The 72,089-nt window shown below is 39.4% G+C and overlaps 2 protein-coding genes and 1 long non-coding RNA gene across 3 annotated transcripts; all 3 read left to right on the top strand.

Annotated features, from left to right (window-relative positions):
• The first annotated feature begins 24,995 nt into the window (after positions 1-24,995).
• LOC124265387 lies at positions 24,996-32,138 on the top strand. Its single transcript, XM_046700158.1, has 4 exons — positions 24,996-25,056; positions 26,809-26,887; positions 30,192-30,316; positions 31,786-32,138. The coding sequence occupies exons 1-4, from the start codon at positions 24,996-24,998 to the stop codon at positions 32,097-32,099; spliced, it is 579 nt and encodes a 192-aa protein (XP_046556114.1). The 3' UTR covers positions 32,100-32,138.
• Positions 32,139-33,730: 1,592 nt separating this feature from the next.
• Positions 33,731-34,726, top strand: LOC124265385. The gene is made up of 3 exons (XR_006895445.1): positions 33,731-33,828; positions 33,944-33,970; positions 34,614-34,726. It is a non-coding gene; the product is annotated as an uncharacterized LOC124265385 (long non-coding RNA).
• A 24-nt stretch (positions 34,727-34,750) lies between these two features.
• Positions 34,751-46,340, top strand: LOC124265386 (prostaglandin reductase-3-like). The gene is made up of 12 exons (XM_046700157.1): positions 34,751-34,797; positions 35,327-35,414; positions 36,390-36,485; positions 39,344-39,442; positions 40,595-40,634; positions 40,856-40,884; positions 41,215-41,289; positions 42,023-42,094; positions 42,811-42,872; positions 44,527-44,626; positions 45,011-45,196; positions 45,443-46,340. Exons 1-12 carry the CDS (start codon positions 34,751-34,753, stop codon positions 45,512-45,514), a joined length of 966 nt encoding a protein of 321 aa, XP_046556113.1. The 3' UTR covers positions 45,515-46,340.
• Positions 46,341-72,089: the final 25,749 nt, after the last annotated feature.

The raw sequence follows: 72,089 nt of genomic DNA, 5'->3' as shown, positions 1-72,089 counted from the left end.
GTCTTCGATGCGCAATGCACCCATCATAGAAACAAGCTTGTCTTCTCCGTAAGCATCTGGGAACTGCCACTGGAGGTGTTTTATAATGGTATATAGTGGCTGATCTGCTCCAAGTACTGTGGTCTGGCCCGGGTTTAAGAACCCGCACAGACAAATCCATAGCATGTTTCATAGAAGATGCAGATGCTGCTTTATCCGGGAAGAAAGAATATATACCAATCTCTGCTGGAGGTTTCACAGATCTGTCACTTGCAAGAGACGAGTTGTACCCTACCAAGGTGATGATGTCACCCTCTTCTACTGGACCCTTGTTCAATAACTCTGAGACGAGTGTAAGCCATGCCTGAATCTTATCCATTGAATCTTCTACAAGGAGACTTGGTCGGACTTGATTTGTAATAGATTTTGGAGCATAGACCTCTGTCTCAGAGTGTTCTACTGGTTGTTGAATCGTATAAAAGTCCGGCAACTTTGGAGGGGTTGTGTCCATTGGATCCTGTTTTATCGGAGCATGCGTTACTCCCATATTCTCCTTTGATAGATGATTGGTCACACTGAGTGCATAGCCATGAAATTCATCTTGTGAGAAATTTCCTTGTGCTTTGCTGTCAAGATTATCCACATCATGTGTAGTGAACCATATTATATTTTTTTTCTAAAATGGCATTTTCTACATAAATCGATAAGAAACTATAAAAAAACATGTTCTTAGAAAAAGAAAGAGGATATATTTTGTATTTCTTCGTTTGTTTATTGACATTTTGATGTTTTTGGTCCACCCTCTAGATCTTAATGTTCATCTAACTTCTTTAATATCATTCACACAAATTTTATTCATATATCACTGTAAAGCTCTATTTATTGTCTTTCATTTGATATACAACATGATTATGTACAATTTATGACTAAATGTTTTCTTAAATCGGGGTGGCGGCCATTTTGTTTTTTGTCCAATATGGCCGCCACAGGGGGCGGTCATCTTGGCGCCCGTCAGAAATAAGCTTAGTATGTCTTAAGCTACCTCTGTGCCAAATTTGGTGCTTTTGGAAGAATTTGAACCAAAATATCCCTATGCCCCCTGACTATTGGGATTTTAGGGGTTTACGATTGGCGTAGGGCTAAGATCGGTTAGGGGAACGGCATCCAGGCAGACAACTTCTACCCCACTTTCCCCAAAAGGTTAGGTAAGTCGTGATACCACATCTGAGACATTTTGACAAAACTTTCTATAATAGCCGGCCACACCCAAGAATCTCATGAGTTCTCTCTTAGACTGAGGTACTGGATAGTGTACAATTGCCTCAACTTTTATTTAGCATGAATTGGCTGTACCTGGCCGTGCCCTACAACATGCCCTAAAATACAACTTGTGCCTTCCCAAATTCACACTTTGCAAGATTCACTGTCAATTTTGCTTCAGACAGTCTTTGGAAGATAGCACAGATTCTCTTCAGATGGTCTTCTCACTCCAGGTCGTAATTGATGACATCATCCATGTAAGCTTCGACACTATCAAGACCAGATGTGACATTGTTGACGAGTCCCTCGAACGTCGCTGGTGCGTTCGACAGACCAAATGACATCACTTTGTATTGATACAGTCCATCTGGTGTAGCGAAGGCGGATATTTTCGTCACATGGTCTGAAATCTGTCAGAAGCCCTTATATAAGTCAAACTTACTTATATATGTAACTTGACCAATGCGATCAATTCAATAGCCCACCCTCGGAATTTGATATGAATCAGTTCGTGTGGGCTCATTGACAGCTTTCATGTCAGCACAACAGCGCCAACCACATCCACCACTCTTTGAAGTAAAAGCGAATAGTTTGTAGAAGAATTTCTTGACCCTAATCCCAGTGAAGAAACTACGAAGCTGGAAAATTCGTCAGCAGCGCAAAAGCGGCAGTATTCAAACGTCGAGAACACACACGTCCGCCCACACGTCCTAACCTGACGCTTCCGTCCCGGACGTATTGCCCAGTCCTTCCACTTCCACTGTCCATGTTTCCCACATAAAACGTGGCATGTCAGATCTTTTCCAAATTGGGAACAGTGTAGAGTGGTCACAGTTATCAACAATTATTTCCGTGAATAAAGTTAGTGGCGACTAAAATTAGCGAGTTCACGGCTTGAATTTGGGCGAGTCCATTGTCATACAGTAGGGGAGATCAATAATTCGCTTGAGAAAAATTAAATAATTGTACTTTATCACAGTATAAACTGTATTTTTGTATATTTATGTATGCTACTTGTTACAAATACAATCATACTGGTTTCTGAAATAAAGCATTTATGTTGTTGAAAATGTCTCATTTTGTTCAAGGACAAGCGCCCCAAGCGATTTCCAGGAAAAGGGCCTCTTCATGCCTTGTGTTCTTGCGCGCCAAACAGTTCGGTTTTAAAACGCTTATCAGTCATGCTAGAATGAAGATAAAGCTACTCTGTTTTCATTTTTGCTGTCCTTTATCGTTGATTTAAGATCACTGAAAGTTTAATTTAAAACCTCACGCTAATGCGTTCGGTTTTTAGAATTACATTTAGCGGTCTTAAATCAACGATAAAGGACCGCAAAATTGAAAACAGAGTAGCCTTATCTTCTAATTTGAGCTTTCTGCTCAGGGGGATAAATGTGATAGTTTCACCATTTTCTACAGTACAATCAGTAACTGGGGAGAGTGTGGCAATACATTGACTTGTTTAGTTTCTACCCTGTCATGATATTTCTTAATCGTGTTTACATGACAACCTTTTTTGCTTATAACGGCAAGTAGTCAGGACGACATAGTTTGTGTCGCTAACCTTTTTGTCAACAACATGTGGACCCTGTTATCTAGCTCTCAGTGGTTGACCTCGATTGGGAAGTAACACTTTTTCACCATGAATGAAATTTCTTTCTTTTGCCTTTCGGTCATGATTTTTGTTTCATTGTTGCTTGTGAAGTTTTCACATTTTGCTTGGCCAATTCCGAAATGTAGAAACATAGTCTAAAAGATTGATCTCAGGATTGTGGTTGAGCCATTGCTGTTTTTTATGTTTTAATAGCCAGCGCACACTATGACCAAATACACGTTCAAAGGGGTTAAACCCTAAACTTTCCTGAACTGACTCCCTGACAGAAAACAGCAACAGGTAGAAGCACACATTTTAGTGACAAGATACTGATTACCAGACTTAGTCTTAGATAGTGGACCAACACAATCAATGATAACTCTATGGAAAGGTTCGTCAAAAGCCGGTATAGGTTTTAAAGGAGTGGTAGGATTTTTCTAATTTGGTTTTCCAATAATGTGGCATGCATGACAGGTATTACAAAATTCAGCCACATCCTGTCTCAAACTGGGCCAAAAGAAATGTGCTAAGGTTTTATCACAAGTTTTGTTTGCGCCCAAATGACCTGACAGGGGACTTTCATGTGCCAATACAAGAACATGATTTCGAAATAATTTTGGTACCACAATTTGGTGATATAATTTCCATTCAACCTCCGCTGGAACGTCTGGCGACCTATATTTCCTTATTATTACACTATCCTTGAGGTAATGACAAACTGAAACCTTACTAACCTCAAAAGAAACAGCCTTACTAGCCACACACACACACACACGCGCGCGCGGTAATCTAGTAAGAATGTCATTACCACCTGACATACTATCAGACTTATGAAGAAGACCTGAAGAGTAATAAAACTTTGGAGATAAGTAATCACCCTACCTCACAAAAAGAATGATCCATGAAAGTAGCTGACACATCATAATTGGAATCATTCGGCAAAAGTCTTGGGGAAAATGGCTTTTGACATCAAACGAGTCACTTCGCATGAAGGAAAAATACCCGTAAAATCATCCTTAAACATTTCTGAACTAACTGAACTCTACGGAGAAACAGTGACAATAGGATCAGCACCAACTTTGGCCCCACTAAGATCATTACCGATCAACAAATTGACACCCAGAGCTGGGAGTGAGTCAAGAACATCAACTTTCACCTCACCAGAAATCAGATCTGAAGTCAAATTCACAAAATGGAGCGGAGCAGAAGAATTGTCACTTATACCCTGAAGCAAATTTAAACCTGTTCCAACAATTTTGAAATCTGCATGTCCTGAAGTCTTACCAGGAGAAAAGCCCTTTTGGCCGGAAAACTTTATATTACCTGGAGACCGAAAAGAACTCTAGTGCGTCAAACAACAGTGTTCTGAACACTTTGATTGAAATCCTCCATCAAAACTAACTGCCTTAAACCATCAAAATCTGTGACCTCCCTAGGACCTGACCATCTATAGAACAAAGTTTCCTTTTCCCTACTAAACTCTACAAAAGTCTCATTGTCCCTTTTATGAGCATTTCTGAATTTCTTACGATAGGCTTCGGGCACTCATTCGTAAGCTTTTAGAAGGGTCCTTTTGACAAGATCACAATCTGAGCTTTGCTCTATTGATAAGGCTGAATATGCATCCTGACCTTTATCCTTCAAAACAGTTTGCAGTAGCATAGTCCATGACACCTTAGGCAACTTGAAGTTTTCAGAAACGTTTTCAAATTGAAGAAAATATTTATCTACTTCTGTTTCATTGAAAAGGGTTACATGGCTGGTTACGTGCCTTGCAATGTCGAAAGAGGGAGGGTTTGAGGGAGGAAACAGATTTTCGAGCTTTTTCAGCTCAAGTTCTCTGTCAAATTCCAATTTTCTTGATTCTATTTCATTTTTTTCTTTTCCATTTTCTTTCCCCATTTCCAGCTTTCTCAATTCCCTTTCTTCTTGTTCTTTTCTGAATTGTATTTCTTCTTTTTGGATTTGTAATTGAATTTCAAGTTTTTTCATTTTCAAATGGTCCGAACATTCTTCTTTAACCATTTTCAATACATCATGACCAAAAACTCCCTCATCAATATAGTGAATCAACACAACTTTCAAAATCTTAAATTTCCTCATTGCAGGTTTGGCCTAAATGAAAAGTACAGAAATTTGTAACAAATCTGATTTACACAAGACACAAACTGTCTCAGGGGCAAGAAACTCCTCAAGTTTGAACTTGCAGGTTTCACAATTACCTTGTTTGCAGAAATGAAGAAATTTGAAATACATTTTTCACAAAAGTCGCAAATGTCAAATGAATTCTATCCCGAACGAGCTCCCAATTTTGGTTATGGTTTAGGAATTGCCGTGACAAAAGGTTTATGAGTTCCCCTTGAACCAGCAAAACAGAACACAGACACGTCTAATATTCAATGATATATGGAACATACAATGAGCAAGGTTACAATTTACAGATTTCTAATACAATAATATGGAGTCACAAATCTAAACTATAAGGTCACAAATCTAAAATATTAACTAAATGACTTTAATTACTGGAGTTTTGATTCTTGATGTACTGATAGTAGATTGAGTTGAGACGAGGTGAGCGGACAATGTTAGCAGACAGACAGATGAGCGTAAATCCAAAGCAGTCCCAAACATATCAACAACCAATCCTTATATACCTATCACAAAGTTCTCAAATCCTCTTGCAGTAGGTACGCCTCACTACGGCCATTTAGATCGCACTAGGATCAAGTAGAACACACTCGAATGACAGGTTAGATTATGATGTTGTTATGGTAGGATTTGGATGGGCTTGGGTGAGGACGGAAATGGCTGATTTGGAGTCTATTTTTTCCTTCACTGATGTCACATGTTCCTTGTGTTCTTAAAGAGACTAAGTGTGTTCACAGACAGAAGCACGCAATATTTTACAAGGGACCTTCATTGATTCAGGATTGTGTAAGCATTAATGTGATACTAAAGTGATCAGAATTACACTGACAATTTGTGTATTGTTATTTGTGTATATGATGTTCTTTGTGCGCATGTGAAATATTCAGAAATGTAGTTGAGCACTGTTGTCGTATGAGACCTTGCATCAGTCATGGGGTCACGTTGGATGAAAAGTATGAAACTGTCTGCTGAATTAACCATATTATTGAAATATATCTATGTAAAATTCCCCAATTCTTTCTGTGATACACTTCCCATACATCTTCTAAAATTGATGCGTGCAACTTTTAGAAGACTCTAAAAAGCTACATTTTACGCTGCATTTCAGATATGTGTGTTCTTCCCAAGCTAGCGTTCGTGTTCACACCTAATCTATTTTGCTTGATTTCACTTTGACCCTTGGTACTGATGACAGAGACCGTTTGTCATTTGATTATAAAATATTTCAGGTATCAGTTTGTTTTTTAACACAGCACTTAGGGGTCTGTTAATATTCTAGCCTGGACTAGACAATCCATTTGCTGACATTATGAACATCGACTGGGATACGGGGACAAGCATCAACCTGATCACGCGATCATCTTAGTCTCCTCATGTGAATGAGGAATTCAGTGATGCATGTGACGAAGCTGAGTTTGAAATATACATAGTGGAACAGGCGACTACAGACGTAAAAGGTGATTCCAGAAACACAATCTAATACAAATAAGGCGAAAAGGTCTCTTCCACGTTCGTGTTCGCCTCATATAAATATATTCTAAGCTACTCTAGTATGACGACGTTTTAGGATGATCACTGGTGATTCCTTAAATGCTTCTTTAAAACGCAAATAGTTGCACAAATTCTTATATTTCATAAGAGAAAAGCAACGTATCGACCAGATAAATTTCATGTCCTACATATTTTTCTGTGTATTTTGGAGAGACAAAAACGGAGTTCAGTTTATTGCAGATTTTCGTGCATTTGAAAACAAAATGTAGACATCGTTTTACATTCATTCATCAGCTTGAAAACAAGAGTCTCGTTTCTACTCACAGTCAGAGGCACAATACAGGAGGAGCCAAGCTACCTTCAGGCTATCAGATTGCGTGTGCCGGCAGTGACCCATCACTAAGAACTACAGCGGCACAAAAGAAACCTCTTTCTTGCAGCCACATCTGTTGCCATAAGTACTATCTATTAAACACGTACACATAAATGATTTATCGCAACTATTCATGACAATTCAATATTTATAACATGAAGATCACTATGAACTGAAGTCAGGCCTCAATACCAGAGACCATGTGAGCTTACAGTTCCACAGGGGGGTTTATGCTATCCCACCAATCCCGTTACTCACAAATTCGGAGATTTATATACAGACAGAAATTCAACCAATAATAGAATATTTTGAACGACAGTGGCATAAATACACTTTCACGGTGACATTATTGATAGTTATACCACCAATTTATAAAAATCAGTAAAAGAAAGTATAAATTTAAGAAAGATTTTCAATATCAAATGAAAATTAACATTACGAAACAGGTCATTGACTGATGATGCATTGAAATATCTATCCCTTGTGAAGGAAAATCAACACAGTAAAAACACAGAAACCCTTTGACATAAGAAACCAGTTGTCTACTGCCAATATTTGCTGTACAAAAACCACTGAGTATGGTTATGAAAATTGGTATGCTCTCATGTTTCTTCCGTATCTAGTGGAAGCATGGGAAACCAAATTGTCCATGGCACCAATAGTTGCTGTATAGAAACCACTGAGTGGTGAAATGGTTATGCATTGATGTTTCTTTCGTATTAAGTGGGAGAATGGGAGACCCAGTTGTCTACAGTGCCACTATTTGCTGTGCATCAACCTCTGGTTTTGGAAACGGGTAAGCCTTGATGGGTTTTTTCTATTTGTCACTATCCATGCTCACCAACGTGGTAAACTTCTGGCACCTCACATATTGATCTTTCCATGTCTCTTTATCAATATCATTTACTATTATCTACTCTTGTACTACGTTGTGGTGCTTTCAAAATCGTATTTACTGTTTTCTTTCTGATTTTGTTTACCTATTTTCCTAAATGTCTTCTATTTTCAACATTACTTTGCAGATCACTATCATCGTTTGACCTCCTACATTTGTGTATATTTGTGTATGTTCTGCTTTGACTGTGGTGATTTTTCTTTCGCAAGAGAAATTTTGTCAACGTAAAAACAATCATGGATGTTTTAAATAATGTTCATTCTCATTTGATAAGTTTTTTGAAAGAAATATATAGAACATGTTAATCAATTCTTAATACACCCTTCAATTTGAGGCGGAGTGAGCCGGAATGCCGTCGGAATGAAAATTCCTGGAGATTCCTGGAAATTGGAACTGCATTCTAAAACTTCTTACTTGATTCCGAATGCACTCCAACTATTCTCCTTGATTCCTGTCAATTCGAAATAAGTGTGAAGGACCCTTAACATTTGGAAGGGTATTATATCCAGACCTTTAAAAAAATTGTTATAATGATGTTTAAGTCTCCTTAACACTTATTTCGAATTGACAGGACTCAAGGAGAATCAGCCAGAAAAAGAATATTTCCAAAATTCGAACCGCATTTCGGGAGAGAATGTCAAAATAAGAACATTTTTTCAAGATTTGTGAGAATGCGACACCCTAATGCTATCTGACGTTTTAGTGACAGGTGGCCACGTTTTTATGCGATTCGGACGTGTTCTGGTGACGTCAGGGCTCATTTGAAGAGCATTCGAGAGTTCTGACTGTATTTGAGGTACATTCGAGCTGTATTCCAACTGCAATCGAAATATTCCGATACATTAGAAGAATATTCCACCTGAACAGATACATTCGAGACGCATTCGGGACATACAGGCAGGATTTGAAGTGGCTTGCCTTTTCCATTTTCCCTCGAATACGTTCAGAATACTTAAAATGCAGTTAGAATGCTCTTCAAATGCCTTTTGATATTTTTCCTCTTCGAATATACTTCGAAAGTTTTGAACATGTTCAAAACATTCGGGCACGTTACAAGAATTGACCCAGTTGGAATGCATTCGGAATGCAGTAAGAAGTTTTAGAATGCAGTTCGAATTTCCAGGAATCTACAGGAATTTTCATTCCAACAGCATTCCGCCTCAAGTGTGAAGGGGGTGTTAAGAGAAAATGTTGTGGTTAACCTAAGCAAACCATGCATAATAAAATAGGACTAATGTGTGAATGACAAAGAGCGCAGTGTGGATGGCACTGACTGGACCGGATGGCATCAGATGTTTGCGGCCCTTGCTCCCTGTACAAAGGCAGACGGGTAAAGCGGGGGAAACTTGACTTCCTCCCGCGGAGACAGCAGGCAGTAAGGTTTGGGCTGCTGCTGTAACATCTACAGTCAAGTGTCCTATGTGTTTCACGGTTCGAACCCCCTGTATCCATATTCTCTCTCTCTCTCTCTCTCTCTCTCTCTCCCCCCTTTTGAAAATTCCTGGATCCGCCTATTGCCTATGCGCTATTGTGTTTGCGTGTGTGCTTTATAACGTTCTTTGTGGATGTTGTTTTGCAAGCTTAAGAGGACCATTCGCCAGAGCAGGTTCATTGATCTTGGTCCCTTTGCGGTGTGTCTATGATAATCCAGAATAGCAGCACCCTCTTGTTGGCCTGGCTGATACCCAAGATTCAAATCAAGAGCAGGAGAAGATTAAGATCGAATTTTGACGAGATTTGATAGCTATCGCGAGGCAAGTTCAATTTGTTGGGATGGCAAGAGAAGACCGAAAGAGACAGGCGCGAAGTGGACAAGGAAGCAGAAAGGATGTACGCCTGTGGAAATGACGTCACCCACGGAATTGTTTATATGGAATGCAGAAGTAATATACTGCCGCGGGAAAAGCTGCCAGGGATGCTTGCTGCCTGTGGAAGAATGTTCAAGAATAGACCAATCAAAGGCAATAGAATACTGGATACTAAAACATCATGGCTTGCTCATTTTAAAGGGAATTTAGAAATGATTCTGTTTTTAATGATATTTGCACAAACACTGATATGCAAGATGATGCAATAACTATGCAATAACTATGATAGATGATACAGACCAAGAAGCACTTGAGTTAGATTCACTCCTTACAGATCAGGAAATTTGTGAAGCGTTGATGCACTTAAAAAAACGGAAAATGAGCTGGTTTGGTCCAAGTTGTTGTAGAAATGTTGAAGTGTTCACAATCTGTCATTATGCCATTTTGAATAAGTGTTTTAATAAGTTGTTTGAGACTGGTATTTTTCCACGCAGTTATGCAATGTCAGTTATCATTCCTATACATAAGAAGGGGGATTGTACAAACCCCTATAATTACAGAGTTATTTCCCTCATTAGTACTTTAGGCAAAGGTTTTAATACTGTTCTAAATAATCGACTATGAAACTGGGCAAATATCATAATGGACGATGTTATTCCTGAATCGCAAGCAGGTTTTAGGAAGGAATACTCAACGTCAGATCATATATTTACACTACTTGCCCTAGTAGAAAAATGTTTATCCCGCCTTAGGCGGAAGTTATATGTTGCCTTTGTCGATTTTCGCAAAGGGGAAGTGTACTTATTTCTGAAAGCAATGTATGATAATGTGAAAGCATGCGTACGCTGCGGTGATGATTTAACTGATTTATTTGACTGTCCGATCGGCCTGAGACGAGGTTGTGTTCTCATCCTAATCCTCTATTCCTCTTTTATCAATGAATTATATTACGAAATTATGGCAAACGGAAAACATGATGTCCAAATGTTTCCAGATCTAATAGAAATCTTAAAACTATTATTTGCCGATGATGTTATTCTTTTATCAGAATCAGTTGTTGGGCTTCATACACAATTAAATATTTTAGAACGTTACACAAAGACATGGAACCTATCAGTGAACCTTGATAAACCAATATAGTCATTTTCAGAAAAGGTGGCCCAGTTGCGTCAAGAGAAAGATGAAGAGTTTCGATACTCAACTTGTAACTGTAAGAAATCAGTACACATATCTTGGTTTTATGTTTACTATAACCATTAATTGAAAAAATCGGTTGCTGAACTAGCCTTTAGAGAAAAGAAATCATAAATTAGTTTATTGTCAGTTATGCATAACTTTGGCGTGTTGACGCCCAATATATTTTTTAAGCTATTTGATTCACAAATACAGCCTGTCTTCATCTACGGATCCGACATATGGGGATTCCAGCGTTTTGAAAGTATCGAAAAAATACATCTAATAGCGTGTAAAAAGTTTCTTGGTGTGGGGCAGTCAACACCAACATGTATGGCATATGGCGAATGTGTGAGATACCCCTTGTATATCAATTCCTATATTAGATGCATGAAATACTGGTTGAAAATTACATGTATGCATGAAAATTGACTACCTAAAGAGGCTTACAATATGCTTGTTCATCTGGATGAGTTGGGTAAAGTAACATGGGCATCTCAGGTAAGAAATCTCCTATTTTCTCATGGTTATGGTTTTGTGTGGCTAAATCAGTCAGTTGGCGATAATAGCTCACGATATGACTCCTATAGAATGTTTAAAACCCTACTCCAACCCGAAAAGTACCTATCACACTTAACATTCAGAAGGTTTGAGAAATTCATGAATACGACTTAGATTAGGACTATCAAACTTAATCATTAATGAAGGAAGAAGTATGTCCATCGACAGATATAAAAGAATTTGCCATTGTGTAAATTATCTATTGAAAACGAAAATATTTTCTTATTTGTCTGTCCATCTTACATAGATTTACGTAAACAATATATTCCTGAATGTTACCTCTCTCCAAGTGACCTACTGTAGCATTTAAACAATTCCTGTCTACTTATGACAACTGTATCAACTTAAAACTATCACAATACATTTACAATGCAATGTCTAAGCGTGACACTCTGTTAAAATCATCTCTGTATTCAAGCTGTATGTGATTTTATAATGCATATAACTCCAATGTATATGGGCCGGAGGCCTGAAATACAATAAACATCTTTGACTTTGTTCAATATCTTGCGTTCCAGCTCGAGGGCTCGAAGGCTGTTTGCTAGTCTGTCTCACAGTCCCAGAACCACATTATTTTCCCCACTGCCAAACCCTATCTGCAGTGCTAAAGCCCTAAATAAAGCAAGTCTAGATTTCCTCAGGTTCAGGATCTCTGGTCTCCCTGGGGCTCCTTTTCAATTTAAATGGGCTTGTTTTTTACTATCAAAATTATGTATATTCAGAGACTAAGCGTTAGTCTGTCTGCTTGCCTAAATGGATACTTGCTGCCTGTGGAAGAATGTGTCAGAGTATAAATCTCTGTTTATTGCGCCAGTGCTTAATACGAGGGAATTGTAAATGTTGCCAATTCAATTCAATTATTTATCGTATGAAAGGCCATAGGCCCATATACAAAAGAGATACATCTTGACAATGGCATATATAATCAACTTTCTAACTAATCAATTCTTTTCTTAACAAAAATGCATTGTAGATAAATAGAGCAACTTTGTGTTGTTTTTGGAGGTTCTTTGTAGGAAAGTAAGGAAGAGAATAGATTAACGTTGATTTGAGATAAAGACAGTTGCGGTAGATACTTATTTCTTAGATTTTCATACACAGGACAAATAAACATAAAATGGAATTCATCTTCAATGATGTAACAGAATGGACATAATCTTTGGTTTTTTTCCATACAAACATATCTTCCACGGTTAATTAATAAATCATTAAGGCCTAATCTAAACCGTATAAAAGCATTGCGAATATTTCTGTATTGAAGGTGAGCGAGATAACACTCTGGCTCAAGCAACGACTTAAATTGACGATATGAAACATATCTAGAACTTTCATTAATAGTTGAATGCCATCCCTGCTTAAAGATATCAATAGCCTGCATACGAAACTGTTTAATAAACATATTTGCATTGCCAACTGTCTGTGATAACCAAATACAACCAAAACCATATCTAAATAGTAAAGTGCGAATATGAGATGTCCAGCTATTCTTTCCAAGATAATCAATATGTAAAAGCATATTGAAAGCTTTTTTAGGTAAACGATGTTCAGGCATATTAATTATTTTACACCAATATTTTAAACAACGACAATAAGATGATATGTACAGTGGGAACCTCCCACATTCACCATAAACCATAACATTTGGTGTTGACAAACCAACATTTAGAAACTTTTTACAGGCAAGCAAATGAATTTTTTCTATGGTATAATACTCTTTAAAACCCCATATTTCAGATCTATACAGTAAAATCGGTTGTATCTGAGAGTCAAATAATTTGAAGTAAATAGTCGGTGGAACAAGACCGAACACAGGAACAACAGAGTGGAGTTGTAAAAGAGCTTTCTTAGCTCTCCTCGCCAGGTTAAGTACGGACTTTTTTCAATTCAGCGTATGGGTAAACAATATGCCAAGGTATTTATAATCATTCACAACATTCATACGTTTATCTTTAAAAAAACATTTCTCTCTAGCCGACAAAGGACCACCTCTACGGAATATAACGATGTTTGTTTTATCTAGATTCACTCTCAACTCCATTTATCTGTATACGCTGAGAGTATATCTATTTGATTTTGAAGACCAATAACAGAGCTGGACATAAGAATGACATCATCAGCAAATAATAACATAAAAAGTTCGATTACATCGGGAGAAAGTTGTATGCCATGTTTACCAGACTTCATGATATCTAAATATAATTCGTTAATGAAAAAGGAGAAAAGTAAAGGACTTAAAATACATCCTTGACGCAGACCGACAGGACAATCGAAAAAGATCCTTCATAGTTCGTGATTTGAAATAGATATCCCTTGTGATGGAATATTCAACACAGTCAAGCAAGACATGCTTGACCGTGATTCTGAGGTAAAATGTATGGTATCATAAGATCGATGTATTCCAAAGTAAAGTCACGTGTCCGCTGTGGCTATGGTGTAAAGGTTTACTAGTTCCAGGATCAAAATGCTTCATTTGTCTTTTCATACTTGCCCATAAACCCATTTAACGAAATAATGCTGAATATTATTATTAGTAACTAAGACTGTTAGAGGTTTGAAGTACTGTAAAAATAGTGTTCCCCTGAGAAAGTAACGTAAGTTCAAAGCATTCAAGTAATATTATACCTAAGGCTGAGTCAAACGGAAAATATTTGTCATTTTAAGGGGCTTAAACTATTCAGTATCGAAAGTGACTAGAGGGATGGTGTAGAGCCTTCCATGCAGGTAACAAAAGCCCGGTACTCTGGTCCCTAGTGCTTTAATTCGTTTGTATACACACGAGTATCAATTACGCACCACCTGACATGCGACCATACCTTAGCATACTGGAATGAACATGTAATTAAAGTGCATCCTTCACGCAATATTTGAGAAGCTATGGGTCGCATGCATACATGCTGATAAGATGCCAAGAACTTTGGGAATACATTTCATAACTGTAGTATGTGCACTACAGTTTTCTGAACTGATTACAGATTAACGTTTTTTTTGGAAAGGGGCTGCGGGCTGCGGGCTGCTGGTCTGAGGGAACGTCTTTCAATCAGAAATCCCTTCCTCAGCGATAGACACAGGCGGGCAAGTTTTAACCTGTCTAGTGTGGTGCAGGACATCAGGACATGGCGAAAGTTGGTCTGATCCATGCAGCTGAACCCTTGAGTGGCTAGTGAATTTTGTAAATATATCACTCTCCGACTTGTTAAGTTATAATACACTTTTAAATCATGCAAGATTATGGCCTGATAAAAATGTTCATCCATATTAGCAGCTTAATGATGAAACCCGTGTCATGCCGACAATATCGTATTCTCATCTATTTGTGTAATTTTTTGCTTAGTTTCTACATTCAAATTTCGGGCTAGTGAATTATTTTGTAGGCCAGTAACTTTCAGGCATAGCTAGCCCGACTGGTTAGCAACATTTGGAAACTACTTCGTACACTGGTACCACCATATAATCAGCAAACTCATCTTCAGTGAAACAATACACACTTTCTGAATATTCTTCGCATCAGTTGAGTTGTAATGGTGCATAGCCATTGGATTTCGAATTAGAAAAGTTGAAAGATTTCAGGACACTTGAATTCCCCAGACAGGTGGCGTAAGCATTGTAATAAAGTATTGAGTTTATAAAGAAACCTTTCAAAATGATAATACGATCGACTTCTTAATTCATTGTATTTTGGACATATGAAAAGGTAATTCTTCAAAGGCATTTAGAAGTTGGTGTAGTAATACAAGACAAATCTTATGGATAACAACTTCTTATTTGTTTACCACAGTGGTTAACAAATAAAGAAGTTGTTATTCATAAGATTTGTCTTATATATGAAAAGGTAGTGTAGTGTATCATACAATGGGTGTAGACATATAGGTTGACACTTTCGAACGTAAACGTCCATTAAAGGTTCCGAAAATGCGCTGTGCATTCGTTCCATGTACACAAACCAGCATTATAATGGCCAAATTATAACAATCAAACCCAAATTTTGAAAACTATTTGGAATGTCATATATCAATTTCACCAATGCGTTTCATTTTAGGGAGACTATATTTACGGGACGAGAGACATGGCTTTCCCAATTATTTTTGTTTGTTGTTTAACGCCTCACTCAGCAATTATCGAGCTATAAAACGACAGTCTGTAAATAATCAAGTCAGGACCAGGCAATCTGCTGATTGACATCATCATTGAGCATCGGACGTACGTGATTGTGATGCAAATACATGCAACAGCCAAGTCTGGTTTACGACAAACATGGGTAGCTGAACACCGAATCGGAACCGGAATTTCACGGGCTCTATACTGAACTCCGATTCGAAGTTCCAAACAATTGGAGTGTTATCATTGTGATAGGATTGCATTTTACACTGGTTTGGGGAAGATGTTTGCCGTGCTGGGAAGATGTTTACCGTGCTTATATCCTTTAACATACAGAGATAACGATAAGAATATTTAGTATGGAACACATCTGAGTTTGTTGGAGTGATCTTACTGACCTTTGCGAGAATAAACTAGGGACGCCTTCGTACCCAACCAGCGAGATAAGATAGTGTTTGATATTTTGGACCTACCTGTCCTTCTATCTAGTAGGTTAATTGACACTCAGCTATCACCACAACGTTATCAGCTTTAAAAGGTCGAAAAATTTATAAATTAGAGCATGCAGTCCGAAATCGGATACTGGCGGTTTCAACCCTATAGATGAACATAGTTTAGACCTCTTAAAATTCAGAAATGGTCATTTGAAAAGATAATATTTGACAATGTTTTTTGGAATATCCATTCTTCTATTTTCTTCCAAATAGCTTTAATGACTTTACAGTCACAAAGTAGATGTAAAATTGATTCTTTCTGGGATTTGTAAAATGTGCATGTACATTGTATTAGCATCTTTATATTTAATTGTTGTTAATAAATCATTTGTTGGCAGAAACCTATGCAGTATACTGTATTAAAAACCAAGAGTGTTTAAGAGCGTTATACGATTTAAAGGTTGTTTTTTCTATCGTTTCTCAATGTGTTATCGTCAATAGACTCATTAAGGTCCTTTTGCCACATGTTTCGGTATGTTTAAGGTGTTTATCGTTTAGTCTCAAAAGGGAGGGTGGGCTTCGTTTCCGGAGCATAACTATTTTTCAACAAAAAACTGGTAGACATATCAAACAGAACCTAACATGGTGCCCCCTGTTGCTATTTACAGATGCTTGTCATTTTTATTCTTTTCGGTTTCCTTGAGGGGCGGTGGGGTAGCCTAGTGATTCGTCACGCCGAAGACCAGGGTTCGATTCCCTACATGGGCACAATGTGTAAAGCCGATTTCTGGTGTCCCCCGCCGTGATATTGCTGGAATATTGCTAAAAGCAGCGAAAAAAACATACTCACTCACTCACTCACTCACTCGGTTTCCATGGAAACGATTCGGACTTAGTCTCAAAGAGGCGGGGCGCGCTTCGTTTCCGGAGCATAACTCGAAAACTGTTCAATATTTTTCCAAAAAAATTGGCAGACATATCAAATAGATCTTGAAGTGGTTGCCTTTCCTATTTACAGATTTTTGGCGTTCTTTTTACATGATTTCCATGGAAACGACTTAGTCTAATAAAATTCAAGTTTGACATTAAGTACCTGTCAGATGATTTTTCCTTTCAATTTTGTTGGGGCCGGGGATTTGTCATCTTCTAATGACTCTTGTCTAGATGTTCCATTGATGAGTATATCATAAATATCTGTACATCCTTTGGGGTTTCTCACTATATTTTGTAAAAGATATGGAAAAATCGGAGATTGGATTCTCTCTTTAATATTGACGTTTATGGATTTGCAGAAGTATCAAATTGATTCTATTATTCCTTGACGCTCTAAGAAGTTAGTTTTGCACCAAAATGATTTTTTAAATTGTTCCACCGTTAACAAGTTACCTTGGGCATCAAACATGTCGTAATCCCTTTACTTGAGTAATGTTTATAATTGATTATTTTCCATCTATCTTTATATTGTCATGTAGCCATAAGGGTTGGGATAAGATATCACATGCATTGTTTGCGTTTTCTGCTTTCCTTGTTACGAATTTACCCCATTATTTCAAAGTGTCTGTCCAAAAGCGATTTGTTAGTTGTGTCATAACTGATTCTTGAAACAGATCTTACATTGAAACCTCAAATTGATACATTGATCAACTCTAACCCAGATCGTTATGGGTAAAAAAGCACTGAACCACTTCGATGAAGTCCAGAGCAGATATTGTTGGGTAACCAAAAGGTATAAATCGGAAGTTGGAGCCAATAATTGTACGTTTGCGCACACTCAAAGGACGCAACACTGCACAGTAGCGCCCAGGGCGACTCTCTACCCCTCCAGTGGTTGAGACCACGGAACATCGTCTCGTGTTGGTATTTTGTTCGCTTCTGTAATAGCAAGCCGTCACGCTAGTTTGCTGTGTTTTGTGGTACACGTCAGTCACAAGGTCGACGCTAGTACTGTTACTTCTATCAGTCAGCGGAGCTTCTTGTCCTGACATGGCGGTGTATGCTGGGTTAGTTCTTCTTCTGAGTTGTGGGGGTATGTACTGTCTGCTTATGACATCAGTTTACCAGTTGTGAAAGACTTTGTGTCATTCTTTGATGTTTGTCGGTAAACGCGACAGGGATTCAATTATAAGGTTATGAGAGCATCTTTCCTTTGAATGATGGAGCAAGCATGTAATTTCTCCTTTTCACACAAAATTGGGTTTGGAAAAAGAAACGATTTCTCCTTTTCTGTTTTATTCCTGAAACATTACTCAACTCTTCAGTATTTCTCCGCGATGTCTGTGATGTTCGGGAGTTTCAGAAAGGGTCGAGGGGCATTGCAAACGACATGAAAAACGCGATTGGAGGTACAAAGTATAATAGTACATATGCAATTACGATATATACTAAAAGCAGCTTTAAACACATTCAACTCACAGCAACAGATGTCAAGCTTCTGTTAACCTAGCCCTGGTATTCACTCAACTGCTTCCCCTAAAATAATATGAGATTATAGATAGGGGTGAAACGGTATACCGCGGTATTAGTAGAACCGCGGTATTTCGTCTTTGGTTCGGAATATCCGGATGCAATCCAAAAATTCGGTTTTTCGTATCGTCTTTTTATTAACCTTATTAAACCTTTTCTAAAATGTCTCGAAATCGAATCATTTTGTCAAAATCTTTATGCATTTCTGTAAGATTTAGCTCTTGTTGCCATTATGATCATATCTCATATACCGAGTCGAAAGCTTTGTATCCAAAACTACCAAAAGACACCAGTTCTCAGAATAGTACCTCACTTCTTACATTCCAACTAATTATCGTTAAAACCACAGTGTTATTCTACTGGATACAAATACACTGTAGGTGGCTGGGTGGTTAGTGGCCAGCCGACCTTTATAGACTGTGTGGACTACTGTGTGGTTGTCTAAAACATTTCTTGATATTCTTTAAAAACTAGTTTCAACTCCGAATCTGTCACATTACTTACTGTACTGTCGTTGGGTGGAACGGCAGGACATATTTACCCTTTTCACGAACACCTGGTGTCAGCACAGATTTTCAGTTGTCCATGCATATATTTTCTACGGTCATTTTGCCCTTTACACTAGATGGAGTCTAATCTGTGGATGGTCAAGCTTTTGTATTAGTTTGCACTCAGGTTTTATTATCCCCGCAACGCGTTTTGCGGGGGTATTTAAATGGACTCTGTCCGTCCGTTCATGCGTCCGTCCGTGCACATTCGTCTTTTCCGGAGACGAACTTAAAAACCGTTCAATATTTCTTCACTAAACTTGGCACATAGATAGGTCTGGTGGTGTACTGGTGCCTTTTGGTAGTTTTGGATTTCTGAAAAAAAAGTTTTAAAAATTGCGTTTCCATGGCAACAAGTTTGACTTCGACTGAAATTGATGTTGGTGCTCTTTTCCGGTGCAGAACTTAAAAACCGTACAATATTTCTTCACCAAACTTGGCACATAGATAGGTCTGGTAGTGAACTGGTGCCTTTTGGTAGTTTTGGCTTTCTGAATAAAATAATCAGGCAACATGTTTACCTTCGACAGAATTTGGTGGTAGTGCTCCTTGCAGGTGCAGAACTTCAAAACCTTTCAATACTCTCCATCCATTTTGCAATATACACGTCAAAACATCTGACATAATCATAATTGATGCTCTTCTGGACCCAGAAGAGTTAAAGAACTACAGACCCGTCTCAAAGTTGGCATTCATTACTAAACTCATTTACTAAACTCATATCTACACAACTCAAGGCAAACCTGGCTGTGAAGTGTGAACGGCTCTCAAGAGATATCTCAGTCAGCCTATAGAACGTTTTACAGCACGGAAACTGCACTTCTGAAATTCCAAAATGACATCCTTCGAGGTATTGACTCTGACGGAGCAGAAGTTCTTTTCCTTTTGGACCTCTCATCAGCTTTTGACACCACTGACCATTGGTATTACTCTCTACTCTATCCAAGAGGTGTGCTGTCGGAGGAACCGCTCTAAGGTGGTTCCGATCATGCATCTCAGGCCGACAACAGTCCGTCGTTGTTGATGGACATATATCATGCTCCCAGGAACTAGAATTTGGTGTTCCCCAAGGGTCTGTCCGAGGTCCGCTGTTGTTCACCATACACACATCCCCACTCGATGACTTAGTGAGATCTTTTGGATTGGGTCTGCACTTATACGCAGACGACACCCAGATATATCTAGCCTTCTGGGCCTTGATTTTCGAAGCTCTCTTTGCGCTAAGATAGTCGTAACTTAATGTTAATGTATGACACTTACGACTATCTTAGCGCTAAGAGAGCTTCGAAAATCAAGGCCCGGGCCTTTAGAAACTCATCAATGACATAAGCATATCTCGTTTAGAACACTGTGTGGATAGCATCAGAAAATGGATGTCAGGTAAGTTTCTTAAACTTAATAATATCAAAACTGAGTTACTAGTTTCCAAAACATCACGTGTGCAATCAAAACTCCCTCTGCCAGTATTTCGCATAGGAGGTTGCTGCATCAAGCGCAGTTCACAGGCTCGTAACCTGGGCGTCATCTTTGACTCGCAAATGACAATGGAACAACAAGTCAACAGCGTCTGCAGGAGAACATACTACTATCTATGTCAGATCAGCATGATTCGCAGGTATCTGAACCAAATGACCACTGCATCATAGGTCCAAGCATACATCACATCACGGCTGGACTGTTGCAACGCCCCTCTGATGGGACTCCCGGATTCTCTAATTAAGAAACTGCAGCAAGAGTCCTCACGCGCACTAGAAGAAGGGAACTGATTACTCCTGTACTGCATCAGCTCCACTGGCTACCTGTTATATACAGGATTGGTTCAAAATACTAGTGATGGTATTCAAATGTCTACATGGACTTGCTCCAGCATATCTCGCAGACCTCATTAAACTCTACCAGCCAACACCACATCTGAGGTCACAAGATCAACTACCTCTCTGTATCCCCTCCAACAAAACCAGAACATTTGGAGACAGATGTTTCGACACATCCGGACCTACTCTGTGAAACAGTCTGCCATTCAGCCAGAGGTCACATCATGAACTGTCAGCGTTCAAAGCAAATCTAAAGACCTACTTCCGCCCGAAAAATACATTGCGGAAGGTCGCGGATTCGATCCCCAGACTGCGTCATACCAAAAGACGTTAAAATATGGTACTTGTTGGCCTCCGTGCCTGGCGCTCGGCAAAAGTCGCGGATAATGCGTCATACCAAAAAGTTACAAATAAGGACTGAGTCAGTATAATGCATGCCTCACTGCAGCATGGTATCTCAGTGGGCTAGCACTATAAAACCAGCTTCAGTCTGGGCTAGTACAAGCAGCTGCAAATACACATACCCACTCATGCACGTCGTCATATGAGCGAAATATTCTCCAGCGGGATGTTCAACCCAATTTCACCTCACCTCACCTCAGCCTTTAGTAACTGGTGATCTATAGCCCTTCTTTATGTTGTACTGTTATTTATAGTGATATATTCTTCATGATAGCGTACTAGTTTTAAATCAACAGCTATGATACTCTAGTAGTTTTACTGTCCATCAATGACAGTTTTTTACGTTCTTAATTTATTGATTTTAATATCGATATAAATTAAATTGTTCTTGTCACGATATGGCTAAAATATTGCCGATGTGAGGCTAAAAGTGAGCGAGTTCAGTTTTGGACCGCTTTTAGCAATATTCCAGCAAGTTGGGGGACACCAGAAAAATGGGTTCGCACATTGTACCCATCTGTAGGAATCGAACTGGGTCTTCCGCGTGGCGAGCTAACGCTTTAGCCACTAGGCTATTCCACCGTCCCTAAAGAGAGTTCTAGAATTTGGACGAACATGAATACATGACACGTTTTGTGGATAACAACTTCTATCTATTCTTGATATGACGGAGCTAATTGTTGTTCCTTCATAAGGAATAAAAGAACTGCTGTTATCCATGAAACGTGTCATGTATTCAAAATCATTTATGCACCGTCAGCTGTATTCCATACGTAGATGTGATGTATATCATTATTACAATTTCAGCTGTGCACACTTTCAGCAAGGGCTGCTACGACAAGGTTGCGAACTGTCAAACAAGGTTCCATCAGAAAATCCGCAACCTTGAAGAATTGAAAGACAAGTGCCCGTATGTTGACTACGATTTATTTAACCATTACAGTGAGTGAGTGAGTTTGGTTTTATGCCGCTTCTAGCAATATGACGCCGGGAGACACCAGAATTGGGCTTCACACATCGTACCCCATTCTCTTCCCACAGAGGTTACACAAGTCACATCTTCCCACTGTGGGAAGAGAATGACTGTACCCATGTGGAGAATCGAACCCGGGTCTTCGGCGTGACGAGCGAACACTTTAACCCCAGGGCTACCCCATCACTCCTTTAACCATGACACATGACAACACATAAATACAGTCAGTCATCCATGTGTTGGTATGCCCACCCACCAATATTGGACAAACTGATGGTTAGAAGTAGACATATATTGGTAATATTTATGGTGATATTAAAAGTAAACTAACAAGAGACTTTTATTTCCGCTTTTGTTCAGTGTTTCATTTTTCTGTACTTATATAAGCTCTTATTTGATAAAGGAAATATTATTTTAAAAAACATGATTAGTATATAAGTAGCCGAAAAGATATAATCTTTATTATATACAGTGCGTATATTCGTGCTCGGAACATTTTGACCATTTGTTTGGTTTGAAACTATTTTCTTTTTACCCCGACGACGCAAGGATACACCTGCCGATCACCTTTATCACGCATGACCATAATGGCCTCACTCACGCACAGCTTTATAAGAACCATATCTTTGACCTCCAAGCCTGTAAAACATTTCATGACGGACTAAACAGTAGTTCTTTTTTCAACACCTACACTACCCTAATGTGCAGCTGCATGATTTCACTGTGGTCTATGGAGTCACAATTCATCAAACAGACTTGCGTCCCCCTCAGCATGCCAGAAAGATATGATCGTAGGTTCGAATCCCGGTCGCCCTTTCTGGTGTCCTCCGCCGTGATATTGTGGAATGTAGCTAATAGCGGCGATAAAACAACATACTCACTCACTCACTCACTCGTGTAGTATGAGCTTGTCACAGCATTCTCTCACTAACGGCTTTATTGTACCAGCAGTTGTAGCGACGAAGGCACTGGCGACGTTTATTTGTTTGCATTTAATGTTCATATTGTCCCACTAATTATATCAACTAGTGCTCAAAAGAAACTATATGCAGGTAAATATTACATACAAATTTACAAAAATAAAAATGTAGGGATAAAACCATACTGTGCCATGTCACACACGTGTAGACCCATCCTTTCCGGGAACACGCGTAGACCCATCCTTTCCGGGAACACACGTAGACCCATCCTTTCTGGGAACACACGTAGACCCATCCTTTCTGGGAACTAACGGCGAAACAAGTTGCAAACAATCCAAAACGACTATGGTGTGACACGAAATGCACGTGCATACTGACGGTATAAAATAGCCAAGTAAGAAAAATACAAACAATGTGCCACGTTTGAGGCAAATCGAAAGAAGAGCTGTCGGAATGGAATGGAACCACACCGTCGTTGCCAGAACCTTCGGCTGCACCCATCAACTGTCATCATTTATCCAGCAACAACCACAAGGCATCATACACCAAGACTGACAAACGACTTTCTGCATAACGCTAACATCGTTGTTTTGCCGTGGCCAGCATGTCCTCCCGACATGAATCCGATAGAACACTTATAGGACTACCTCAGGCGACAAGGCAGAAGACAAGCAGCGCCACATGTCACCGCTCGACAACTGGAACAATGTCTCCTACAGGAACGGCAACGGATCACGCCTAACGCCATTCGTCGTCATTGAAGCCAGTGGTGGTCACACTCACTATTGATTCAACATTTGATGACATTGCAGAAATAAACCGCCTTGTTGATTTGGGTAAAAGTTCAGACTATGACACTACGTGTCTTTCAGTGTCAGTCAAACGGTACTTTCGACTTTGTGTGAAATGAAATTGTGTACATGTGCTGTAAAATTGAATACTCTATTGAAATTGAACAGATGTTCATTTATGTATGCATTGTTTCCTTTCAAGTTTGGTCAAATACACTGTATACTTTTGAGCACTAGTTTAGTTATAGTAAGCTGGCTATTCAGGTAGCCTGATGGATACTGCGTTAATATAAGATACTCCAATTATTGAAACGATCACAGCAAGAGAATTATTCTCGAATACATATGGTGGCTGATTAGGGCCGTCGCTTTATCGCCTTAAAATTCGGAGGCGAGAAAACGATTTCACGAGACGAGAAAGCGATACCATAAGTACATGACGTACAAATCAAATAGCGGTGAACGTTATATATATGGGTCACTGAGAAGATCGGGTGTTCGCGAAAATGATAACCATGATGTTATTCTCTACCGGAGGCTTGCCGTGAAGATCCGGGTTAGAATTGGTCTTCAGCAACCCATGCTTGTCGTAAGAGGCGACTAAAGGGATCGGGTGGTCACGTCGCTGACTTGACACATGTCATTGTATCCCAATTGCGTAGATTGATACTCATTCTGTTGATCACTGGATTGCCTGGTCCAGACTAGATTATATACAGAATGCCGCCATATTGCTGGAATATTGCTGAGTGCGGCGTTAAACTACAAACATACAGTTAATCAGTCATTCTACCGGAGGTACCCGCCGCTCAGATAGGGCTGTCGGGGTGACGGGCGAACGCTACTAAGGCTGTCTTTGTCATCGTGCGTATTTTCTCATGCAGGTATTACGACACTCTGTTGACATGCTTTACCGAGACAAGATCAATAAGTGAACGGTGTAAAGCAACTGTCTTGAAGAAGACAAAAGCGTTATGCTTGGGTGAAGAAAACAGTTGCGACAAAGGTAAGTGCCAAGGTCAGGTCGGTCAGAGTCGATGTTTTGTTGGCCGCCGTCATTTGGATGGAAAATTGTGGCGTAAAAAAATACAAAACATTATGTCAAACAACCGTGATGACTACTGCAAGTTGATGATCAAATTTAACACAACAGGCGTACAGATTAACAGAATTCATTCGACTAACTCTAATTTGACCCATGGGGTTCAACACGGGAACGTACTTCAGAAATTACCTCCCGGGTTATTCAATGCATCTTTGTTATATTTTAGCCATGTGCAGTAAGGCTGACGGGTTCACTGCAAGTAACGTCTACAGCAGAACTGAGGAGGAGGGTAAGTCTTCATAGAGTGGTGGCTGTGAGCGGGTGAATGCGTGAGTATGGTTTTACGCTGCTATTAGCAATATTCCAGCAATATCACGGCGGGGGACACCAGAATTGGGTTTCGCACATTGTACCCATGAGGGGAATCGAACCGGGTCTTCAGCGTGACGACCAGTCTCTTTAAGCACTAGGCTACCCTACCACCCATAGGTGGCTGGGACTTCACGTAAGGAGGCGTGTCAGAGGCAACAGACCGCTAGTCGACTTTGGAAGCCGTTGGGATTCTGTGTGAGGATAAAGGTCCGATGTTTGTCATGAGAGGTGACTAAAGGGGTTGGCTTGGTTGATGCATGTAATTGTGTCTCAATAACCAGGATCATGATGCCAATCACTGTATTATTTACAACCCTCGTCAGGGAAGTAAGAATGTTGTGTGTCAAACAAACATCAGGGAACTATATATCGGATGAGATGTACTTTGTCCAACCTGGGATGGTTTCATTCAACAGGAAGTGGCTCTGACCCTCTCTTTACGGTAACAAAGAAGAATATATATGTTTTACTACACTTGGCATGTGTTTTACATGCCAAATATAATGTCATGGAAATGGATTATGTTGTTATTTGTTTGAGTTCAAACCGAGGGCAATGGTATCTTATATATTTGGTGTTCTTACAGGATATCACTATAGGTATCACTCTGATGTCTGATACCACTCTCGATATTACAGGACATCACTATAGGTAGCACTCTGATGTCTGATACCACTCTCGATATTACAGGACCGCCCGGGCCACTCGTGTATACCGTGAGTGAGTTAAGTTTTACGCCGCACTCAGCAGTATTTCAGCTACATGCCGGCGGTCTATAAATAATAAGATCTGGACCAGACAATCTAGGGATCAACAACGTGAACATCGATCTACGCAATTGGGATACGATGACATGTATCAGCGAGCCTGACCACCCGATCCCGTTAATGTTACGACAAGCATGGGTAGCTGAAGATCAGTTCTAACCCGGATCTTCACGGGTTCATGTGTATACAATATCTAAAGGCAAGGTCTGCCCCTTAGGACCAACACCCTGAAAATGCTTCGTAAAATACACTTACTCGTTCATTCACCTTAGAAATGGAGGTGATTGGACTGATTCTGTTTTTGGATGTGTAGTACAAGCACGTCATCGACAATACCTCATGGGTTTCGATACAAACCTTCCCAGTCACATGTGAAAATAAACGATCGCTATTTGTAACCAGTTAAGGGGCGGTGGGTAGCCTGGTGGTTAAAGCGTTCGCTTGTCACGCCGAAGACCCGGGTTCGATTCCCCACATGGGTACAATGTGTGAAGCCCATTTCTGGTGTCCCCCCGCCGTGATAGCACTTGAATATTGCTAAAGCGACGTAAACCCCAACTCACTCACTCACTCTAACCAGTTAAGACCTCAATAATTGACATAGTCAGACAGAAGTCAGAAGTTACCAAATGCAGGTAGCACAAACTACATCGTGCTCTACACATTGCTTTAATATCAGACAACGGTAGGGTTCGAACAAAGTCCATGCTCGGAGTAGGGCTCATTCTACTTCCGGCATTTGTTTTTCAATGACTGACTGTTCATCTATCACTGACTGTAGTAAGTTTATCTATCATTTCTGTACAATGTATTCATGTAGGAACATAGTGAAAACATACTCGTGAAGTGGTGACAAGTTTTCTTTTCATATGCTGATTTTGAAGTATAACTTTCATGTACAGAGACATGTCACGAAGACCAGGAGTGTCGTAGAAGAGCTAAAAGGGCCCTTGCAGATGCGTCCAGCCGTACAAAATGCAGGTGAGGTCGGAACCCGGTGGTGCTTGGGTGGATGCGGGGTTGTGAATCCGGGCTTAGGTCGACCATAGGAGTGATCTCGGCCATATTGGAAATAGATTCAAAAGCTTGTCCAGTTTATATCATCCCTAAACAATAAAATCCTGCTTGACAATTATAAAAGATTAAATACAGGTTAACTGATACCATTGAATTCATTTCTAATAGCCAGTTACAATCACCCTCTTCACGATTCCAGGTTAGAATTGGTCCATAGTTTCATGTTTCGGGAGGTGATGTGAGGGTGTATAGACCAACCCCCAAAATGAAAATGACAAATTTGAAGCACTCGGTCATTCCATATCTTGTGTACCCTCCTCGCGCGTCCAAGACACAGGTGCACCTTGTTCTCATGCTCCTTATCAAGTTCGTAAAGAAGGCTTGCGGGCTCGTATTCCATTCCTCTACTAGAGCTGTGCGGAGTCCTGGGAGATCCACTAGTGCTGGGTGACGTGTGTACACACGTGGACCGAGTTCATCCCAGGCATGCTCAATTGGGTTGAGGTCTGGCGAGCATGCTGGTCATTCCATCCGCTCTACAGACTGCTGCCTAAGTAATTCCGTGACAATTCTGGCTCTATGAGGCTAAGCGTTGTCGTCTTGCAGTAAAGAGGATCGACCATAGTTTGCAGGAATGGTACTGCTATAGGAGCCAGAATTTCGTCCCGATAACGCTGTTAGATTACCGTCGGTCACGAGCAATGGAGTACGTCCAGTAGGCGTCATCCCTGCCCAAACCATGTCCGACCCCCGCCAAATCGGTTATGCGTGGCCACAGTTGCATCTGTGATTCGCTCTCCATTGCGACGATAAATCCTCTGCCGACCATCATGGAAGGACAAAATGAATCTGCTTTCATCTGTGAAGAGCACACGAGACCGTTGACGTTGATTCCAGCGGCCATGATGCCCACTCCATCTCAAACGCGCCTGCCTGTGGCGTGGTCTTGGTGGTGGAGTCCGGCTGCCCTTAACGTCGACGAACGGTGCTCCTGGATCTCCTTACATTGTTAACATTGAAGTGTTCTGTCTGAAGATCTGCTGCGGTAAGGAATCTGTAACATAACGCAGTGTTAATCATGTGTCTATCATGTCGGACTGGTGTGACTCTGGGGCGACCTGGTCGACGTGCATATTCTACGGACCCAATGACTTAGTGCTGGTATTGGCATACAACCTGCGATACGATACATCACGATACTATAAGTTTAGTCACGACAATATATCACCAAAGTATTGTGCACTGAAGCTGCGATACGATACGAATTCCGATATAAGGGTGGCGATACGATACGTATCACGATACTAAAATCTTTAATTCTAACACCAACTATAAAATACCTTAAGATTAAAACAAAACCAATTTAAAAGTATTTCGTCAAATTCCGCCAGCATTTTTCAATGTTCATTAGAAACGAAATAATTAAGTTTATACACGAATTTTGAGAATGTTGATATCATACGAGCGCTATGTCTGACACAGTTCTTGACACAAGAATTTCTGAGAAAACGTTTCTTATGAAGGGAAAATATGTAAGCATGTATTTTAATCATCAACCAAAAGTAAACCTTTTTTCTTGACAGATATCGCGATTCGGCAATATTCAAAGTTAAACATCGATGTATTGTGGCCCATTTAAAGTATCGCATCGGGATATACGACAATGTAAAAGTTTGTATCGATTGATTGTATCGGCGGTTCATGGAACGATGTATCGATGCGTATCGATGAATCGTCACACCACTAGGACCCATTGGCATGAAATCAGTGCCAGTCTACCAATAGCACTCTGACTCACATTAAAGCGGACAGCAACCTGCCGCTGAGTTTTACCAAATTCAAAAGGCCTATAGCCTCATTTGAAGCTGCGATTTCAAACAGGTACCTGAACAGTGAACGACAGTGAAAAAGCATCAATGCATGTGTATTGTCCTCCACTTTCCATGGATAGAGCGACTTGCACGTGCAAATCATTGACATTAAGTGGCAGTTGGGTTTCCATATTGACAATGTGAATAAAAATGTGCCATTTGTAACAGAGGTGGTGAGGTGAGGTGAAATTGGGTTTAACGTCGTACTTGAGAATATTTCGCTCATATGACGAAGTGCATGCGTGTGTATGTGTATGTGTATGTGCGGCTGCTTGTACTAGCCCAGACTGAAGCTGGTTTTATAGTGCTAGCCCACTGAGATACCATGCCGCAGTGAAGCATGAATACCCCACTCAGACACATTATACTGACTCTGAGCCGACCAGTCCTTGTTGTACCCATTAATGCCGAGCGCCAGGCAGGGACCAACAAGTACCATATTTTAACGTCTTTTGGTATGACGCAGTCGGGGATCGAACCCGCGACCTTCCGCTTTTCGGGCGGACGCTCTAACCACTACACCACGGAGGCGGTCCATTTGTAACAGAATGTATAGGACATTAAAGAACGTAATAATGACATTTCTTTTAAGAAATAGTGTTACCGATAGCTTGACCCTTCATTAATGACGCCGAGTATATTTGCGCATGCAGCAACATCCGATAAAACAAGAAGAAACTATTTACGTCAAACAAGCCTGTATTGGTTATTGGACCCAGCATTTACCTCCCCTTGATGCAGCAATAAGACGGGTCTCTGTACATAACCGAGTCCGGGCCAGACAATCCAGTGATTCACATGTTGAACAATGATCCGCGCCCCAGGGGTTCATTCTGTGTCTATATGAAACATAACTTCAGAAACATGCGACGAAACCCTGCCCACAATAGGAAGTAACTGCTTAAAGCAGTGTGCATTGTACGTTTCGCGACTATATCATAAGCATCCCTATGAAACAGTGAATCACTATCCAATAGTGATGATACAAGGCGACTCACTCTACTACACCATCCACCCATTGGATATGAGTGGGTGAGTGAGTGAATGGCGTTTTACGTCCCTTTAACCAATATTCCAGCAATATCACGGCGGGGGACACTAGAAATGGGCTTTACACATTGCACCCATGTGGGAATCGAACCTGGGTCTTAAGCTTGACGAGCGAAAGCTTTAACCACTAGGCTACCCCACCGCCCCCATTGGACATGTGCATACCTATACCTCTTACAATCGGAACATATAGCAAACCTCTTTCCAAAGTGTTCATCCTGGTAAGTTTTGAATTTGTAATTCTGAGCTCTGATTCATATTTGTTTTACTTTTATTGTGTTGATCTGAGGCGTGGTTGGGAAATGATCAGTACGGCCGATGTATCGGTATTTGTAACCTTGTTTCAGTATGTACCGGGAGGACTATAAATGTTACGATGCGATTCCGAAGACCTGCAACTTTTCCGGGAAAGTGGCCACCCAAAAGAACAATTGTGTTTCGAAGTGCAAGTCATTGAATGTCACGGTCAGCGGTAAGTTCATGTTCTTTACGAGTGAGTGAGTTAATAGTGTAACAAAACGTCTAAAGATGGCACTGCTTTGGCTCCAGGTTGATATCACTGTACCTCGATTACCCTGAGAGTTGCTCATAATAGTCATCCAAGGTTTGTCTGGTCCAGAACCGATTATTTACAGGACGCTGTGATGTAGCTGAAATGCCCTGAGTCTGGTGTTAAAAGACACAGAAACATTAAAGATAGTTTGCATACAGTCCCGTAACTGTACCAGGATCCGCTTAACACAATTCTTTCACTTTTCCATAAATGTCAAATCTTGAATATCCGATTTCGCAGAGCTATATCATACGTAGGACGGCAGTAAGGTTATGGTGTGTGAGTGAGTGACCTCGGTTTATCGCCGCCGTAAACAGTTGTTCAGGTATATTACGGTTTGTCTGCTCCATGGGGGTAGAAAGCCTCAAGATATGCAGACACTAGGCGTTGTTCGCCTTAGTGAAACCAACGAGCCTTGGTGCTGACAAACCTATAAACCTTATCAGGCTGAACTTTAGATTCGAACCGAGCATAAGGGATGCAATTCAACAGAGACAGTAGGATACTGCGTTCGTAGACGACTTAGACTCCAGTTCCTGGCTGTACGTTGAACAAGACTAATGTACAACACATTCTATTCAAACTCAGCGTCAGGTTTATTGAACAAATAAGTGGCAGCAGCACTAGTACATGACGTAATGGAACGAACATGTCACGACTGTCCGGAATTTGTCACTGTCAAATGTCATTCAAAAAATGCCCGTTTCTGTTCTTGAATCCGGACGTGTTGGAAGCGAGTTTGAATATGTTTTGTGCTGATACAATCCAGTTAGCACCTGGCAGGCTGTATAAGATGGTTGTCAAGGTGCAGATAGGTGTCAAGAAACAGCCACCCGAAACCTCTCGAACGATAAGGCTTTTTTTAAGCTGATCAACAGCCAAGGGAGGTAACTCTAATCACACTGTTATAATCTGGTAACAACAGCCTTCGACATTTTATCGGCGCTTTAATCACCTGGTACAGTCACTGGCGGTGATTACGAATCTATGAGAATATTGGTGAATAACAATTCTGTATGTAACCCCAAGACAATTGCAGCCGATTATTTAGTTTTATAAATATGTTGCGTTTGTTTTCTCGGGGGAAAGTAGTGCATGTTGCTACTATTGTCGGGAAATACATCGTGCAACTACTGAGTCACAGTCAGCTTTGTTGAGCTAATCTAATACACTGTAGAGATAAAATGGAGGCAACTGTCCTATTATCATACACGTAAATGGATACGGTCTGTAAATAGCAGTCTGGAAAGTTCAATGATTGAATTGCTACAGCTGAACGGTTGGGCTGGTGGTTAATACATATATATATATATATTGTGCTGTTCAGTATATGGATCACTATTTTCATGTTTTACTTTCATTTTGATTTCCGGGATCTTTGTTTTCAGAAAACTGTGAATTGAAAGATGTAGCCCAATCAGCCAGTCCCGTTTCCAATCTTCCTGCTTCCATGACAACCATATCTCCAGTTGTTAATGATAGTCATACAGCTGGAAGGGAAACGACAACTGCGATTCAGAGCGGCACAGCTGACGATGACGACAACGCTGGCCGAATATTGGGAAACATGACGGACACTGGCAATGACGTCCGTACCCTGTCACCACTATCTGATGAAAGCAAATCAGGTGCTGGTTTAATGCGGGCACCTGTGGGTGTTATGGAGATCCTGCTTGTATGGACACTTGGACGTTTACTGTAACAAACACCTGAGACAAAACGGGTTACTTTTGTTTCACCTAACGGAACGTGCGTGTTTTTCTTTTTATTGGGGAATGGGAGGTGAGTGTGGGTGGGGTGATGGCAACATGTTAAATTCTTTTCATTATTATTTCTCTGAAATTAGACCATGCTCTCAGCTTTCGTAATTTTTCCATCCACTGACCTTGATGAATTTGTTTAAGAGATTAGATTTAGATTTTCAATATGGCCGTCACATCAGCCATTTTAAACAAATCAACTTATGGCAGTTGCACAGTCACGTCTTTTTCAATAAAATGGCAAATGGCATACGTTCCCTATTATACTGTATTGTTGTACCTTTACTTCACCTCTCTTCTGTCACTGTAATGTTCATTCTGCCTAATACATTCTGAAACTGGTGACTGCCTAACCCATGGGGCTCGTACACATACAAGCCAAGTTTGTTTGTTTAACTGTTTGCTGATCAGAATGCAGTTTGTTGTATATGCAGATCAATAAAATCAGATATTTTCTGCTGTAAGAGTTCAATATTAAACTTTTAGCGAAATATTATTGTGAATGCGGAATGGGAATTGTCGTACGCGTTTGAATAAGATTGACGTGAAGGTGATTTGTCATGGAAGATTACTCGATCTGACGATTCGTCACTTCCAAAATCGCACGGGGCGGCTGGGTGGTTAAAGCGTTCTCTCGCCACGCCGAAGACCCGGGTTCGATTCCCCTCATGGGTACAATGTGTGAAGACCATTTCTGGTGTACCCCGCCGTGATATTGCTGGAATAACGTCACAAGCGGCGTACAACGTCACTCACCACACACTCCAAAATCGCACGAACACATGGCCAGTCCCAGCAGGTTCCGTGTAGGGAGCTCACTGTGCAGGATCCGTAAGGCAACACTCACAACTCACAAGTGCTGCGAGTCGTAATGTGGCTTATTTGTTTTGGGCAAAATGTTAACAATGATTCATTCATTGATTCGACATTGCATGCTTCTAATAAAAAAAACCCAATCATTTGGTCTCCGTCTGCTCTCCTGTGAGTCGCTCTCTGTCAGTGGTCCTGAGTCGCGCACTGTCAGTGGTGATCTGTCGGTCATACCAGGGATAATCTACAGCGTGTTCTTCTCTCCCTGATCATACGGATCTCCAATAAAATATTGAAACAAACTTGTAATACGTACCGAAACATCCATCCAGATAGTCAGTCAACATATCCTCATTGGGTATGCTGAGATAGAGTTGGTCCCCAGTAAAGAAAGCCTATCTGAGAAAGCCTGATCGGCTGGATCTTTGCTCCTTCTGTCAATCACTTGATTAATAATGCAGACTTCATTATTTACAGACCGCCACCTTATGGAGCTGGAATTTTGAGTTTGGCGTTAAACAACATGCGCACACACACATACGCTTGAACGCGCGTTGACACCCTGATCTCGCAATTTAAGACGATTTACCTCTTACAGTTTTTTGGTTTTGGCGTAGTCCCTAAGCCTAATGATTATAGCCTTTCAAAATAAATAATTAAATTTAGACACTGCGGTTTGAGGGTGAGCTGTCGCTGCGAGGAGCTTCAATGTGTAGCATGCGATGAACTGGAGTGGTAAGCTTTCAAGGGGAGGCTACTCCCAAATGTTGTAGACTTGTTTACATGGACTATGAACCTGACGAGGCCCTGCTAAATGTTCGAGATCTTCTTACCCTAGGTCACAAATAAGCTTCTTTCAAAGTAAGTATATTTGCATTGCTAGCGTGTATCAGTGAAAATTCTAGAATAATATATGCATGTCACATCGCTTGTTCTCTACAGTTGGCCATTAATGGTGATATATTTTAATCCTCAGGCTCAGTTCTGAATCTTGCCATGAGCGGTATGTACATATACAAGTTAAACTTTCCTTGCCACTTCTTCAGAAAGTGTATTCCGAGACATATATTCAATGCCACAAAAGGGAATAAATCAGAAATAATACCTTGTAAACCATTTACACAGATCTTCATCTCTTAGCATAAATATATCTTATCCATATATTACTGTACATTGTTACATTAGATATGTGATGCTGAAATAAATGTGACTCAGCAAAATGTTGCCGTTGCTCATGCTTATATACTTCTTGCAAGGTTACTTGTTTGCCCGAAACATCTCATGACAGTTGCTTGTAAGTGATAAAAACAGTTACTACTACCTACGACCTACACCCATTTTCAAGGGTCATTGACCTGATTCTGTTACCTGAAGGTCCATGACCATATGTTCGATCACTCACTCACTCACTCACTAATTCACCGTTCTACTCATCATTCAACGCACTCACTGTTACCCATCCACCCACTCACCCTTCTACTCATGTGCTTACCAATCCACTCACTCACCCGATTAGTCACTCATCTTCCACTCACTCACTCACTAACTGTTCTACTCAGACACTCATCTTTCAATTCACTCTCCTAACCATTCACTCACCTACTTAATCACTCACTCACTTACTCACTCACTCACTCACGTTCCAGCTTGTATGCAATAATGGCATCAAGACAGATCCCACAAACGATGAGTGAAGATCATTTGGTGTCACAGCTGAGTCCAAAGTTCTGGAGTCCACCTCGTAAAACAAACTCGGCACACCCCTCACTCCCTTGTAGCAATAATGGCATCAAGACAGATCCCACAAGATGCGGAAGATCATCTGAACAAGTAGGTCCTAATGAAAACTTACATACAGCCCCAGCCTGGTCCGGATGTGTTGTTCAAGGTCCTCATGAAAACTTACATTAAGGACCATTGGGTCGGTGGTCAATAAAACTTGTAACATCATTGAAAACATGTTTGATCCCCTTGAAAGGAATAATGTATTAAAGAAAGGGAGGTTTGTTTCAATGATGTTTTACTTGACTGCTCACATACTTTCAAGTGTATTTACTTATGCAGTAAAAGTGAAATTTTATTCTTCACCACTCTCACTTTTCTGTAGCCTACAAGCCATTTGACATGCTCAAGAATGAAACAATTTGTCACCTGTGTTAAAAATGGCATAATAAAATGCACTTCATTATTTCATATTTATTACATATTTGGGAAATTTTGATACAAAAAATCCATTAACCTTTTATACTCTTCAGCCAGGAAATATTCACTAGATGTTTGAAAACTGTTGACTGTAAGCATGTAACAGTAAGCTTGAGTGGGGAGGTTACAGCTTTCAATGACAGATGTTCATTTCCAGGTATGTGGGCATCAATGCCTCAGACATCAACTATACAGCAGGGAGGTACGATACAACACTCAAACCGCCATTCGACACCGGGTTTGAGGTAGGGACATAGTAATTACAAAGATGCAAACTGATTCAAGTTTTAACAAACAAACAAAAAAAATTAAAAGTTTTTAAAATACCATAGTCCTGTGTTCGGGTCACAGGTGACAAATTAGGTTTTGGTTGTGGAGTCCAGTTGAATGGGTGACCATATTCTGCAGCTTGACTCCTGAGAGTTTCTAGGGCTTCACTCCTGACCTACACGGAAGGACATGTGGTGTCTTTTCAGGCAAGTGACTGTCCGAGCCTCTGTTCACCTTGCAGTGAATGGGTACCTGGTAGGAACAAATTGTGATGTAAATGTGAACCTAGCACCAAGAGATAAATTGGGTTTTATACTCCACAGGGAGTTACAAGTGTAATAATGGTATCCATCACCATGAACGTTTCCTTGGTGGGTGGAGTCTACATATCAACTGTCATAGACCGCGATGTCATCTCAGCAATGTTTTCAACCTATGAATGCTGTTAGCTGCAGCTCAACACACAGTCTCTTTATCACACATGTGTAAAATTCCTCCACTTGCAAGTTAGGGCTTGTAAAGTATCTTTTCACAATCAAGAACCGCCTCCGTGGTGTAGTGGTTAGAGCGTCTGCCCGGAGAGCGGAAGGTCACGGGTTCGATCCCAGACCGCGTCATACCAAAAGACGTTTAAATATGGTACTTGTTGGTCGACCGCATTAATGGGTACAACAAGGACTGATCGGCTCGGAGTCAGTATAATGTGTCTGAGTGGGGTATTCATGCTTCACTGCGGCATGGTATGTCAGTGGGCTAGCACTATGAAACCAGCTTCAGTCTGTGCTAGTACAAGCAGCCGCACATACACATACACACGCATGCACGTCATCATATGAGCGAAATATTCTCAAGCACGACGTTAAACCCAATTTCACCTCACCACCACAATCAAGATATGACATTGAGTGTTTGTCTGAAATTCAGGGTATAATGAGAATTTTGATATTTAGGGTATTGGTGAAGTGGTGGCTGCCGGTGATCAGAGCAAGGTGAAGGTCGGCCAATCTGTCCTCTACATGATGATGGGGGCATTCGCAGAATACAAGGTTTGAAGATTCAAGTTTTGAAATTATCTTCCATCAATAATAAGAAATGCATGTAATCAGTGTATGAAATAAGATAAAAACCCAGACAGACATCAAAATGTTACCAGCCCAAAACGGATTTAACCATGTATGGAACATGTTATCTAAAACTTTTACGAGACCAGGCTGGCTAGCTATAAATTTAGACTATCTCTCAGAAATCTAGCTCGTCTCCAGCGTTTGGACGGGCCTTATTTTATACACTGATGTAATGTCTTCTATTTCAGTATTTACATTTGTTCCGACTCAGTTTTAAGATAGTGACTCTGGATTGTCTGAATTGTGACCTTAGTCACACATTGTCATATGAAGTGAAGCCTGACACATGTCAATTCTGCTGTTGCATTATGCTAATGTAAGGAGAGTGTTGTGGTTCTCCACTTCTGACACAGTGTGATCTCCATGACCGAAAAAAATTCAACATGGCTAACAGGAAGTTGTTGTGCCCCTTATATCAATAAAAGCCCCTTACAAAATTGAACATTGTTACATTCTGGAAAAAGTCCCATACATTTTAGTTCCTACGGTGTCTATATGACAGGTGTATTTCAGTGATATTCAAACGAAATCATAATTTGGGGATTTGCAATATAAGATCCTTCAAACATTGGAGTTACACCCAGACCTGAGAGTTAAACTGGCACTGACGGAGTTGAAGATGTATGGGTATGTTTAAACTGGCACTGACGGAGTTGAAGATGTATGTGTATGTTTAAAGTGGCACTGTGAGGAGTTGAAGATGTATGTATATGTTTAAAGTGGCACTGACGGAGTTGAAGATGTATGTGTATGTTTAAACTGACACTGACGGAGTTGAAGATGTATGTGTATGTTTAAAGTGGCACTGACGGAGTTGAAGATGTATGTGTATGTTTAAAGTGGCACTGACGGAGTTGAAGATGTATGTGTATGTTTAAAGTGGCACTGTGAGTTGACGGATGTTGTATGTTTAAAGTAGCACTGACGGAGTTGAAGATGTATTATGTTTAAAGTGGCACTTGTTGAGTTGAAGATGTATGTGGCGAGGAGTTGAAGATGTATGTTTAAAGTGGCACTGACGGAGTTGAAGATGTATGTGTATGTTTAAAGTGGCACTGGATGGAGTTGAAGATGTATGTGTATGTTTAAAGTGGCAGTTGAAGATGTATGTTTATGTTTAAAGTGGCACTGACGGAGTTGAAGATGTATGTGTATGTTTAAAGTGGCACTGACGGAGTTGAAGATGTATGGGTATGTTTAAAGTGGCACTGACGGAGTTGAAGATGTATGTTTATGTTTAAAGTGGCACTGACGGAGTTGAAGATGTATGTGTATGTTTAAAGTGGCACTGACGGAGTTGAAGATGTATGTGTATGTTTAAAGTGGCACTGACGGAGTTGAAGATGTATGTTTATGTTTAAACTGGCACTGACGGAGTTGAAGATGTATGTGTATGTTTAAAGCGGCACTTTCGACGGAGTTGAAGATGTATGGGTATGTTTAAAGTGGCACTGACGGAGTTGAAGATGTATGTGTATGTTTAAACTGGCACTGACGGAGTTGAAGATGTATGGGTATGTTTAAACTGGCACTGACGGAGTTGAAGATGTATGTGTATGTTTAAACTGGCACTGACGGAGTTGAAGATGTATGTGTATGTTTAAACTGGCACTGACGGAGTTGAAGATGTATGGGTATGTTTAAACTGGCACTGACGGAGTTGAAGATGTATGTGTATGTTTAAAGTGGCACTGACAGAGTTGAAGATGTATGTGTATGTTTAAAGTGGCACTGACGGAGTTGAAAGATGTATGTGTATGTTTAAAAGTGGCACTGGACGGAGTTGAAGATGTATGTTTATGTTTAAAGTGGCACTGACGGAGTTGAAGATGTATGTGTATGTTTAAAGTGGCACTGACGGAGTTGAAGATGTATGTGTATGTTTAAAGTGGCACTGAGGCGGAGTTGAAAGATGTATGGGTATGTTTAAAGTGGCACTGACGGAGTTGAAGATGTATGTGTATGTTTAAAGTGGCACTGATGGAGTTGAAGATGTATGTGTATGTTTAAAGTGGCACTGACGGAGTTGAAGATGTATGTGTATGTTTAAAGTGGCACTGACGGAGTTGAAGATGTATGTGTATGTTTAAAGTGGCACTGACGGAGTTGAAGATGTATGGGTATGTTTAAAGTGGCACCGGACGGAGTTGAAGATGTATGGGTATGTTTAAAGTGGCACTGGCACTAATGAGTTGAAGATGTATGTTTATGTTTAAACTGGCACTGGACGGAGTTGAAGATGTATGTGTATGTTTAAACTGACACTGACGGAGTTGAAGATGTATGTGTATGTTTAAACTGACACTGACGGAGTTGAAGATGTATGTGTATGTTTAAACTGACACTGACGGAGTTGAAGATGTATGTGTATGTTTAAACTGGCACTGACGGAGTTGAAGATGTATATTGTATGTTTAAACTGGCACTGACGGAGTTGAAGATGTATGTGTATGTTTAAAGTGGCACTGGACGGAGTTGAAGATGTATGTGTATGTTTAAAGTGGCACTGACGGAGTTGAAGATGTATGTGTATGTTTAAAGTGGCACTGACGGAGTTGAAGATGTATGTGTATGTTTAAAGTGGCACTGACGGAGTTGAAGATGTATGGGTATGTTTAAACTGACACTGACGGAGTTGAAGATGTATGTGTATGTTTAAAGTGGCACTGACGGAGTTGAAGATGTATGTGTATGTTTAAAGTGGCACTGACGGAGTTGAAGATGTATGTTTATGTTTAAAGTGGCACTGACGGAGTTGAAGATGTATGGGTATGTTTCAGCTCCTGCCTGCCAAACATGTCATCCCTGTTCCAAGTTCCAACCCAAAGTTTATTCCCTTCCCCGTGAGTGGGTTGACGGCCGCCATCAGCTTAGATAAGGTAAGTCTTCAGTGGAAGGTCATCACGACTTGCAAGCATCAATTTAACTTGCACCTTGATTGCTGGAGTTGAAACATGACTCTGGTAGTAAAATGTTGAATGCGGGCTTTTCAGGAGTTGAAGGTTTTACAGTTTCTACAAAAGTGAGGTGGTTTAATAACCTGGGATATGTTATTGTGAACCATTACAGTAGCTGCAGTGTTCATGGAACATTTGATGAGAGAATCACATGTAGATGCTGTGCAATATTCAGACACCTGAACTTGGTCACATGTAGGACTGAGCACACTGTGGTCACCTTTTCTGATTGTTAAATTCTTAAAACTCCTTGTCAAGCCTCACACTTTTTGCATTTGTTGGCTTGTGTTGACACCCCTAGTGACATATGTAATGACTTTATCATTATGGGTTGAAATGAACAGAGGTATATTTTCAGTGAAATATGTTTGTGTGACAATAGGCTGTCTGGCATAGCTTTGCTGTGGTTATATGCACCAGGTGAAGACTAACAATTTCAACATTGAGTGAGTGAGTGTGTGAGCGAGTTTAGATTTACGAAACTTCTAGCAATATTCCAGAAATATCATAGCAGGGGACACTAGAACTTTTCACGCCTTGGGGGAATCGAACCCAGGTCCTCCATGTGACAAGCTAACGCTTTAACCACTAGGCTACCCCACCGCCCAATTTCAACATTGGACAAGGAGGGTCCTTGGATAGGTGTCCATGTTCAGTAGTTTACTCTAGAGTGTTTCCAGTAGTTCGGTAATGTCCCACACTGAAGCATGCATATCTCATGTGATGTCTCCTGACGTACGTCTTGTGACTTTGTTCTAACATCTGTAATATGTGGGATTACACTTCCTTTGTAAAGTACAGATTCTAGTACTTTTGTTGGGTTGAGTCCCATCCGGGATTCGAACACACACCCTCATATCTCTTTTCACCCTGCTGTAAATGGGTACCAGGTGGGATGAGATGACTGTTGAGTTGTATACTCCCCAAGGAGCTGAGAATGAATATCTAGTACAAACTGATGTTTGACTCGGCCAGTTGTTGGCACTTTGAGCATTCACCTTGTGTATGGAAGCTAGCACAATAGAAGTACATGTGTTATATTGCCATTACTGTTGACGATACTCTATTTGCCAGGTTGGGGAGATCCAGACAGGAGAAAAGGTTCTTGTGACAGGTAAGTAAGAAAGATGGTACGTCTTAGAAAGCATAGGGTGAGATAATACCTAATCACTAGGAGAGCAACTATTTAATTTATGTGGGATTTGTTTCACAGATTTAATAATGTTTGTGTCCTTAATTCAAAACATGATCAATTTCCTGGGCAAAGTCTAACTGAACTATTTGTTTCCACAACCAATGTTGTGTTTCTACTGATTGGTGTGTTTGTTGTTGCAGCTGCTGCGGGGGGCACCGGTCAGTTTGCTGTGAGTGGACTCTGAGCGTTTTTTGTTTGAACTAATCAATGAATTAACTTTCCTATTGAAATCCTTTCATTCAATATGTCACATATCAAATCCATGTGTCTCTTCTTGAACAGGGGCGGTTGGGTACCCTAGTGGTTAAAGCGTTGGCTCGCCATGCCGAAGACCCGAGTTCAATTCCCCACATGGGCACAATGTGTGAAGCCCATTTCTGATGTCCCCTGCTGTGATATTGCTGGAATATTGCTGAAAGGAGCGTAAAACTTAACTCAGTCAGTCAATCTTCTTGAACAAAGTATCAGAACATTAGCGTGGATTATTCCGTCTCATCAGGTCCAGTTGGCGAAGCTAGCAGGCTGTCATGTCATCGGTACCTGTTCTAGTGAGGAAAAAGTGAACTTTCTAAAGGTATGTTTTAATAAATAACTAATAATGAATAACACCATACCAGAATAAAATAACTACCTCTTGTCGCATATTTTATATCCAGTTAAGAGAGGACATATTCATCTACAGGAATGTGCTAGCATGTGGCCAATGTTGCCTAATCTATTAGCCAAATCAAATCTAATCCTCATCTATTGGCTTTGGAAACTTCCTGACATAATAAGTCTTAACAGCCCTTGCAGTGTGAATAGAGGACAATGTACTTGGTGTACGTAGCAGAGTGGCATAGTGTACTTGGTATATTAGAGATGATCATCAAGCATCACCATGAGGCTGGAAGACCTGAAGTATCATGTGACTCAAAGTTCAATGCTGTGGAATTCTCTTTCTCTAAAGGACACCAGTGTTATAATTGTAATAAAGAAACTATTGTGCTCTATTGTGTTAGTTAAAATTGTAATTAAAATTGCTTGAAAGGGGCTATCAATGCCAGGGTGGTGAAACGCCTGATGGCAATGATCAGATCAGCCTCATCATGACCTTGATTGATGGAGGTACAGTGTGGCTACTGAATACATCATCTTTATACACAATTACTGAGGATGTGGAACCCAGTTTGGTGTATCAGGTGACTAATATGTTGTGTGAGACTGCAGGATGTGCTTCCTACCACATTAGCTGCAAATGCCAAAGACTCTGCATTTCAGAAAATCAAAGTAATGAATATTATTTCCTATTGACAACTTTCTAATAGAGTCTTGGCTGTGACAGACCAATCAACTACAAGGTTGAGAGTGTCAAAGACGTCTTGAAGAATGAATACCCGGTAAGTTAAACAGTTGTCTTAATAGAACTTGACTTCTGTATGGACAAAGACTTTCAAGCAAAAATTAAATCATTAGAAATGATACCTCAAGCTGAGAGACTTTGATTCAGCATAGTTGAAACATTTTAGGTTTACTGTTTATATGCAAGTACATTTTTTTGGTAAATGAATCAGAACAGGACCTCGTTCCACAGAGTGGTCTTTGAGCTACAATAATTGTGGGCCGGGGTTATAGTATGGGAGAAACAGTCACCTTTGAGATCGTTTTGTGAAACAGGGTAGAGTTGGTCTTCAGCAAGCCATGTTTGTTGTAACAGGATCGTGTGGTCAGGCTCACTGACTTGGTTGACACATATCATCATATCCCAATTGCGTAGATCGACACTCATTATGTTAATCACTGGATTGTCTGGTCCAGACTTTATTATTTACAGACTGCCGCCATATAGCTGGAATATTGCTGAGTGTGACATAAATAACAATCAGTCAATGTGAGACTGGCTCAGATCTTAGAAAACATCAAGTTCAGTTTTGATATTCTGTTGCGCGAAGTGTAGCTTTTGTTCCAGGTAATATAGTTTGCTTGTTCAGTTTCTGCTATGCAGTGTTTGTGTTTCAGGGTGGTGTTGATGTTGTCTACGAGTCTGTGGGAGGGGAGATGTTCGATACGTGTGTCAACAGGTAGATGTGTCTTGTACACTGTGTTTGTGTTTCAGGGTGGGGTTGATGTTGTGTACGAGTCTGTGGGAGGGGAGATGTTCGATACATGTGTCAACAGGTAGATGTGTCGTTTGTTTGTTGTTTAATGCCACATTCACCAACATTCCATAAAACTGGGACACGATGACATGCATCGAGCAAGTCAGCGAGTCTGACCACCCGAACCTGTCAGTCATCTCTTACAACAAACATGGGTTGCTGAAGATCGGTTCTAACCCAGGTCTCTTAAACACTGACTGAACTATTTGTTAGATTCCTGTTGAAGTTCTGGTGTTCCTTGTCGTCATATTGCCGGAACATTGCTGGAAGGGGCATGAAACTAAGGGACCCTTCATAATTTATGGCTAGTGGGGTGATAATGATTTTAAGGGGGGTCACCCATTTTGTTCTGGGGAGCAAGGGGGGGTCATCAATTTTGTACACATGTACTAGGAAGTAGGGGGCAGCATTCACATTGTACATGCTTCTCCATAAAAATCATCATACACCACCACCCCACCACCCCAAGTCATAAATTATGAATGGTCCCTGAACACAATCAATCCTGCTGAACCCATTGTCACAAGCATCAATATCAGATGTATGTAACTGTGATCTGTTAAACTATCTGATGTATGTAACTGGGATCTGTTACTATATCAGATGTATGTAACTGGGATCTGTTACTATATCAGATGTATGTAACTGGGATCTGTTAAACTATCTGATGTATGTAACTGTGATCTGTTACAATATCAGATGTATGTAACTTTGATCTGTTACAATATCAGATGTATGTAACTGTGATCTGTTAAACTATCTGATGTATGTAACTGTGATCTGTAACAATATCAGATGTATGTAACTTTGATCTGTTACAATATCAGATGTATGTAACTGTGATCTGTTACAATATCAGATGTATGTAACTGGGATCTGTTACAATATCAGATGTATGTAACTGGGATCTGCTAAACTATCTGATGTATGTAACTGTGATCTGTTACAATATCAGATGTATGTAACTTTGATCTGTTACAATATCAGATGTATGTAACTGTGATCTGTTAAACTATCTGATGTATGTAACTGTGATCTGTAACAATATCAGATGTATGTAACTTTGATCTGTTACAATATCAGATGTATGTAACTGTGATCTGTTACAATATCAGTTGTATGTAACTGTGATCTGTTACAATATCAGATGTATGTAACTGTGATCTGTTACAATATCAGATGTATGTAACTGTGATCTGTTACAATATCAGATGTATGTAACTGTGATCCGTTACTATATCAGATGTATGTAACTTTGATCTGTTACAATATCAGATGTATGTAACTGAGATCTGTTCCAATATCAGATGTATGTAACTGTGATCTGTTAAACTATCTGTAGAGAGACATTTTAGGCCATTTTGTCGATATTTTGCCAATTCTGTATTTGTTGTAAAAACATCACTCAGCAACATTCCATTTACCAACCATCCAAACCAGACACATCAGTGGTGGATATTCAGAGCGACCGTTCATCGCTGTTGGGGTATAATGACATAGAATCTACCATATCACCATGTTGGACCATCTGACAACACAGGGTGCTGGGGAATTGGGGTTCAACCTTTGACCGCTTCATATCTAAATACGATGCAATAATCTTGACCATGACATTAACCCCTTTTCAACTCACTTAATCTCATGTTTGACATGTGATATGTTTTTGTTCTCAGTTTGGCAACAAAGGGTCGGTTGATCATTATTGGCTATATCTCTGGGTATGAGAGTCAAGCTGGGTTCAAACCTTCACGGCTGTCAGCTCTGCCACAGCGGGTAAGGCAACATAAAGTACAAATAGTTGGACACATTTCCTTTGAGAAAACAGAATATCACAATATGTTGCCAACTTCCAGTGATAAAAGAATGTTCTATACCTATTTTCCCAATCAATAATTGAATTATTCTTTTGAATTTTAAAATTTTATTTATGATACTTTTTGCATTGATTTATGAAAAGACCTCAATTTAGCAGCCAATTATCAGCACACACTGCTTACTTTGCGACATGTAACACCCAGCTCAGTTTGATCGTACCTGCATGGTGAACTACAGTGTTGAGAGCCTGAATAAATGTTAACAAGTTCATGAATATATTTTATGTTGTATATTTTGTTAGTTTTTTTGTGTAACATTTTTTGTTTAAATTCTTTTCACCAGCTTCTGCCCAAATCAGCCAGCGTGCGGGGTTTCTTCTTGTTTCATTATACCAACTGTATACAGGAATACATGGCCAAACTCACCACGCTCTTCACACAAGGCAAGCTGCAGAGCGTGATAGACCAAGGGGAGGCAACTCCTAAAGGGCCATTTGTTGGACTGGACAGTGTTCCAGATGCTATCGATGTGAGTACACATTGATGGTTGAGTCAGTGAGTGAATGCTGCTGTTATCAGTAATACATCAACTACATCCTAACAACTTGTAAATTACTGGAGTCAAACAAACCTAACAAGGGGTGGTTTTATAAATGATATTTTTAAAGAATATTTTCTTATGATCAGCACATTATATTATATGTTGCTGTGAGGGAGGGCTGTTTGGTGTGCCAGAATCATGCCATACTAGAGACACTGTGTGTTATGTTTGCAGTACATGTACCAGGGCACGAACAAGGGAAAGGTGGTGGTTCAGCTGGGGGCCTCCACATCCAGCAAACTGTGAAAGCAGTCATCAGGAAAATAGTTTGAAGAACTAGGAGAATGAGTCTTGCTTGATGTTGATATTCCAAGAAATGTATCCTGACACTGTAATCAAAAGTAATTTGTGGAATTACCAAATATTTGACATGGAGTACTTTTCTCAAGGTTGAGAGAATCTCATTATTATCAGAATTGTTACTCCAATAAAACTACCTCTCTGCACACAAAACCTCCTCTAAATATTTGGTATAAACAACATGTTGTACTGTCAAAATGAACATAAACCATGAGTTCCAAATGGAAATAATAATGGTGGAACACTATTTGTTGAGAATACTGTATGCATGATAGAGTTTCTGGTGCCACAGTACCTACACCTAAAAGATCACCATCACCATCAAAGGAATATTTTTATTAAGTGTGTTTCCTTTTGTGAACATGAAACTTTATAAATTGTGATAGTAAAGCAATGAATGAATTTGGAAAGCTGACATATGATTGGCTCCAGAACACACATGCTTCATGTTGATTGGGCAATGTCAATGGTTTGTTGGTGTAAAGTATGAGTGTGAGGTTGCAGAGACGCAGACTGGAGTTATTGATCAGATTTTGATCACACTGAGGGATATACTACATCAGGTGGCCTAAAATATGGCAGGTCACAGACGGCTGGTCTCAACACACAGGGTGGAAACATGGAGAAATGTTAGACGCACAAAGAAACTGAATATTTCTTATTTGTCTTTCTCCTGGAGCAGTTAACCTCATATGTAATCTTCTCATCATTCAAACATCACTGATTTACTGATTGGTCATGAAATTTTAAATAAAGATATTTTTATATGAAATCTTGTCATGTGTTGCAAGTCTTGCAGCGTTTGTCAAATCATGATCTCGGCCACACCATCAAGCTGACACACCGTGACATTACTGACATGTTCTTAAAGTTGACAGCATATGATAGAACAATATATGGGAGTGAGTTTCCTGATAGGAACTACAGACCCGTGCCAGATACCTGATGTAATTTCCATAGACTTACAGGTTATTTCAGTGTAGCAAATAATTTTCATGAAGTGAGTTTATGATGGATCTTTGTAAAATTTGACAGGCAAATTTAAAATCATCTTTGCTCTGCACACATAATTTAAGTTCAGTTTTCCGACCACTATTTAACTAATGACATCACATTTATCAACTTACGTATGGTTCCACAATGCACAATCCCAAAGGCCATACTGTACATATGTTGATAAAATTGTTGCCATTCGATAAATAAGCAACGGAAAGTTAAACAGAAATTATGTGATTGTAGGTAAGATAATTCCTCACAAATGTGCAAAATGTGACTTTGATCTTACGAAAATTAAATTCATGAAAGTTTGTTATGCCACACTAAATTAACATGAAAGTCTATGGAAGTGCGTCAAGTGTCCGAATATAACTGGTACGGGTCTGTAAGTTTGAGCTCAATACATGTATATACTAGTAATTGGGTATAACAATTAGTCTTGAGCTCAAACTACATCATCTAATCTTGTAAACTGAGTACTACTGAAATATAGTTTCCCTATGGATATTACCCGTGAAGATCCGGGTTAGAATGAATCTTTAGTAACCCATGCTTGTCGTTAGAGGCAGCTAACCGGATCTGGTGGTCAGGCTCGCTGACTTGGTTGACACATGTCATTGTATCCAATTGCCTACATCGATGCTCATGTTGTTGATCACTGGATGGTCTGGTCCAGACACGAATATTTACAGACCGCCGCCACATAGCTGGAATATTGCTGAGTGCAGCCTTAAACACCAACCAACCCAATGGATATTAATAATAACGTCAATAAACATTTACATAGCACAGGTATCCATCTTGGACCGGCTGGAAGGTATTTGACATTTAAGGCCTCAGTCAACCATATCACAACTATATGTGTAAATAATCTAGTCTGTACCAGATAATCCAGTGAATGGCATGAACACCATCTATGCAAGGGGGGGGTAGGCTGACATGCATCAACAAACTCGCCACCCTTGCCAACTGATCTGGTCTGTAAATTCTTTAAGACAAGAAGGGATTAGTGAAGACCATATATATAGCCATACCCATATATTTAAAAAATATGTGGTCAAGTGAGGTAGACTACTGTCAGGTGTGTCGAGGTTGGGGGCACATAATCGCATGGTGATAGCTAAATTTGGAATAAGCTTAGATCAAGCTTTAAGTTTGAGATACACTTCAAAGATCGAGGCAAGGGTGTTTGACTATTGTGTTGAGAAAACAGGAACGTTTCGTTGCCCCGCACTCACTAATATTCCAAAATGACACAGCGTCTTGTTCAAGTCGACGAAGGATCAGAAAAACAGTGACCGAAATCATGAACAACAGCCAAGCAATCGAGAAATAGCGACTCGCAATCTGCAGTTTGCCAAGCCAACCTGATCCCCCTTCGCGACTCCGTGACTCAGTATAGTTTTACGCCGCTTTCATGGTAACCGTCGTGAGGTTCTAACAATCAACTGCTAGTAACTTGGTAGGTGGGGAAGCCTTGTGGTGTCGTTTGGACCCGAGTTCGATGTCCTACGTGCGTACAATGTGTGAAGCCCATTTGTACCCCACGCCGTGATGTTGTTGGAATATTGCTTAAAAACGGCGTAAAATCATACGCACTCATTGTAATCGAGACAACTGCTGTGGAAGGAACAAAGTAAAATATCGTCCCTCTGCTTGTATAGGTTAATTAGGTTAAGTTTTCAGAGCATGCCCAAGCTGTTAACACAAGCTTGATACTCTTGTTGAATACGTAAATACGTGGGGACTCGAATCAATACGGACGTTGTGAAGGGCACACTGGACATCGGTAACATGTCAAGATCAAGCATGAGTGAGTGGACCCTTGAAGATCCATGTATGGAGTTGTCTTCATCGACTTGTATCTGTCGCAAGAGTGAGTGAGTTTAGTTTTACGCCGCCTTTAGCAATTTTACGGCGGAGAACACCTGAAATGGGCTTCACATGCGACTATCGGGACAGGGACGCTGACTTAGCTGATACATGTCATCGTATCCCAGTTGCGTAAAACGATGCTCATGATGTTGACCACTAGATTGTTTGGTCCAGACACCATTACTTACAGACCGCCATAACAGAAATATTGCCGGAGTGTGGGGTCAAACACCAACTACCCAAGCAAACGAGAGTGAGTGAAAGGAGTACATACAGTGAGTGATTTAACGGCGCTTGGAACAGTCCGTGTTATGGAGAACTGTGCAAGTTGCAATTGACCTGCTGTTGGTGACACATTTCAGGAAACCTAAGATGCTTATAGAGAGTGAGTGAGTTTAGTTTTACGCCGCTTTTAGCAATATTCCAGCAATATCATAGTGGGGGACACCAGAAATGGGCTTCATACATTGTGCCCATGTGGGGAATCGAACCCTGGTCTTCAGCGTGACGAGCGAACGCTTTAACCACTAGGCTACCCCACCGCCCCTAAGATGGTTATGCCAATCCAGAGTTAACCAGTATTAACTTAAGCAGAACTCAGGGCAATGTACAAAAAGAAAAGTATAAAATGGTTGTCAGTATAAAGTAATGGCGGTGTTACACACCATCATCGTTTTTGAATACTTGTTTCATGAAGAACTCTAACTCACATGCGTAACTAGACTTGTGATATGTCCATGTCATTATATTTAATGATAATGGAGTGAGTGAGGGTTTACTCCGGGTTAAGCAATATTCCAGCAATGCCGCAGCAGATGACACCAGAATTGGGCTTCACATATTGTACCCATGTGAGGAATCCAACCCGGGTGTTCGGCATGACGAGCGATTGCTTAACCACAGAACTATCCCAGCGCCCGAAGTAATGGAAGTCACTTATGAGACTGACTGACTTATTGACTGGTATTACGCCGCTTTTAGCAATATTCCAGCAACATCACGGCAGGGGACACCAGAAATGGGCTTCACACATTGTACCCATGTGGGGATTCGAACCCGGGTCTTCGGCGTGACGAGCCAAAGCTTTAACCACTAGGCTACCCCACCGCCCTCTTATGAGACAAAACATGCAGGTTTACAGTTCGGAATTTTGTATGTATGATTTTGTTTTACCAGAGGGTTTACAATCGTGCGTAGCTATGGTTGAATACAAACCTGTATTTGCTTTTCTCTTTAATGCAAGTAGAACGACCAAAGCATAAAACAACGCGAACACCCGATCGAGATGCAAACTCATCATCAAAGCCGCATCATTAATTTTAAGCATTTGTATCAATAATCTAGACTTAAATTTTCTGATCGTTTACCACTTGAAGAATGAGTGTGGGCGTTCATGCAGTGGTTTTTATAATAAATTATTCGTACCTAAGACAAAATAGAACATGTATTTGTTCGCAGAATTTTCCCAAAGAGAAGATAATGGTGGGCGAGTATTTTCTTTTGCAAAAGAAACACACTTTCACCCACTGGAACATATACACATGGGACAAAAATATCGCAAAACCCCATATTTTTCATATTAATCACTGCAAATGAAGTTATTAAACCTGAGTTCAACTTATTATGTGGATACCCTCACGGAATAATTAAATAACAATTCAAAATGCAAAAAAGAATGAAAACCTGTAGTTTATTCAAAGAAGCACGCACGACAAACATATGAATCACTTTATAGTGCTGATAACTAAGGTTGTATGACGTTAACAAGTGTGGCCATGATTCTGGCATAAAATCCTCCCAAAATCACATGAGTATCAAAAACTAAGCTCAGTCTCAACATCCAAGGGTAAGCTCCGACAAAATCAACATTCCTGACCCTTAAAAATTTCTTAATCGACTGTTCATTTGACGTTGATTTGAATTGCGTCTCATTGTTGAAAGGGGGTGGGGGACAGGGGGGCTCGTTCCAATGCATCAAGATTTTGGACTGGGGGGATCAAGCGTATTTTGTGACCCATAGTGACCCAAACATTCTCGGTGGATGGAGATCTCGACACCTGGAGGGCCAAGGCTGACGTACGAAATCACCAATGGTAAGTGGCCTAGTATTATCGTCCGTGAACACGTGCCTTGGAGTATGTTTATCGAGATATGGTACAACAGCCTGTCTTGGATGTCAGTGCATTATATACTGTTGTCCATTCACATTTTGCCTGATCGTAACAAAGCTGTATACAGAAACGTACCTTGGCCATAATGAGAATACAGAAACGTACCCTAGGACGATTCCATTCCCATTGTGTCGTATTCTTGACCGGAACTGTCATACTGTTGTATTAGATACATTTGATTGCGTTATGTAAGTAATGAGAATACACAGTAACGGATATTTCGCGATGCACATGAATACCACTCGGAATCAGTTGAACGGGAACAACTACATACGGTTTCGCTTTTGGATTGCGGAATATGGACTCGTCCGCCTTTTAGGGTACCGGGTACGTTTCTGTATTTTGACTTTGTTTAGGGTACATATCTGTATACAGAAAGGTACCTGGGGTACGTATTTGAAGTACCTGTGCCGACAACGACCCCTTCAGCATCAGTCATGAACAAAGAAATCGACTTTCGTCCACCCAGTGTACCCTACCCCGTGACGTCAAATTTCAGTGACGTCGAGCTTGACACCACGCATGTCGTGTTGCTTCCTTTATCTTTTTTATTACTTAATTCACTTATGTAAATTTGGCCACGTACAGTGGGAACCGGTACAGTAACTACAGAACCCGTCCGCCTGTGTGAAAATTGAAGGGCAGGGATTACATTGCTCGATCACAAGTATCGTTAATCCCAAAAAACTCATTCTTCTGGAAGTAAAAATAAAACTTGGTATGTCTTGTACATATATTATATATATTTAACTATGTTATTTATTTCGTCCTAACACGTCCAACTTCTTGTAAACAAAACGTTAGCGCTTATTAAGTCAGGGCATATCTCTGAATGTTTTATACTTGTTGGTAATAGTTCGCTTTTTAAATATATCAGTATATTCAACTGTTGTTTTTTCTTCCTTCACAACAGTCATTATATCTGTAAAAACAATACAAATGATAAACAATGAATATATAATATAACGTATAAACATTACATGACTATATTATACGGGGGGAAAGTTAAACCAAATAAACTATGCGTCATTGCAAGGCAATTATTTCCCTGGAATCTTTGAATTGCGTAAATGCCCAGGAACAGGTGCCCGTCGGTCTAGGGGAGGTAACTCTTAATGCACTTATATTGGCAAATGGCCCGTGGATGAGGATGAGGAGACAGGTGTCATCCTCGATGCTGTATCCTGTTTGTCAAAATAAACACGAAGAGAAACTCTTAGCATACTAACCTCTTATTAAAGTGCAAATAAAAAACACACAACAGTGACGTTTGAAAACATGTGGAAAAATATTTTCAGAGAATATTTCTCGCGTGTCCTTCACTTCCGCTGTTCCATCAGCCCGTTTGAACCCTTGTCGGCGAAAACCTCAGATTCAAATATCCCAATAATGTTGAGCTATATCGCCTTATAACTACACATCCCTAATTCATGTTACATAAGTTATTGATATGGGAAGAACCACACATATAGGCGCGATAATTATCACCAAAATCGAACTAGAAGATGGTTTTCAGAGGGAGAATAAATCAGCCATTTTCCAAGCCCATGCATAAACAAACTAGCGAGTCAGACGGATGTACCACATTAGAAAGTAATGGTAGATAATTAGCTTTTCTATTTATAAGTTTATCCAATGTATCCGTTAACGACAAGCTAGTTGTAGACAAGACGTAATTATCAACAGCCTGGTAAGTGTAGTAGTACATATATTGCATGTTGTGTTTGACGAGAATCGACGGTTCCGAATGGTCATGCTGATCATAAGAGGGATGGAGTTGTTTTAGCAGTTCATGTGATGAGTTTTTAGCGACATTTGTTGCTTTTGTTCTGGGATGAAATCGTTTGGAACATGTAGCAGATACATTTTAGTTCAAGGGCGAACTGAATGATACTGATTTTTCATGATAATGTCAGATTATTTGTAGATACCATTTAAACATCGTACCGAGTTCTGACATCTAATGTCCTGCTATATGTATTATAAATATTATGACATAGGATGTTGAATCACGTAAATTGAAACCTTGTCATGCACTTCAGTTTTGATGGTTGATAATACGATGTATGTACAACATCACTTATCAAGTTATGACTGCAGCTTCATGAAAGGTCAGTGACAGCGTTTATATTATAACTACAGGGAGCCAAGTGGCTCCTGTTTGAAAATTTAATTTAATTATGACAGTGATCGTCAGGACCTGTCAAAATGCCTTCATGGGGATTTTTTTAATATATATACAACAGGAACTGTTTGCCAGTCGACATATATATTATTGGTTTGTTTTATGGAAAAGAATAGCTTCCATCGTGTCCATTTTCCTTTGCTTGTGTTGAAGGGTGCAGAGTCATCACATAGAAGATGTACTTACACCATGTAGCTTACTGATGGAGGTTGGCATATTGTTCATGTGGAAAAGAGGTTCCAACCTCATAGGTGAAAGACCCGTGAAGATACGGGTTAGAATTTGTCTTCAGCAGCCCATGCTTGTTAGAGGCGATTAACAGGATCGGGTGGTCAGGCTCGCTGACAGGGTTGACACATCGTCATCGTATCCCAATTGCGTAAATATATGCTCATGATGTCGATCACTGGATTGTCTGGTCCAGGCTCGATTATTTACAGGCCGTGACCATATACCTGGAATATTGCTGAATGCGGCATTAAACAACCAACCAACCAACCAATCATATGAGAAAGTCTGAGGACTGTGTCAATGATGACAGTCTGTGCTAAATAGTTTTTGAAAGCTACCAGCATGAACTTGTTCAGATATAGTAGATATTAGTACCTGGGCTGGTATCTGCTGAGCTTACTAGACCGAACAGAATTGTACTAGACTCAGGCCATAGGCTAGTTGCTAGCATCACTGACTGTCTAGTAAACACGTTGGTCGTATTTCTTTGCCTGGTGGACTGTCAAAGGCTGTCTATGAGTACAAATATTGCAGTTAGAAATGTGAAATCCTTTGAATTAATGAAAGGGGGGATCGATGATATTGAGCCAATATATTCAAGATGTAATAAATATTTTGAGATCAATACTTTTAGATTGTGTTTTCACATCGTATCAGGAAACCTTTCCTACCGATATATCTATATATTGATTTCCATGTAGGACCTAAAAGTGTAAAATGAATCTTTCAATTGAAGGTACATATTCTGAAATGTGTGTTAACATGTTTTTTGTAGAGAAACTGTTGACGAATATTGTAATACAACAAAAGTGCAAGGCTAGATTTAATTAGTTTTTGGTATTAACATGCTTGGAGGTGGCCAAATCTTTATGGCGATGCAATTTGGTGTTTTTATTTATGGATGCTGGAAACTTGTGACAGTGAGTTTGATTCCCTTGTAACTGAAATGTTTTTCAAAGTGGTGTTGACCCGAACTGTTGACAGATATTGTAAACAAGAGTGCAACCCCAACATTTATTAACTTACTACTAGAGGCATTTCCTGTAGGGTCCTTGAAATTTGTGTTAATGGCTACCCAAGATTCCTAGTGTTGCAGGGGCAGTGGGGTAGCCTAGTGGTTAAAGCGTCCGGCTCGTCACACGGTATAATGAAGCCCAGGTTCGATTCCCCACGTGGGTACAATGTGTGAAGGCCATTTCTGGTGTCCCCCGCTATGATATTGCTGGAATATTGCTAAAAGCGGCGTAAAGCCATACTCACTCACTCACTCACCTAGTGCTGCAGGTAAAGGGAAAACCCTGATTGGTAAATCAATGAATTCTGTGACAACCTTAACTTGGAATAGCCTTTTCTTGGTGTCTGTGGTGAGATACAACTGATAATGGCTGAGTGTCCCTGTTGAAAGCTTCAATGCTCCAGCAAGATACACCTGCCAGTACTGTACAGTGTACACACTGTTGCATTCTATCATGTTATAATTCCATGTGAATTTTAAACATTTACAATTTTCAAAAGTTTGCAAGAATCATCATTTCCATCTTCATGTAATACTAATATGACAGCATGTGTTCTGTCTGATGTCATCCCATGAGTATTTGGTCAATGTAATGTGTTATCCAGTATGAGGATGTGTAATAAGTAACAGCATGATTAGCTCATAAGAGTGTGTTCTTTAAAACATTAAACTGTATGAGGATGTGTAATACATAACATAATTACGTCGTTACTAAATTTCCGTTCATCTGATTGGTTAATTGTCACTTGGACGACTTGACATATCATTATGTTAACTTCACATGAGGTGAATATCTGGGATCTCACTGAGTGGAAGCTAGAATTGTAAATGAAGATTTGTCAGCATTTTTAAATCATGGCCATGTCAGATTTGTGTGACATATTAAAGCAATTATTGACTTCAATTGAGGTTTATTCAACGACTTATCAGCCTTAGACAAGTGATAATCACTGATAAATCATGGAATTAACCTTAAGGGAAATCAATGATTGTACATTAACATGATTATGGCATGTGAATATATGTGTTATATGAAACATTATACCGTGTGAGATTGTGGAATATATAACATTATCATGATTGTGGCATGGGATGGGAGTGTGTGGTCTATTAAACAATAGACCAATGAAGATCTGGGTTAGACTTGATCTTCATTAACTCATGTTTTTCGTAAGATGTGACTAACAGGATCGGGTGGTCAGGCTCGCTGACTTGGTTGATACATGTCATCGTATCCCTGTTGCATAGATTGATGCTCGTGCTGTTGATCACTGGATTGTCTGGTCCAGACTCGATTATTTACAGACCGCGACCATATAGCTGGAATATTGCTGAGTGCGACAAGAAAGTAAACTCACCCACTCACTCACTCACTATAAATCCTATAAGAGTATGTGTCCTATAAAGCATTATACATGTACTGTATGAGGTGGTGGATTTAGAACATTATCATGATTATGGCATTTGAGTGTATGGTCTATAAAACATTATCCTATAAGAGTGTGTGGTTTATAAAACATTATACCATATGAGGTTGTATAATACATAACATTATCATGATTGTGGCACAGGAGTGTGTGGTCTACAAAACATTATACCATATGAGGGTTGTGTGGTCTACAAAACATACCATCTGAGGTTGTGTATGTATAACATTATCATGATTGTGGCATGTGAGTGCGTGGTCTATAAAACTGTTATCCTGTTGGAGTTTGTGTACAGGATACTACAGGAGACCATGTGTTGTATATAGCATATATCCTGAGAGCATTGTACTCTATGACATACTGGTAATATATTCAGTGAGTATGGGACTATCTGTATTGAGGATCAATGTATGTGGAGCCATATAGTGGCTATTGAGTCATTTCGATTTCATTTTAATAACTTTAATATAAATCAATACTAACAGATGTACCATGAGGCTGTTAATGTTAAGCTATAAATGTTAGGAGATTTGCCGGGGAAATGTTCAATAATGTAATTTGAAGACTTGAGTTCTGAATAGAACAATGTTTGATAAGCAATGCTGTTGGAAAATTCGTGTATGTGGATTTGACATTATAGATTTGATATATATGGTATAGTTATAATGCATCTAAAGGAATCTGTGTGTTGGTTGTAAATGTAAGTGAACAGTCACATGAATGGTACTGGGGCTGGGACAGAGAGAAATTTTAGACTTGGGTACCCGAGGTTGCAGTTTCCAACACGATCCAATCAGGATACCTGGTACAGCTATGTTTAGCATGTTTAGAGTTAATTCCCTTTCTTACAGGTGCATAATCTTCAAATGTAAGTTTTTTTGTTAAGTAAAATTTACTTTCTGTTTACACTGAAGCAAAAAACAATCTCAAATAAATTTTTCAATAATTGTATAACCTCACTTTTGTGTAGTCACCTAAACAATTTATTGCAACGAGAATAACAATGATGTTTTGCTTAGTCAATGTCTACATGGGCAGTGACACAATGATTAGTCAATGCTTTGATAGGCTTTGATTGGTTGAGACGGACACAGGTTCGATGGGGTAGCCTTGTGGTTAAAACATTCGCTCGTCACGCTGTAGAGACCCGGGTTTGATTCCCCACAGGGGAATAATGTTTAAACCCATTTCTGCTGTCCGCCACCATTACATTGCTGGAATATTGCTAAAAGCGGTGTAAACCTAAAGTCACTCACTCACTCACTGAGAAGGACACGCCCCCTGCCTAAATGCACCAGTCGCCGATGATGTAAAGCAAAATGAATGAGCGATTTTGTCGTGCTTATATTAATGATTGAAGAACGAATATTAACTAAGTTTGGTTCTATTTCTTATTTCTCTATATCACACGAAGCAGTCACGTGACGATATGGGTCCAGGTAGTTTATTGAGGACCTGGGTAGTAAAACATTATAGTACCATTTGCTGTCTTGACCTTTTGATGCACTTCACATATTCACGTATTCCTATTAATAATAAATAATTTAATACATGGATATGCTACTCCAACTGCGACAGACACAATGGTGCATGACAATATAGCTTTAATCATCAAAGCGACCATATCGCTCACCCTGTAGAGCTTTCATGACAGCTAGTAGAGCTGACCAATTAATTTAAACAAAGGATAAATATGCAAATGGAAAGAGGTTTTCACATTTTAGTTTATTTTCTCAGTGAATGTTTCAACAAATGCAAATCATGCACAATATATTTTGATATTTAAAAGGACTGTGTAAGATGTGTAAATGTGAGGTACTAGGCTGGCGACAAGGAACTCCGGATATGAAAGTGTTCTGCAATGTAATTGAAAGCAGATATTCAGGAAGTTTCTTGTCAGTTGGTTAGCATACACCCTGGGGAATATTTGAATTCATAAATAAATGCTGTGAATTAAGTAAGTAAACTGCATTTATAATAAGCATGCTTATAACCAGTTTACAGTTACTGTTTTCTTTGGTACAAGAAACTGGTTTTGGTACCAGCCCCTCACTGTGTATTTGAGTCTAAATATGTTGCTGAACTACAGGTACAATGAACTTAAATTAGTGGTCCCTTTGAGTTCGTCATAACTGTAGTTGATTGTATTATCATACCTATCATATACACAGTATCATTATGCGTATTGTATCGGCATAGTCATATATCAACTATTAGCATACTGTATTGTTATTTATACATATGACATCCTTGAAGGGCATTTAGAAGTTGAATGTATAAGAAAAGCAAGATTTATGGATGTAAACTTCTTTATTGTGAATAACACGACATTTCGGAGTATATACTTGCTCACAAGCATAATAAATAATTCATTCACAATAAAGAAGTTGACATCCATAAATCTTGCTTTTCCTTTTTATACATATGGTATACAAAGTTCAGGATACGTATTGTATTAGGGGATAGTCGTATATCTACTATTTGTTATTTATACATGTGGTATACAGAATACCATGATGCGTATTGTTTTAGGGGATAGTCGTATATCTACTATTAGCATACTGTATTGTTATTTATACATGTATACAAAATACCATGATGCGATGTATTAGGGGATAGTCGTATATCTACTATTAGTATACTGTATTGTTATTTATACATGTGGTATACGAAATACCATGATGCGTATTGTATTAGGGGATAGTCGTATATCTACTATTAGTATACTGTATTGTTATCTATACATATGGTATACAAAATACCATGATGCGTATTGTATTAGGGGATAGTCGTATATCTACTATTGGCAAACTGTATTGTTATTTATGCATATGGTATACAAAATACCATGATGCGTATTGTATTAGGGGATAGTCGTATATCTACTATTAAGCTGACACAAAGATTGAATTATTGCTCAAAGCATTTTACTGTTTATCAGCCATCCAAATCCTTGTTATAAGCCTAGTCCACAGGACAAGTGTGAACCCTGTTTCCACAGGACAAGTGTCAACCCTATTCAGGTAGTCCTCAGATTCCAATATTCTGTATCAATTTGTGGTTTACATTGTGAACTGGTTCATATTCTAATTGTCAATGAGGACGATTGTCAGTGTAGTTTCTCTAACCAAATGTTTTCCACAGAATTGTAGTGACAACTTTGAAGGTTGTGCTAGTAAATCTTCTTTTGCAAGGTTACATTACTGAAACCTGCAATTTGAATTTCACGCTTTTAACATTTGTATGATTTTAAGTTTAATTAATCAGAATTTGGTTATAATATGGAGATTCAAACGGTCATGGTTTGATTCACCAAAGTGCATAGAACACCCAAGAGGAAGGTAGGATCATGATGAATAAATATTTGCCAACTTTTTAGTTTGATTTCATTTTAAGTATTTTTTCCTCAGCATTTCTTGATTTGGCCAAATAGTCTGGGTATTTTATTATTTTTTCCTCAGCATTTCTTGATTTGGCCAAATAGTCTGGGTATTTTATTATTTTTTCCTCAGCATGTCTTGATTTGGCCAAATAGTCTGGGTATTTTATTAAGACTGTTCAAGGATTTTACATGAATAAGGGCTTCCTTCCACTGATGCTGTTGCAGTAGTCCAGGTTTAGCAAGAGTTACTTCCCTTCTGCCTCAGATGGCAGTGTCTGGTTGATGGTGACATTCTCTTTGAAGTGCCATTGTTTTCTTTGTGTTTCATGTGTGGGATAGTTCCCCTCTAAAAGGAAATATTTCGTGTCTGTAAATGGAGCTCGTAATTTTACATCATTTTGTGTACAAACAGACAGGTGACAGTATGTAAATTATGTAAAAGAAGACAATTTAAGATTATAGTGTATAAATGTTATTCTTGTAGTTAAAGTTATTTGATCACAATGGACAATGTCAACCAAGATCAGGATGACAGAATATGTAAGTACATGAAAGTCATATCATATAGATATAAAAGGTACCAATTATATGTAAAGACATATATCTTCTGGGAGGAAGCATGTTAAGTGCTCTATAATATTATCTTTGAATCATAGATTTTTGGAGGCCCCACCGTTTTAGTTAAATACTCGTGCTATAACGATGGGTGCTGCATCACACAGATAGTGTAAGTTCTCAAGTGATGGCTTGTGTTTAGGATAAAGTTGTCCGTTAGGATATGTTATAGGAGTTTAGGTGCATTAGTGTTATGTTGATGATATATTGTGTTAAGCAATTCTCACTCACTCACTCACTCACTCACTCACTCACTCACTCACTCACTCACTCACTCACTCACTCACTCACTCACTCACTCACTCACTCACTCACTCACTCACTCACTCACTCACTCACTCACTCTGTGTTTTTGAAATAAAACTCGTTTGGATTTTGTGCTTGAAATGTTTATTAAGGCAGGCTTGTTCTCGTCACTATATGGCTGGAAAATTGCCGATGTGACGTAAGCCTAACTCATCTCAACTCAACACTCACCCACCCACTCACTCACTGTAAAAATGTGCAAACAGCCACAGGCAGACACACACAGAGACAGACCGACTGACAGATATCACCACTACACGAATACAGTAATCATTAACCCCATTGTGCCCTCACCTCACCTCACCTCACCTCACCACCATGGCAAACATACAGAAGAGATGTGTGTTATTGTTTTGAGGTCAATGACCTGTTGGGCCAGAGTCAGTATTCTGTAAACATGTAAACATGGTCAGTCGTCAGGCTAATTGATGGTGATATCCAGTATTCCACAGTGAGTGAGATACACAAGCAGGAAGAAGACAACCTGGCAACTACTGTCCCTGCTGGCCATCAGGTCCCTACATTACATGTCCCTACATTACATGTCCCTACATTACATGTCCCTGGGGGAGGTTCACCATGTTCCTGCAAGGTTTCACTCAATAACATTACAGAATTGACATATCAACCATGCAATATATCTTGCATTATATCCTGCATTGTATCAGTTAAAACATTTAGAGTTATACCATATTATTGCGATGTTTTTGTTATTTTTAGAAATTTACTCTTAAAACTGAGTGATTGGGTTTAGATTTTAAGTCACATGGGCAATATTTCAGCCATATCATGACTAAAAACAAGTTATAATTTCATGATAAATCATGGTAAATTATAAAAACCTGTCGGCGAAGGGAAGTACAATTATGAATATGGTTGTAATTAACAATAGCTTGCAGTAAATGCACAACTAAATGTTCAAAGAATTATACAGGACTGGAGGGTAGCCTTGTTGGTCAGTAGAGCTGTCATGTGTACACTTTAAGATATAAGGCATATCTCAATAGTGAGGTGACCTGTGAAGTTCCGGGTTAGAATTGACCTTCAGTAACCCATTCTTGTCATTAGAGGTGACGGGATTGGGTGATCAGGCTGGCTGACTTGGTTGACACATGTCATCGTATCCCAGTTGCATAGAAAGATGCTCATGCTGTTGATCACTGGATTGTCTGGTCCAGACTCAAGTATTTACAGACTGATGCCATATAGCTGAAATATTGCTAAGTTCAACATAAGCTAAACTCACTTGTTCACTCACTCACTCAATAGTGAGGCAGCTATACATGATATCATGAGAAACGCACTTGACATTTCGAGGAAACCTTAATCCTAATCCTAATCCTGAATATTAGGAAATATAGCTGAAGCCTTTAATGGATTTGCTGCAATCATAAATCTTTAGTTAGATCAGGTTAAAATATGGTACTTGTTGGTTCCTGCCTGGCGCGCTCGGCATTAATGGGTACAACAAGGACTGGTCGGCTCAGAGTCAGTATAATGTGTCTGAGTGGGGTATTCATGCTTCACTGCAGCATGGTATCTCAGTGGGCTAGCACTATAAAACCAGCTTAAGTCTGGGCTAGTACAAGCAGCTGCACATACACATACACATACACACGCATGCACGTCGTCATATGAGCGAAATATTCTCCTCAAGTACGACGTTAAACCCAATTTCACCTAACCTCAAAAGCAAAACCTGGGCGGGTGTCGCAGACGATCGTTGGGGTCAGGCTGGGGATAGAGATATCAGCAAAGATAAGATAATCCTTTAGGGCAATTATACTGGGGAAGTACACGGCATGTCATAACAATTTACATATAATATCCAGTCCTGTCGATCTGTGGTCATGCCACCTATATATTTGGAGACATTTAATACGATGCGTTTCTATGGTTATCTGGTATCATACTCTTTCACATATCGCAACGTAAACTTTATGAAAGAAAGACACGCAAGATGTCTATCCATAGATGAGACATAGTCAACACACATGAAAAAGCACAAATATCTTTGAGATGACCCCTTGTGCCTGTAGGCAGCACATGCATTTCATGCCAGGTGAGTCGACGGTCCGTCATCATACCTGGCTGAGCGACCTAATTGCCACCTATAGTCTGATCTATTATTTTCAGCAGCTATTGGTATTTTTTCTAAGTTTTGCCCGATTTTATGAGTAAACATGCTTTTCTGGATATCCTATTACGCATCCCACTGAAGCCAAGTTAGGCCGAAGTGGGCTATTTCGACATATGCTATTTGCAGTTGTGTAAATTTTAGGGATACAGAGTAACAGCCTTAAAACAGTTTTTTTCTGTTTCTGACAGTACTTTAGTATAGCATATCATAACTAGTAGACATATTCATGAAGAGTATTTTGCCATTGCAGAGGATATTGATGACTTTGTCTTCTTCTTGTTATTGATGTACAGAAATAAGAATGCAGATATACTGACCAGAATGTTTTGTTCTGTGTGCCAACAATTTAGAAAGCTTGTGACTGACTAGCTGTTTTGAACCTTCATACCTCCAACTGAATTGAGCATGTTTCAGATCTGGAATGAGAGGCACAGAATTGGAGTAAAAGATCATATTTGTACCGAGACTGATCCTGAGAGTCCCAAGAACTCGCAAATCGATAGACCCAGGTCGATACCTTTTGGTGAAACAAATGTGATACCAATAGATAAAGAAGATCTGAAGGGTTTTGAATGTGTTCATTTTCTAGAACAATGACTGTTATGTAATTTTGTTTTCAAACTGTAACTGCAGACAGTAATTTCATGACGCTAAGTGGTAAAGTCGATACACACTACCTGAAAGAAGTTAAAGATTGCTGGATTTCTTTCATGTGACTTTAGTTAATGTCATACCATGACAGATTAACTATAAACTATTAACTGAAAAAAATGTATGTTCTTTAACTCACTTTGGGTAATATATGTTACAGAACATCCGCTAATACTTATTTTGGTTTTGTTACCAGCTAAATCTCTGAATTCTTGCACCTGTAGTGTGATGGCCCTTCTTGTCAAATCCAGCGGAAACCCAAGTACATGTACCGGTACTATCTTTCTATGCAGGAATCCTGATAATCCAATATTTAAATGTATCCTTGTGGACACAGATGATCCGGACTCTCCATGTTGTCTCCATTCTGTATACCATTCCGATTATCACACAGGAATGCTGTATTGACACCTCTAAACTGTATTTATAGTTCAAAAGAGTGTGTTCCTAGTGTTGGGAAACATGGCCCTGCATGTTGCTGGGTTCTGCAATGGAAGGATTGGCTGCTGTTTGAGTAGAGACCAATGGAGTCAGGAACAAGTCAACATGGCAGATTGAAGCGCAGCCCTGTGTGAACCGAGGGTCACATGGGTCAGTAGGGGTGTCACACCAACACTCGGGGAGGGGAGTTGAGGTATAGGGGGAGACCTTGTCAAAATATGGGAGAAACATTTGTAATGCTGCACTTGAAATTCCAGGTTTGTCTTCAGCGTTTGTAGTTCGGGACTTGAGAATTGTTTTTTTCTGCCCTTGATGATCAGTCCTGATGGTTTTTAAGAACCCTTGTTGAAGTTTAATCCTTGATGACATTCCTGGGATTGTTGGACACCGTTGTAAATACGTTTGTGATTATCACTTTGCAGAAACAATTGGATGTTTGTCAGCAAGAGATTATTGTAATTCATCTTCTTAATCCTTGTAATCTATTGTAACAATACAACAGTATTTGGGTCACCATCTTGTGGAGTTTTTATATCAAATTTAAAATGCATGTGTGTCCGTTGATGGAGTGATAATTCCTTCATAAAGGATTGAATTAGGATTCATTTAACAAATCAAATTTTGATATTTATATTAATTTTTCTTATGTAAGGTAGAACAAAGAAATATTAATTCATCCTTTTTGTTACCTATGATTTATGAAATAATGTTAGAATGTGAAAGTATTTCACAAAACAGTTACAAATTTGGTACCCAAACTGATGAGCACTTGTTGAGTTTGATCATGTTGATGTAAGAATCATGATGAAATACAAGTTTAAAAACGAAATGATGTCACACACAAATTTATTCTTTACAAATTTAGTGTTTGATATTTTGTTTTAAGAAAAGAAACAGGTTTTTAGAATAATTTTTGTCAAACAATATAAGATACATCAATTTGAATGGATATAGATTGTACACAATTTCAATGACTCTTTTTTTAATGATGTTAATCATAGCTCTATATTTAAGTGAGTGAGTTGAATTCAGTTTGGTCTCTCAAGCTTCCATATATGATCATGATTTTAACACTAAGAATTGCTGGAAAATGAGCCAGGTTTGGGACAGTGACCTCAGGAATGACGACTGAAACTAGCTTAAGTCAATGGTTACAGTTTCATTGTGTTACATTGTGTCAGGTTGACTCCATTTAAGAACTAAGTGAGTGAGTGAGTGTGGTTTTACACTGCTTTTAGCAATATTTCAGTATCATCATGGCAGGGCAGCCAAGAACTAATACAAGCAGTAACAAAAAACAGCTGCCCTGTTTCGTTAGTGAAAACAAAGTATTGACTGAAACTTGTCCAATTAAACCATCATGACTTTTCTGGTTCGATATATGTATTCATTGAGTGACAACTACAGTTTGTTTGAATGCATCAGTAATAGTTATCTGATGATGGTTGTTATAAATACCAGACTCTCAGTCCCGCAGAAAACATTACACACATTATTGAATAAATGTTGAATATAATTAGTGGAATGGAATAACACACTCAAATTCTTCAACCAGAAATATACAAATATAATTACGAAATGATGGCAGACCAATTTACCATGTTTGTTGTGCTAGTGGTAATGTTTTCACATGTGAGAAAATAAGTCAAAACTAACTTTTCAGTAAAAGCAAGAGTACTTTATACTGTTTTTTATTACTGTGATTGCCATTATATTTTCAATCAGTATTTTGAAGTCACTATGTGGCTGAGACGTTGCTGTTGACTTTATCCATTACATTGTTTGAAGTTGCCATCACTGTCCTTGAACCATGCCGTAATGACAATTTTCTGTTTCACCCATTACCTTTTCTGTAGTGCAAAAGCTGTAAATGAATCTAGTTCGAATTTTTCACAGGTTTTCTCTCCCTTTTTGATTTAAAGGGAGTTCATTATTTTTATGAAAATAATGTCTTTTAGAGACTACAAGTTAGGCCAGTTGGTCCAGTCGCAAACTCATAGTGCTATACATACCTGCATGTAGAAGATGGGCCATTGATCATGTAGAGTAAATAATTATATTACCAATTGAGTTTTCTGTACAGTTATCCATACATACCTACATGTAGAAGATGGGCCATTGATCATGTACAGTAATTAATTATTTTACCAATTGAGTTTTCTGTACAGTTATCCATACATACCTGCATGTAGAAGATGGGCCATTGATCATGTAGAGTAATTAATTATATTACCTATTGAGATTTCTGTACAGTTATCCATACATACCTGCATGTAGAAGATGGGCCATTGATCATGTAGAGTAATTAATTATATTACCTATTGAGTTTTCTGTACAGTTAATTATATACTATTTCAACAATTGAATTATAACAACTTATGATAGTAATATTCTTATCAAACCGTTATTCACCAACTTGATTACTTACTTTATGAACCATTCATGTTTTAACTTTTCTTGTTATTTTGTTTGTTTGTTGTTGAGCACCGCTCTCGTTGATATTCAAAGTATTTGACTGCAATCTGCTAGCAATCAAATCTGGACCAGTCAATCCAGTGATTGACATGCATCAAGCAAGTTAGTGAGTCTGACCACTCAGTCCTGTTCGTTTCCTATTGCTACAAGCATCAGATGGTGAACGTCAATTTTTTCTGCTATGGCTATGCTAGTTTTCTTGGGGACTGAAATGATCATAAGTCACTACCACCGAATGAGTGCTATGGTTTGCCAAGTGGCCGAAGACCTGGGTTCAATCCCCCACAATGTGAGAAGCCAATTTCTGGTGTCCCCTGCTGGAATATTGCTAAAAGCGGTGTAAAACTAAATTTACTCACTCACCAATAGGAGGTGACTGATTTTGATCAGGTAGACTTCTCTTCATGACTTGATTCATAGTGTATTCACTGTACCCAAGTGGACATTGCTTAATACATCTACCAAAGGTTTATGTTCATGGCTGACAGTCACGTAGGACAACAACAAATTATCTCTGTATCTCCAGGAAGAAGTGAGTAGAAAACAAAAGAATCAATAACAATAAACCAAACACAGAAAATTAAGGGTATTGGAGGTTAATTAAGTTAAAAGCTGAACATGCTTCTCCAGTTGCAACAGAACCATGCCAATGTCATCCTAACATGACATTCCCTCATTTATGTAATATGTCCATAGGCAAATAGCATCATGCAGTCAATTCCTGGAGGTATTGGAAGAGATATTTGCTTGATGCACTCCCATTTCATCCCAGCCAGACAATACAGAGTATATTAATAGTGTAAGCATTTCCCAGTTTATTGAATCAACTGAAACTGTATGGTGGCGTGAACAGTTTGTTTGTGAAAGGATGTTATATTTTGGCATATTTGATATGAAATAAGCTGTGAATGTTAGCTTGTTTATGCAAGCATTGATCTATTGTAATGGCAAAAGTGATATGCAAACATTCTGTTATTAAGAGTCTGGCAGAGCTGCAAGTATTGAGCAGTTGTGGAAAGTGGTTTCATTCACAATCAGACTTGTTCTGGGAAGTCCACAGGCTGTGAAGAGTCAGGTATGTTCTTCTTCTCCCAGTTTAGGTAGCTCTTTATAGTAGACAATCCGGTTAATCCGAAATGGAAATAATCGAAGATTGGTCGCAGTGACTAAACGACCAAGCAATCGATCACGTTTTCTCATAATCGAACACATACAATTCTGGAACACTTGTTTTCATCAACATCATTTTCAAAGGTTGGTTTTATCTGTTACATTCATAAGCACTACAAGCTCGTTCCAAGTCATGATTGAATTTATCTTAAAGACACCAAGAAATTTATGTTCCTAACATACTAGTCATCCTTTCAAGATGTTAAAGTTTGCCCCCAAAACACCAAAACTAAGTACGTTTTTTCCTTATTTTTTTGTGCATTAACAAATTTAAAAAATGACGCTAACCAATTATTTTCGATGATTGATTGGTGGTAATGAACCAATCATCAATTATGAGATTTTAACCAATTCCCAACACTAATAGACAGTTGTACACTGGGTTTTAATGTTATTATTAAAATGCCTTAAAATGTCCCTTTGATAGACCACAGTTGTTGAGCAATTAGAATGGTATCTGGTGTTGTCAATCTGTGATGAGATTCAAACCCATACCATGTGTCACTAGCAGGGGCATGTGCTGCTGCACCAACAATATTCTCTCCTCCTTGTATGCATCTTGTGAAGATATGTTTATGTGCAAATTAGAAAGTGACTGATGTGACATTTAACAGCCTTCTGTTGCTGTTTCAATACATGCACTTGCTTTTGGTGATAATTCAGTTTGGTTCATGATATACTAGTATTATGTATTTTTAAAGAAAACACTTTAATTTTATAGAAAGTTGTTCCAAAAGTTCAGGGTACAATTTGTCAAGTCACTGGTGTTGAAATTGAATATTTACTGATTCCATGTTATTTTCTGTTGTCATTGTTCTAGGCACCATTGTCAATATCATTCAGGGGAGATAAATATATTCTACATTTATTTATGCAGCCTTTGTCATGAATATATTATCCAACCGAGTGAATCATTCCAGCTGTATCAGAAAGCAGGATGGCGTGGCTTCCTTGTTCTCCATAATGGCTGTGGAGATGCCAGAGTTAAAGGGGCAGTGGGGTAGCCTAGTGGTTAAAGCAATCGCTCATCATGCCGAAGATCCGGGTTCGATTCCCTCATGGGTACAATGTGTGAAGCCCATTTCTGGTGTACCCCCGCAGCGATATTGCTGGAATATTGCTAAAACCGGCGTAAAACCATACTCACTCACTTACTCACCATAATGTCTGGGATTCTGTGGCGATGCCAGGGTTAGATTGGCAACCAGTGCTTGCTGTAATAGTCAGCTTAAATAGCATGAGTGGTCAGATGACTTTAATTATGGTGTGTCATTATGCTATCACCTATTCTTTTGCTTGCCGCAGATTGGAAAGGTTAAAATAGGTTCTTTTGGTTTGTTGCTTAACGCCGCACTCAGCAATATTCCAGCTCGATGACGGCAGTTTGTAAATAATTGGGTCTGGACCAGACAAACCAGTGATCAACAGTATGAACATCAATCTATGCAATTGGGATACGATGATGTGTCAACCAAGTCTCCAGCAGCTACTAAGTGCCGCCTCCGTGGTGTAGTGGTTAGAGCGTCCGCCCGGAGAGCGGAAGGTCGCGGGTTCGATCCCCGACCGCGTCATACCAAAAGACGTTAAAATATGGTACTTGTTGGTCCCTGCCTGGCGCTCGGCATTAATGGGACTGGTCGGCAATAATGTGTCTGAGGACTTGCTTCACTTCGCATGGTATCTCAGTGGGTCAAAACCAGCTACTGTGTCTGAGCCGGTATTGAATGCACACGCCATATGGCATGGTATTTCACCTCCGTGGGCTAGCAAAATAACTAAAACCAGCCCCTTTAATATAATGTAAGTCTGGGGTATTCTTGCTTCAAGCAGTCGCTAGCACTATAAAACCACTTAAGTCTGGGCTAGTACAAGCAGCCGCACACACACATACACACACATGCACGTCCTCATATGAGCGAAATATTCTCAAGCACGACGATAAACCCAATTTCACCTCACCTCACCTCCAGCAGCTACAGTCAGTCATTAGAGTCACTGCACTCAGTGACCTTGTTGGTTCCATCTCATCATACCTGACAGTGTCAATATGTTCTTACAATGCTGATCACTGGATTATCTGGTCCAGAGTTGATTATAATCAGGGTGTCATGGCAGCTAGGTACTGCTGTTTGGAGGGCTTAACAAAAATGGATTGTGGTGGTGCCTTTCCTGCCATAAATGTATGTAAATGTCATTCACTCATTCACTCAAATAAAATCAAATTCTTGCTCACCTGTGAGTGTACACATCCTTGTCTGTGGCAGCGCCATAATTCATGGTTCCTGGTATTCCTTTTACGCTCCACTTGTCACACAATCAAGAAATATTTCATGAGCTCATGCTTCTTGGATATGATTCCATCTGTTGCCAGACACAGACTTGTAAACCAGTACATTGTCGACTTTTCAATATGTGCCAAGGAACACACATTTCACTGAAAACTTTTTACACTGCTGCAATTGTTGAATAGTAAAATGAAGGTCAAAATAAAAAAATAATGTAAATCCGAAAATTGTCCATACTTTTCTCTAATTGTACCTTTCTTTCCAGTGAAATTATTTACAAATCATTGGCTCTTTACCGTTACCTGAAACATTTTTACAGAATATACCAGCAATATTATGGGTTCAGGTACCTAAGTGTTTCTACTTATTTGGAAAAAGTGATGTCATAGATTGCTCTTCTACTTTTAGTTGAAACTTTTCAAACCATGTAGGCCATGATGGGTTTTTTTATTTGCAGATTTGTTTTTATCTTTAACATGACTGAAGATGTTACAGAGGAATAATTGACTTGCTCTAAAATAATGAAAGGTATTATTTTAGTTTGCTTCAGTAACATAAACTGTGATATTTACAGATGAAACAATGCATATCAGTACATGGCAAGGTGGTTCACCATTGTTTATGCCATACTGTAATGAATGTGCTGAAGATTATGACATTCAAGATTTGCCGTTAACGTTGATTAGATGTTTATAAAATTGCAAGTCATATATCTTTATGAAAAATTATGACTATACCACCCTTTTTCCAAATGTTATGGAGTTGTAATCCATTTAGGAAAAGAGTTCTTTTGCCAACATGAAACCTTTTACATGTATGATTTGACCTTCAATTCAACATGGCTGACCTTGCCCATCATCTGTTAAAGTCTTCATGCTCCGACACTGAGTTCTTGTCAGGAAGAAAGGTTTTGTCAAAATGGTCGTGAGACAATTTGAAACTTGTGAAATTCTCAACGAGATGGCTGACAATGGGTAAACACAACAGTTGTGTTTGGCAGTGTCACAGGTGACATTTTTCCTTCGAAGTGTTGTACCAGAACCTGCTTGACACTTCACCTGTTTTGTTGCGAATCAGTTTCAAAAGCAACTCTGGACAAATATTGACCAATGAAAAGGAGTTGTATTTGTAACTGCTGTAAAGACATGCAAGTCCTTCTTAACAGGTCTGTTCTATTGTGAGAGGTGTGAAATTTGGCTCATTTATGTTACAGCAGTTTTTGTGTGAAGTCATTGTTGGAGAACATTGAGGTATAAGGGCACCTGCTGCAGGGGCATGTTTTGGGTGCAACTCTGACGGAGTCATGTTGTCCGAACCTGACATAACTCCATGCTTGTCGGTTCTGTCATTTCAACGAAAGACTAAGGCTCAGTGTTCATAAATTGTCGGCAGCAAACAAACTTTTGTCAGGTCAAGTTTAAATGTTTCATTATGTTTGACATTGACAAGATAATTGTGCAACAAGATGATGAACGTTATTTGTCCTAGATTGTCACAGTTTCTATTTCTACCCACAGAACAGGAATAGATTTGTCACTCATTGTCCTTCCTGTTTTTACCTCATATATGCTGGCGCCAAATAATGCATGGTAAAATATTATTGTCTTGTGTTCAGGTGTCTTATTGTCCTTTCGGTCATTTTCGTGAAAAATTATATTTGCCCTTACATTTTCACCGGATTAAACAAATCATTTGAAAAGCACCAATTACGAAATATATGTTATATTTGACACTGAACACCTCCAACTCAAGTTGATTGTATTAATATTTTTTGCATTATGTTATAAAGATTTCTTTATAACTGTTCAGAGGCTATTATTTCACCGAAGTCTGCACAGTCTCTCTGAATATGGTTTGTAGAATTTACCTGTACATTTAACTGATCACAGGAACAATGAAGGGGAAGAGTGAGTGAGAGAGTTTAGTTTTACACCGCTTTTAGCAATATTCCAGCAATATCATGACAGGGGACACCAGAAATAGGCTTCACACGTTGTGCCCATGTGGGGAATCGAACCCGTGTCTTCAGTGCAACGAGCAAACACTTTTATCGCAGGCTACCACGCCGTTCTGAAGGGGAAGAGACTAAAAATACTTTGGAATAAATATAAAGAAGAACCTTACAAAATTCTAAGATCCTCACGCACGCACGCACGCCTCTTCTGGTGCACTTGCCGAGGGCACTTAGTTTATAATCCTGTATCTCTGCATTAACACAGTGGGGATTCTGGGTTTGAATTGGACTCCCAACACCATAGAGTCATGTAGTTGTGGGGTTTTTTTGTTGTCGGACATGACATGTCTCCGACTTCAGAGGGGAAAACATCTTCGACTTACTCTATTTGTAATCTGTCTAGCTGTCAATTCTGTCTGCACAGTTTACCTGTCACCTCGTTAACCTGGTTCCATGGAGGTAAATAGTGCTAATAGCTGATGATTATCAGATATTAGCATTATATGATTTTCACCATGTCCCACCTATCTACCATGCTTCCTGCCTCACATCATACTGTTGTCCTCAGATATCTGCAGGTCAATGTAATTAGGTCTTTCTTTGCTTGTTGAAAAACATTATGAATAGTGACCTTCCAAATATTCATGCCCGATGTGAATGAAATTTACTGACACTTATGTCATGAACTGATATGATAAACAAACAATGTATATAATGCATCCCCTTTGTTGCTTTTTGGAGTGAATGAAAATCAAATAAATAGTTTATAGTAACCTAAAGCTTAGTCAAGAAAATTAAAAGTTGTTCCTTAAACGCATCTTAAAGTTGTTACTGATTAGTGACATTAAACCTTGAAATTTTTGTGTGATTTGTCTTTGGTCTTTTGGTGCACTGACTTAGATAAACCCAATGCAACCAATTTGAACTATCTGTGCAGTGTGGAATCATTGTAGCCATGGTAACAAGACAATCATCTTAGGAATTGAGCATGGTGATGGACAATTTCTACAATTGTGTTACTCTTTTGTAGAGAGTTAAATGTAAAAAATATGATAAAAATGTAGTTCACAAGATATTAAGGTCTGTTCTGGGTCAGTTTGGTTACCACTGCACTTGCACTTCCTGACCTTGGTGCGGTTGTTGGAACAAAGCAGGTTTTGTGAAAAGTTATTGTAACATATTTTTTGTCCTGCATGATTCCT

Source organism: Haliotis rubra, unplaced genomic scaffold, assembly GCF_003918875.1.
Source record: "Haliotis rubra isolate DU_JTF1 unplaced genomic scaffold, ASM391887v1 Scf977, whole genome shotgun sequence".
NCBI classification, from domain to species: Eukaryota; Metazoa; Mollusca; class Gastropoda; order Lepetellida; family Haliotidae; genus Haliotis; species Haliotis rubra.
Note: the sequence above shows the minus strand (reverse complement) of the source record. Positions and strands in the feature narration are given on the sequence as shown.

Coding starts and splice junctions, on each gene's coding strand:
- LOC124265386 (XM_046700157.1), top strand. CDS start 34,751: ATGGCATCAAGACAGATCCCACAAGATGCGGAAGATCATCTGAACAA. Junction 40,885..41,214: donor GGGGCACCGGTCAGTTTGCT/GTGAGTGGACTC, acceptor CCGTCTCATCAG/GTCCAGTTGGCGAAGCTAGC. Junction 42,873..44,526: donor TTCGATACATGTGTCAACAG/GTAGATGTGTCG, acceptor TTTTGTTCTCAG/TTTGGCAACAAAGGGTCGGT.
- LOC124265387 (XM_046700158.1), top strand. CDS start 24,996: ATGTGCAGTAAGGCTGACGGGTTCACTGCAAGTAACGTCTACAGCAGA. Junction 26,888..30,191: donor TCCAGCCGTACAAAATGCAG/GTGAGGTCGGAA, acceptor ACCTTGTTTCAG/TATGTACCGGGAGGACTATA. Junction 30,317..31,785: donor ATTGAATGTCACGGTCAGCG/GTAAGTTCATGT, acceptor CTTTGTTTTCAG/AAAACTGTGAATTGAAAGAT.